Consider the following 72089-nt stretch of genomic DNA (forward strand, 5'->3'; position numbering starts at 1 on the left):
ATCAGTAGGATAACTTCCATTAACTTCTAGTTTGCCAAATTCTGGTCTTCAGACTTATTAATGAACACAAAAAGGTTTTTTTTGGTCGGTTAGTTTTGTTCCAGTTAGTGCCTATCAATGTGATGAAAAACTGAGAGAACTACAAGGCAAAGAAAAAAAATTCAGTTCTTATAAGGTATAAGGCACAGTGTATATATGTGCTTCCCCCTCCCTCAAAAGAAAGGCTTTAAAAAACCAAGGTATCTTCATAAGATGATTTAGAGTTAGAAGAGGGACCTCAGAAATCACGTGATATTGCATTTTAGAGATGCTGAAACTGAGGTCCAGAGAAATCAAGTGACTTGATAAGCCAGTAATTTGGTATTTCCTTTCTCCGTTTGAACTCCATCACAAATCTATGAAGTCTTCTTCTTTGGGTATGGGGAAAGTCTGTTTGTCTTATTTTCATTTTAAATATTTACTTTGTCTTAAAAAAAAACAAAACATAAAACAAACAAGGTTAATCACAGGCTTTTGCCTTTTTGTACTTGTCTATTTGGGACTGCAATTGGAAGGAGGCAACTGAGAGAAAGTGTCCCAGGAGGGGAGGAAGAGAAGGAAATTTACAACTGACGAATGTGCCAGAATGCTGCCTCTAGTTGAGAGCTCAGAGCTTAGGGGGGTGAGTGGAATAAATTAGTGCCTTTTTTGTGTGTTTTAAGGTTTTTACCTGTAGTTGGCCCCTTAATAGTTTCAAAAACTCCAGCTAGGAATTAGAGCTTCCCTCCCCAGACACATTAGAATAAGGATGCCCAACCCCAGTGATGGTGAAGCTTTTAGAACCTTTTAGGGATCCTGTTCCATACTCCCTCACCCCCTTGACTGCGTGCTGTACACCCCCTGTGTTGGGAGGGTGGGAGTCAGGCTCCCAGCCTGTGAAGCCAGGAAGTGAGCTTCACCAAGAAGATGGAGCAAGACTGAGGGGGGAATGGGAGAGGAAGCTCGGAGATGAGGTGCCCCATCCCCTACATTCAGTGACATTGGTCAGGCTCCCAACTGTCTGGGGGGGGGGTGGGGAAGGAAGAGCCACCTCCTGCTGCCATGGGACCCACCCCTGAAACCAGCCCAACCTGCTTATTGGACTGCAACCCATTTGGGGGTTGGAGCAGTAGGCAGAGGGAGCAAAGTTATCCGTTGAGGAATTGGGACACTCCCTAGGCTGGCAGTTGGTGAGAAAGGAAGAAAGCAGATAGATATCTTTTAGGTGTTGAGAGTGGGGATAGGCTGGTGGTGGTGGTGGTGGGAGAGGAGACCATCTCCTGCTGCTCTCCTACGGTTCCTAATCCAAGACAGGGGAAGGATAAAAGAAGGGGCATGGCCTGAGTGCTCCACTCAGGGGAGGGAGTAAGCACAGAGGGGTGGAGAGGCACTGTGGAAAGAGGGAAGGGAACAACTCTGCCAGGGACCATGAGTGTGCCCACAGAGAGGGCTCTGCATGCAATCTTTGGCACACATGCCCATAGCTTGACCACCATGGCACTATCCCCATTCTCTAACTCAAACATTGTGTCCACTTTGGTTTGTCTATTGTTGACTTGGACAAAAACACAGAACTAATAAATAGTCAGAAAAACACTCCTTAATCAAGAAAAAGCGGTTCAGTATAATAGTAGGCCTCCACACAGAACTGCCACTAACACTCAAGTAGAATCTGAGGATTGAACTCTGGATGCTCTGGACACTGACCCCTGGGAGAGCCAACTGTGCTAAATTGACAACTCCAAGAAACAAAAGAATTTGGGGAACCTATATACCATTTGGGGGATCCAGGGGCAGGGAAAGATGATTGATTGGCATTACAATGGTTATAAGGAAATGTGAATGTTCAAACTATACTAACAGAATACAATCAAGTTTGGGGAAAGAATCATAGCTAGAGGCTAGGGTCAAAGGGAAGGGACTACTTACAATGGATACTAAAAAGGTGGACCCTGCCCAGGTATGGGTCTTCTTGGAAAAGGGTGTCTAATACAGTAGGGTCCATTATTCAGTCTGAAACTGCTAGCCTGAGAATCCCTTCAGGGTGGATTCTCACAGGAACAGGGAAGAAGTATAAACTTTGGGGTCTTCAACTTTCAAGCTAGTCCTAAAACTTGTAATGTTCATCAGATCTTAGTAGGCTACAAGTTTGGGGTTTCCAGATTCCATGTTGACAGTACTTTGCATTCCAATGTTGGGTGATTTCTTATGGAGATAAGCTCCTGGAGATGAACAAAGAGCCTCTATCCAAGATGTAATAGGGAGGGTAAAAGGAAGGGTTCAAACTAGTTATAAATATATAATAAAAGGTTTATTAAACTAAAGAGAGAAGGATGGGAAGGGAATCAGGGAATGACTTACTTCTAACCCCACCCAATTATTAAACCCTAAACTTTCTAAATTATCCTAAACTATCTAATTAAATGAGTAATTAAAGATAAAGAGGGATTTGTGAAGGCCGCAGGGTCCAACCTTCTCACAATACCAGAGTCTTCCTTTGGGCCAAACACCATCAGGATGAAGAGTCCTTCACAGGATTCAAGGGGAAATGAGGATTAACACACACACACTTTCCACCAGTGAGGGGTAATCTCTCACTCAACCACTCCTTGAAGATGGTCCAATTCCCTGGCAGTTCCAAAGTTGGTTTTCTTCACAGAGAGACACCTCCATACCTTGTCCATCTTCTTCCAGAGAGAGGCATACTCAATTCCCAATTGCCAGTCCCTAACTGTCTCTCTCCTACCCAATGCCTTACCTTCTATCTTGGAATCAATACTGTGTATTAGTTCTAAGGCAGAAGAGTGGTAAGGGCTAGGCAATGGGGGTCAAGTGACTTGCCCAGGATGACACATCTAGGAAGTTCCTAAGGTCAGATTTGAACCCAGGACCTCCCATCTCCAGGCCTGGCTCTCAATCCACTGAGTCACCCAGCTGCCCCCCCCCCCTCATTTAATAATTCTTTAAAAATAAACATTATAATTTTATTTTCTAATTATTTGTTTTGATTACATAATCATTGACTGCTCTTAAATCCTGTGTAAACAATATACAACTTTGCCATTCTGATCTAACTTTGGTTGTTTGATTGGAAGAATAGAGGTATTAAATTCTGAGAAGCAAGGTATTATGATCCCTTGTTGGATTAGGGATTCAGTGATTGGTCTTATACCTTCAATTGCTTCTTTAGTCAAGGGATATTGAGGCACACAAAGAACTAGTCCTTCCTTAGTCCTCACCCTTACTAGAGTAGATGATTTCAATAGACCTACATCTACTTAATCCCTACCTAAAAGATTCATTGGACAGTCTGGCATACACAGAAATTCATGTTCCACAGATAATGGACCTAAAGTAATCATTTTTGGTTGTAATTTTGTTACTCTCTGTGGTTTTCCAGTAGCTCCTATTACTTCCATTGTACCAACAGCTCTACAATTCTTAGGAAAACTTCACAAAACTAATTTACTGGCTCCAATATCAACCAGATCGTAAATCTGATCTCCAGTAGTTATAGAAACATTTGGTTCTGTACTATTAGGTGGTTGAAATGTTTCCAACACTGGTGCAAGCACAGTAACATCAGTACAAAGCTCAGTTATTTCCTGTGCATCCAAATTTACATCTGCTTGAAATGCATGATATTCTCAGAATTTCACATTTTTAACATCATCAACTTTTTCACCACTCTCATTGGTCTTTTTAATCTCTACCTTGGTATCATTGTTCTCATTTACACTTACATTATCTTTATCCAATTTATATTCTTCACTATTTTCCATTATTTCATATTCATTAGAATTTTCCACTAATTTTACATTACAATTTTCTTTTTCCTCACAATTATTAACACTAATTACAGTATCCTTTGTTTCAATCACATTATTTATAAATTCATTAACCTTATCTCCATTTTCCCTTGATTGTTCAAATACAGAAGAACTCTGGGTATGCTTTCATAATGAACATGCCCCTTTGTTCTGATCACCCTTATGCCCATTCACTACTTAAGTGTATTTGGGCCTTGCTCCTGTCTTAACCTACTCCTGCATAGTGTTCAAATCTGGTGCTTGAGCTCCCTGACAATAAGCATTTTGGCAAGTGTTAACATTATTTCTCCTTGGATAATTATTGTTCCAATTATTATAATTATTCTATTATATCAACCATTCCTATTTAATTGTCTGGAAAATTGTCCTCTGATCCTGCATTCCCTAACAAAATGACCAACATGATTACACAACACCTCTGAGGTCCAGATCTCCTTTCTCTAGGCTTACATTGATTATTTGGCTGCAAGATCTAAGAGCTGCCATTGCCTTAATTTCCTTCATTTCACTTTCTCTAGCTTTATTTTCTGCATCCCTCAATTTCTTTTTTAAATCCTCTATTACAGTGTCCCTTTTTTCATATTTATCATCATTGTCAATACACAAATACATTACCTTTCTCCTTGATTCTCCTAGTCCTTTTTCTTCCCAATCAGGGCAATTATTTCTAAAGAATAATTTAATTTTAGGGATTGCATTTCTTATAAATATCATCTTAATGAGAGCTATTGTGCCTTCTTCTAACACATTCATGCCTAAGAAAATTTCAGCTGCATCTGTGATTTTTTCAAGGAAATTTGTAGATGTCTCATTCACTTTCTGTTTAATACTCTCAAATTTAGACCAAGCATTAGGCCTTTTAGTATGTCTCTTCATCACATCCATAATTGATTTTCTGGCCTTTTTCATCATTTCATAATCAGTTGAAGTATTCATATTCACACCTTGAAAATCTTCTGGCCCTGGGGTCAATACTGGATCATTCCTTGTTTCCTCTATAAATTTGTTTCTTTCCCTTTTTGTTAATATTTCTTTTATTAATAAATAAAAATCACCCCCCCACTGGGCTACCCAACTCCCCCCCCCCTTTTTTTAAACCCTTACCTTCCATCTTGGAGTCAATACTGTGTATTGGCTCCAAGGCAGAAGAGTGGTAAGGGCTAGGCAATGGGGGTCAAGTGACTTGCCCAGGGTCACACAGCTGGGAAGTGTCTGAGGCCAGATTTGAACCTAGGACCTCCCATCTCTAGGGCTAGCTCTCAATCCACTGAGCTACCCAGCTGCCCCCTTTTTTAAAAAATCACCACAATCAGGGTCAAAGATATCTATTGCCCTTTGAAATTCTCTTACAACCTTATTAGGTTATCAGCAAAGGATGGTGTCCTACATCTAATGGTTTCTAAATCCTCCAGTGTGAATAATTTGTGTGTTTTCACTTTCTATATCTCATCTTGGGTCAAAACTGGGATATCTCTTTAAGGGAACAGTGATGGTTAATTTTTATTGCATTCTGCCTCTTCCCATTCCAATGTAGACACTTTCTTTATTTTTCCATCATTATTTTTCTTATTAACCTCATTATCTTTTAAATCATTTACAAAATCATTGTTTAAAATCATCCTCACGTTCACACACATCTCCATTGCCTCTATATTGTCTTTCATAATCATAATCATCTGTTCCATCTCAGAATCCTTTGTAATACACAACACAATATCTTTCAATCTATAGCCAACACCAAACACCAAGATTTTACATTTCTATAATACAAATAAACATATACAAGTAAAAGGTACATGGGATAATATGGATCTGATAGTTAAAGACATCAATGGTTTCATCCACTCATATCCTAACAGTACATAACAACACTGGGGAAACAGAGAAAAAATTATATAAGGGATATATAAAAACACAGTCCCATATAAAAATAATACAATATTTATCATGTCCCCATACACGATGTTTACATTCAACATAGAGTTACTATACAATACAGGATATGATGTATTATAATCCACTTTGATTATTATTTATAAACACTAAAGAACAGAACAAAAAAAATCCAATTAAAAAAATCAACAAAAATCAAAATGGCTTCCTAGCACATGTACTAGTGGCCTTCAAACTTTTAAATGCCCCTCAGAATCCAGCAAGAGTTAGAGAGTTCCATGTCAATTAGGGCATTTACCCTGAGGAGCAGCCAAATGCTGAACAGGGTCAATGGAATGTTGCACTTAACTGCCTCTTAGTCATCAACCTATTGATCTGACTATTTTTCCCTGGCCTGGAGTCCACCATTAGTGACTCTCCCATCCCAGATAGGAGGAAAGATAGAGAATTATGGGTTCCTTTTTTTCTTAAACTTCCAAAACAGAGAGAAAATATTTATTTTGGGAACATTCCCCCCTTTCTCTTCCCCCCTTTCCCCCAAATCATTAAGTCAGCAGTAAGGTGATGTAGGAAGGTGAAATAAAGATGAACTAAACAACTATGTTTACCACCCTACCCCACCACTGTTACACTTACTTTGGGCTTACAAGATTGAACTCTCACAAATGATAATTAAAAGGACATATTGGACACACAAAAACTAAGTAAAAATATTGGCTTCCCTTGACCCTACCTCTAAGTGTTGAGTTTCATTAAGTTAAGTTACCTTGCTTTGGAATAAATTCTAACAAAATGGCTCTTATTATTTGCATAGAGAAATGAAACCACTAGTTTTCTCCCAAAACTATCTCTTGAGTTTATAAGTCAATGGCTATTTTTAAAAGGGAAAACTTGCAAAGTTAATCTTTGTTTCCCTTGATTGTATTAAAAATAATCTTTAAAAAAAAAAACCCACAAGTAAAACCATGATTAAACAATATGAGAGAAAGAAATAGGAAGTTTTCTTTAATTGAAATTTCTGGTTAACTAAGTTAAACAACCATTTTTTAGAATTGAAAATCCCTCTAAAATAGGATAAGATTATTTTCCTGCCTAAATCATACAGATTTAATATAAATGAATATTTCCCCTCTTGTTGAGGATCCTGATGGACATCAGAGCAAGTGTAAAAGGTTTGATTCCATACAGAATCTAATGTATCTTTTAGTAATTCTTTTTTTTTTAAACCCTTACTTTCTGTCTTGGAATCAATACTGTGTATTAGTTCTAAGGCAGAAGAGTGGTAAGGGCTAGGAAATGAGGGTCAAGTGATTTTCCCAGGATCACACAACTAGGAAGTTTCTGAGGCCAGATTTGAACCCAGGACCTCCCATTTCCAGGCCTGGCTCTCAATCCACTGAGTCACCCAGCTGCCCCCCTCATTTAATAATTCTTTAAAAATAAACATTATTATCATCTTATTTTCTAATTATTTGTAACTTTCTCCCTCCAACCACCTCAAAAAAAGAATAAAGAAAATTTTGGATAAATTGGAGGGGAGGCAGATAACAGTGGAATTATATTGAATTCAGAATGAGTGGGGGTGGGGGTGAGAGGTAAGGGAACAAGCTTTTCTTGAGTGTTTCCCAATTATTATCTCATTTGATTCACATGATAGCCTAGGGATCAAAGTGCTATTTTCATCTACATTTTGTGGTTGACTTGAGTTTGAATCCCTGACCTACCATTTATTTGTATGACCTAAGATTAAGCTTGGTGGCACAGTATATAGAGTGCTAGGTCTGGAGTCAGGAAGACTCATCTGGTTTTCTAACTGTATTTTATTTTTTCAAAAGTTTTTCAAAAGTTTGCATTTTGTATTTTACATTTTGAATTTCTGTAATTGTATGTTTTGCACTTACATTTCTGCAAATATATTTTCATTGATTATTTGTTTTCATTAAATTTTTCTTTTCTTTGATTTATATCCCATGTGCAGCTTAGCATAGATTAGATGGAGCAATAAGAATAGGATAAGATAAATGTAAGAATAAGACTATTTATTTTTGAAAATATAATAATAATGTTAGGTATAGCTTTAGAATTACATAGAATAGGGAGCATCCAGGAGAGATTTTTTTTAATCTCTCCATATGCTCAAAGAGGGGAAATTATAAGGATGACATTAGAAAATAAGTCTTGTTATATTAGTTTAAAGATAAGAAGTGAAGAAGCTGGCTTGAGAAAGAGTTGGAGTTTCAAAAAGAGCTGAGACAGAATGTCAGTTTCAAGTCTAATGGTTTTTTTCTGTGACAGTTGTTCTTTGTGTGTAGCAGTTGGTCTCTGGGAGTGACAGTTACTCTCTGGGTGTGTGACTGTTGCTCTGAGAGTTAAGTTACACTCTCTCTCTTGGATGAGGAGACATCTTTGCCTCTCTCTCTCTCTCTCTCTCTCACTGTCTGAGGTAGAAGGAAAGGAGGGAAAGACCTGAGGGAGTTAAATATTTTCTTTTTCCAATTTGGGAAATATTATTGCCTATCTATTGCTGTTTTTATAGGTTGTTTTAACTCTGAGAAGGCCAAAACAAAAACTGTGGTCTTTGGTTTGGACTCTGAGTCTGCTAAGGCTCAAAGTCCTAAATTGGTTCTTGTTGAAACTCAACCAGCTAGCCTGTGTTATTTTTATAACTTGAAGATGAAGTTAAGAATTATAAGGATAATAGTGTTAGTTTATTTAGAATAGTAAAAATTTGGATTAGTCAGATCAGGAAGGATCAGTTTAGTCTGTAGAAACAGGAGAAGCAGTTATTTGTGGAACCAGGGAGATTTATTTGGGTGGAGTTAGAATCCCTTAGAGTTAGAAATCCTTTTGTCTTTGTATTTTTAATAAATATTTTATTTTTTACAACAAGAATCTTATAGTATTCTTGTGCCTGATCCTGAAGAGACATTCACTTATGAGATTCACTTCACTGATATATACTGAAGATACTTCTAAGCACAGCAACCAGAGTATCTAAATCACTTTTTAAATAATAACCAATTCATTGTATTAGTTTTATAGTTTGCCTATTATTTTTCTACGAGTCAAGTCACTTAACTCTGCCTCGGTTTCCCCATCTGTCAAATGAACTGGAGAAGAAAATTGCAAACCACTACAAGATCTCTGCCAAGAAAACATCAAATAGAGTCACATAAAATCAGATATGATTGAATAACAACAAAAGGAGGAGGTAAGACTCAATGACCCCTAAGATCTCTTTTGGCTCCAAATCTATGATTCTATTAAATTTATAATTAAAATGAAATGAAATGAAAAAATATATAATTCCATGACACAAATTAAGGTGAAGTTCTGGTTAAATGAAATTTTATAATAAGCAATGTTTTAATTTTTCTGATTGATTATTAGCTTTTCTAATTTATAAAAAGGTCTACAGGGAGGCATCAGGTCTGCTGGTTATTCAACCAAGGAATGTCTCAGGACCACTTCCAAGTATTATGACTATAGATGGAAACTGAAACATTGCATTACTTAGAACTCTTTCTGAATATTCAGCTCATGTGTTTAAGAAACAAGTCTTCATCAACCTTGAATATCTTCTTTACCTCTTCAAGACCCATTGGATCCATTTCTTTTCTTTGACTGCCAGGTTTAAGGAATTTCTGAATGCTGGGGAGTTTGCTCATTCTAGCTTTGAACTCCTGAAATGGGGAAAAATGAAACAACCTGTAAATGAAGCAAAGAGCTTTTCACACTGGAGCAGAGCCCAAGGGTTGCTCATGCCAAGAATTCAGGGTCATTTTATCCTGGGGGAAAGCCTTGACAAACCTTTTCACTTCTGTGAGCAGTGAGGTTTGAATAGTCCTTAGGAACTCCTTGTTCTCCAAATGTAAAGCCCCCTTTTCAATTATATAACATATCTTTTCTTTTAAAAATGTTTATCCTGGGGCAGCTAGGTGACTCAGTGAATAGAGCCTTGACTAGAGACAAGAAGTCCTGGGTTCACATCTGGCCTCAGACACTTCCTAGCTGTGGGACCCTGGGCAAGGCATTTAGCCTCCATTGCCTAGCCCTTCTTGTTCTTTTGCCTTGAAACCAATAAACACTATTGATTCTAAGATGGAAGGCAAGGGTTTGAAAAAAATGTATATCTCACACTGATTTTCTTAATTGTTTGTATAGACTTCTTAAACATCAAGATGGAAGTGGTAACTTGAGGTAGTAGATGGAACACCAATTAGCCTCCACACTTAGAAAGACCCAAGTTCATGCTAGCTATGTGACTCTGAGCAAGTCACTTAACCTCAGACTATGACTATAAGCTATAGAGTTTCATTTGATTTTTATTGATGGTTGAGTTTGCCCAATGGGCTTTCTCTACATCAATGAATAACAGCCTTAGACCACCCCTGACCCAAATAAAAACTATATAGGAAATGTAAAAGGAAAGACAGCATAATTTGAGAGCTAAGCTAAGCTCCTGGAGGAGAAAGATGATGGCATTCATTTTTATATTACCCTACCTCTACTCCCAAAGTTGAATATGGCATTTTGTGCTAAATATGGGTGCTAAATATTTATTAGTGAATAAATTAAAGAATTTATCAAATTTGGGGCCTTTTTTAAGCATGTCTTCCATTAAAATTCTCCCCTGTATGTTAAATAGTGTGGAGGAGACCAATAATTCTTTTTTTTTTATTTAGTCAATTTAGAACATTATTCCTTGGTTAAAAGAATCATATTCTTTCCCACCCTCCCCTACTCCCACCTTTTCTCATAGCCAACACACAATTCCACTGAGACCAATAATTCTTAAAATCTATATTAGTAAAATGAAAGTTCTAGGTTCTAGGAGTTCACTGAATATTTTAATGTGACAAACAACCAAAGAAATTAACTTAAATTAAAAAAAATAAAGTTCTAGGTGGTCCCACCATGCTGGAAAGGCTTTGAACTTAGAGCCTGTCCATGGACCGTGTGCCTACCATCCATAAAAGCATTCAGCTAAATGCATTAAGGCTCATCATCAGAAGGATGCTCAATAGTTGATGGTTATTTTTGACCACAGCAGCTCATAAATATCATCTAAGAAGGGAGCTTGGTTATCCAAATAGAATTAGGCTCAGTAGATAAAGGACTCACAGAGAGGAAATCCCAGATCTTTTAAGCCAATTAGCAAGCATGTATTAATCACTTACTGCGTTCTAGGTGCTATTCTGAACTCTGGAGATAAAAAGGGACAAAAACCCAATTCTTGCCCTCAACAAGCTTACATTCTAATAAGGGGAGACAGCACAATATAGAGGGTAAATGGTGACCACTTTTGATGGGATTACCTGCAGTTTAGGGAATGCAGAGAGAATATCCGACTTTAATTCTTCAACCATTAGGATGGCTTCAAACAGCTGTATATCTGCCCAGCTCATCTGGTTGCCAACAAGATAATTTTTCCCATGACTTTTTAAAGCCTGTGGATCAGTGACAAGGAGAGAAAGAAAAGAATAAAGGGTACATTACTTCTAATATAATGGAAAGAGCAAAATCATACGGAAGAAAACATAATGTAGAAGAAATACAGAGAGCAATTTTATTGCTGTTTTCTTATTAAAGAAATAAGCATTTATTAAACACCTTCTATGTACTGGGTCCTGTGCTAAGTGGTGAGCATATAAGGAAAGGTTTAAAAAAACATTCCCTTTCTTAAGGATATCAGTGTAACAGAGGATGCAGCCTGTAAGCAACTATGAACAAACAAGCTATAGATAGGACAGATTTGGTGTTGTCTCAGAAGGAAGACACAGAAATTAAAGAGAAATGGAAAAAATGTTTTTGCAAAAGGTAGGAAAGAAACCAGTAGCCAGAGATGAGGGTAGAGAGACTTTCAGGCATGGGAGACAGTCAGTGAAAATTCCTGGGAGTCAGGAGATGGGAAGTCTCCTGTTAAAAACATCAAGGAGGTCACTGTTTCTGGATAGTGTTGGGCTTGCTATCAGGAACACTCCAGTTCAGATTTGACCTTAGAAACTTACTTACTATGTGACCCTGGGAACACGACCACTTAGTCTTTGTTTGCCTTAGTTTCCTCATCTGTAAAATGGATTTACCCTACCCTCCAGGTTGTTGTAAGGATAAAATGAGATAATACTTGTGAAGTCCTCAGCACAGTTGTCGAGCAGGCATATAGTGAGTGTGTTGTAAATGTTAGCTATTCTTATTATTGGAATTAAAAATCCATAGTGAAGTCTCTCATGGCATCAGTATTTCCCAAATGCCTAAAATCTTGGCTTCCATTTTAAAACTTATTCAACAAATCAATAGTACAAATGCAAACACAAACCCATATTTAGTCTCATCTGGTAAAGATACAAAGACCAAAAATAACCCAATTCCTGCCACCAAGGAGCTTCTACTGTACCAGGAGGATGCTGCTGCAACGTACATAGACATAATGTACCCTGTATATACTTGAAGCACTATGAATAGCTGGGCAAAATCTTCACTTCATTGACACACCCAGAAATAAAGAACTTGGGGGTCATCTACTCCAGCTCCCTTATTTTCCAAAGGAGTAAAAGGAGACCCACCAATGTTAAATTCATGTGCCCATGGAATACAACTAGAAAATGCAATTTGAACTCAGATTGCAGATCTCACATCTAGTGATTTATTTTATATTAGAACATGTTGCCTCTCATGTTCTAGTAAAAGCTGTAATCTATAAAATCACAGCCTAATAATTTATGTAATTTAATACAGATGTCTTCTAAATGAAATCTGCAACTTGGAGTCAAAAGGACGTTGATTCTCCTTTCTGCTTTGCCATTTACTGCATGATCTTGGGCAAGTCACTGCATTTCTCTGAAATTCCATTTCCTCACCCATAAGTGGGAGTGATATTTGCACTGCTTACCTAATAGGGGTGTTGTGAAAAGTAAGTAAAATGCTACTTATAAAGCTTTTGATAGTCATAAAGCACGTGTTAATTTAAGATGCTACAGAATTGAAAACTTTTCCCAATGTGATCCCAACTTACCTTTCCAGCCTTCATTTTATGTTATGGTTGTTCACACAGGCTAAGTCCAGACTTGTTGTCCTTCTTCCTGTTCCTCAGTCAAGGGATCCCATGTGTTTGCACAATCTGGCGCCCATGCCCAGACTGTACACTTTCTTTACCTTTATCTCTACTGAGTCCCTAGATTCCTCCAAAGGTCACCTCAGAAGTCACCTATTATCTAATAATTTCCCTGGCCCCATCCCCACTTATTAGTATTGTCGTTGATCAGTCTTTTAAGCTGTATCTGACTTTTTGTGACTCCAGGTTGGGTTTTCTTGGCAGAGATACCGGAATAGTTTGCCATATCCTTCTCTAGCTCATTTGATAACTGAGGAAACTGTGGCAAACAGGGTTAAGTGACTTGTCCAGGGTCACATAGTCAGTAAGTGTCTGAGGATGGATTTGAACTCAAAAAGATGCACTATACCACCCAGTTATTTGTCCTGAAAAAAAATTCCTTATATTTATTTGTGTGTGTGTATGCATGTGTGTGTGTGTGTGTGTGTGTGTGTGTGTGTGTGTGTCTAACCTCAAAGCCTGTGGTCTTTCTCCTGTACTATGCTGCCTCCAACATTTCTGCCCTGTCACATATGTGCTCTGAATGAAGTAGAGAAGGCAGTTGTAATTTCAGTGAAGTACCTCCTTGCTCCATACCTTCTCATACACTGGGAAGAATCTTTCAGTGGCTCTCTCCAGGATGAAGTTGAGGTTCTTTTCCTCTTCTCCAGGATAACACAGTGGGTAGTACATGATCATTTCATTCAGATCTCTCATCCCTTCCACATACATGTCAATCCTGGAGAAGGAAAATGGCATAAATAAGAATATGATTACTACCAAAAACAACTGAAGAACCATTTAATAATCACAACTGATGCAGAGAGAAAGCTTTGAAATTTGCAAAGCTCTTTATCTATTTTATTCCATTTGAGCCTCTCCATACTAAAAGCTGGGTACTAGAGGTATTATTATCCCCATTTTAGAGCTGAGCAAACTGAGTTTCAGGGGGTGACTTGTCCAGTGACCCCGTTAATGTGTCAGGGACAAGTTTTGAACCTGGTCTTCCTGACTCTAACACTATATCTTAGATATGCCACTTGCTATCTATGACCTTGGGTATGTCACAAACTTTCTATGCCTAGGTTTCCTTATTTGTACAGAGAAGTGGTTGGACTAGAAGACTCCCAAGGTCTCTTATTGCTCTAAATCTTTGATCTCATCACACTTCACTTTATTCCTTCCTAAAAGGTAGGTGGCTCCGTGTCCCAGGACCTAAAACCAGTTGCTAGTGTGGAGGAAGTTCCCAGAAAGGATGCATTATGCTTACTGCCCAAGCATGTTAAAAAATATAGACCTCAGGGACAGCAGCTAGGTGGCTCAGTGGATCCAGAGCCAGGCACAGATACAGGAGGATCCAGGGTTCAAATCTGACCTCAGACACTTCCTAGACCCTGGGCAAAACACTTGACACCCCCCCCCCATTGCCTAGCCCTTACTTGTGTGTGTGTGTGTGTGTGTGTGTGAGAGAGAGAGCGAGAGAGAGAGAGAGAGAGAGAGAGAGAGAGAGAGAGAGAGAGAGAGAGAGAGAGAGAGAGAGAGTTCAGATGATGTAAGTTTCAGGACTTAATAAACAGAGAGAATACAATAAATGCCCAAGAAACATGATATATTAGAATGAGTCAAGGAAATGGTCAACTGGGCAAAGAAAGGTTGAAAGGGACCCCATTGATTTAGTGGCAACAATGAAATGACCTTGAAAGCAGGGACAATTCTTGGGGAAGAGGTTGTAGGTGGCCCCTGAAGTGTTTCTGACTGCCTCATTTAGAGCAATGGTTCCAATTCAATCTAGCTAACAAACACTTTTAAAATCCCTTGAGGGTCAATCAATAAACATTTACTAACCACCTACTATGCTTTGGGTACTGTGCTAGGGAGACAAAGACAAAAAAGAAAAAATTCTTGAACTCAAAGGATAATGTTTGATTGTGAAAAATAATGTGCATATATAAATAAATGTTATATCTATGATACAGAATTACTGGGGTGGGGGTGAGGGGGTCAGGAAATGAAGGAAGTCAGAAAAAAGCTCTCAAGTAGGAGGTGATATTGAGGTGAGCTTTGAAGGGATCTCAGAATTCTGAAAGCCAGAGATAAAAGGGGAGTACATGCCAGGCATGGGATCTAGAGTGCTTTTGCAAAGCCACAGAGCTAGAAGCCTTGATATTTTATTTAAAGTAGTAAGAAAGCAAATTAGGCTGGAAGGTGGAATGTGTAAAGATGAGTAATATGTAATAAGCCCAGAAAGATATTGATTGGAGGTTAACTCCAGCTTTGAATGGCTATGAATACAAACCAGAAAAGTTTATACTTTATACTAGAGGCAGGGAACTGCTGGAGATTTTTGAGTGAGTTCCAATTTCCTTTGTCTTTTGTCATATTTGTAGGACTTGGTCATCTCTTTGAGACTTTAATACTTATATTGTTCATTATTTTGTGTGTGTGTGACCCCATTAGTGATTTTTTTGGCAAAGATATTGAAATGGTTTGCCATTTTCTTCTCTAGCTCATTTTACCAGCGTGGAAATTGAGATAAACAATTAAATGGCTTGGCCAGACTCCCACAGCTAGTAATTGCCAGAGGTTGGATGGGAACTCAAGAAGATAAGTCTTCCTGACTCCATGCCCAGTACAGTATCTACTGCACTCCTTGTAGAAATTGTCCTTCCTTCTAATTTTTGTATCTTCCCTGTTGACTTATCAGCTTGTACTTCAGGGTTTAACATTTTCATCTAGTTTTAGCCTTTTTTCCTTATAAACTCTTTTGCTCACTTCTTGAAACTCTCTCTTTGTCCTAGGGCTTTCCTGCAAATCTGCCTCAACCTCTTCTCATATTGAAGAATATATTTGTCCCAGCTAGGACCTGGGCCCCTAGCCTAATCAGCTTCTGAGATAGACATAGCTACCTCAACTGGATTTCAGTCCTCTTCCTTTTAAACATGGCACAAGCCCAGTTCCTTCTATGGTTCTTTCTTTCACTGTCCTATATCAGCTTCTATCACTTTTGGGGAGTTGGGGTAAGGTGGAAATTAGGCAGAATCAATGCCTATTGCTTGCTGCAATGGAGGCTGGATTGGGGTTATTGCTCAGAGTTTCTGCAGCAGGTGAGGGAGAAAACAAGTCCTTGTGCAGGTCCAAAGCACAAGCCTGTGGATTGGCTTATATACCCTATGTAGTATGCTGCATATAAGGGGAAGGGGGTGCCTACTGAATACCTTAAGGACATTTAGAATAAAGGATCATCAGGTTATAGATTTAAACCTAGAAGGGATCTCAGAAACTACTTAGTAGACTCCTTACTTTATAGATGAGAAAATTGAGATTCAAGGAGGTTCAATGATTTGAAATGGGTCAAACAAATAAGCCTGAGATATGAGTTTTGAACTAAGTCATAGGATCATAGATAGGGAATTAGAAGGGACCTCAAAAGACGACTAGTTCAACCCCTTCACTTTATGGATAAGGAAACTGAGGACCAGGGTAATAAAAAGAAGTCATACTAGTAGCATTCTTCAGAGGTGAAATTTGAACTCATGCCATAGGACAATTAGGTATTGTAGTAGATAGTAGAGTAGATAGATAGAGCATCAAGCCTGGAATCAGGAGGATCTGAGTTCAAAGTCAGCCTCAGACACTTAGAAGCTATGTGATAATGGTTATTAGGAGCAAATTATTGTAATGCATCAGTAGCAAGTCTTGGGAGTCTGGAAGATCTGGGTTCAAGTTTTGCCTTTAAACCCTACTAGCTGTATGTATGGCCCAGGGCAATCTCAATTATTAAAGAGAATTTCCTAAAATGAAAAGGGTGACTTCCATGTTTTATCACAAGTATGAAATGATTACTGTACAGAGCTTTCTCCTTCAGGTCCTTCCCATACAAGTTGTATTTGGCAGCTATATACTTCAGGATGGCTCTGGTTTGTACCAGGTTCAGTCCATCAATTTCAACCATTGGCACTTGTTGATACATCAGGTTTCCACCTAAAAATGGAAAGAGATATCAGGTCAGTGACTTACTCCCCCTCATTAGAGTATGAGTGTGGAATGGTAGTTTGGGATCCAGAAGAGACCTGGAACATCATCCACTTCACCTCTCTCATTTTATAGCAGTGGAAAATGAAGCCCAAGATGGACCTGCTTAATAAATAATTGATTTCCTTTCCATATGTTTACCTACATAGATGGCACAGTGGATAGTGTAGGAAATTCTGCCTCAGACACTTGCTAGCTATGTGGCCCTGTGGCTCAAGCCTCAGTTTCCTCATCTGTAAAATGAGGATCATAATAGCACCTACCTTAAAGTTGGCTGTGAGGATTAAATTTGTAAAAAGCTTTGTGGACTTTAAAGGGTTACATAAATTGGGATGATTATTATACTATATTTGTTGCTTCCTTTTAAAAAATGAAAAAAAATTTAAGATTTGAAAAAAATCTTTTATGTGCCTCAGATCGTACTTGGTACACAGTAGGTGCTTAATAAATACTTCTTGATAGACTAATTAATATATGCTCTCTCTTTAAATCCTATTGCCATGCCTTAGAATAGGTTCTCATCAGCTCCTATCTAGATTATTTGAATATGTTTCTAATTGGTCACCATACTTCCAGGCTCTCTCTTTTCCCCTGAGCCCTTCCTAACTAGTCTTCTGAAAGGATGACAATTCAGGTTACTTCTTTGCATAAAAAATTTCTGGGGGCTTCTGGGTTAACGTGTCTGTGGTCTAGATATAGAACTCATCCTCTCCTCTTCACCTACCAATATAAACTACCTCAAAAGGCCAAAAAATCCAAACCCATATGGATGAAGGGACTCTATAGTAGGGTGAAGCATTGAAGGTATGTGGGATTTGGGCATTTCCACACTATAAGGGAGTGAAATAGCTTCCACCAAAACGTGAGCTGAACAACCCTCCCCCCACCCCACCTACGGAGCCAGAGTCAGAGCCAGTGAGCTAGAATCAGTGAGTGAGCAAGGGGCACCTCTAGAGCAATCAAGGGGCACTTCTATGTCCTTGGCAGCTGACTAAGACCACCAAAGACCTACCCCTGAGAGCAGCTAGACCTGAGACCCCAGCAAACTGAAGAGCACTGACCTTGGGCTCCTGCATGTTGAAATAGCACAGAGAAGGGCAATAAACAGTAGAAGCTGCAGAGATTCAAGAGGTGGCCTCAGGCAAAAACTGAGCTCCTTAGCTCCATACACAGAGAGCTTGCCCTCCTCATTCAGACTTCTGACTGGAAAGGGAAGGAAAAACCACCATAGTGATGGCAAATAATGCCCAGGAAAAACTACTTCCCAACACCAAGAAAAACAAGAAGAAGGCATTGACCCTGGATGATTTTTAAGGAGGAAAAAATCCAGACCACAGAAGAAATAGTAGGAGGACATACAAAAAATACATCCAAACCTTCAAAAAAAATGGAAATTGGCCACAACCTCTTCAAATCAGAGCTTATAAAAAAGATGGAAGGATTTTAGCAAGAAAAGTGGGAAATAATTTAAAAAGAAAATAACAGTTTAAAGGACAGGAACTCACAACTGGAGAAACAGCTGGAAGCCATGAAAAGCAGGATAGACCAAACTGAAAAGGAAAATTAAAAGATTATAGTGGAAAACCAGTTCTTAAAGACCAGAATTAGGCAATTGGAAGCCAATGAGTTTGCAAAACAGCAAGAATTAATAAAGCAAAGTCAAAAGACTGCCAAAATAGAAGAAAACAAAATATCTCACTGACAGATGATAGATCAGGAAAACCGGTCTTGAAGAAGTAATTTGAGAATCATTGGTCTACCTGAAAACCCAGAAACTAACAGAAATCTTGCATAAAAAATTCTAATAATTCCTAGTCATCTACTCTTTCCTTTCATTCAAGCTCCTGCATGACCTGACTCCATCCTAATCTTTCCAGTCTTATACCCCAACACCTTTTTTTAAGCTCCTACTTTCTGTCTTAGTAACAACTCTAAGATAGAAAGTTAAGGACTAAGCAAACAGGATTAAATAACTTGCCCAGGGTCACACAGCTTGGAAGTGTCTACAGTCAGATTTAAACCCCGGTGCTCCTTACTCCAGGTCTGGCATTCTATCCACTGAACCTTGTAGCTGCTCCTATCCCTGCATATCATTTTCTCCCTCCCTCCTTCTTCCCTTCCTTCCTTCCTTCCTTCCTTCCTTCCTTCCTTCCTTCCTTCCTACCTTCCTTCTTTCCTTCCTTCCTTCCTTCCTTCCTTCCTACCTTCCTTCCTTCCTTCCTTCCTTCTTTCCTTCTTTCCTTCCTTCCTTCCTTCTTTTCTTTCTTCCTTTCTTCCTCCGTCCCTCCCTCTCTTTTCCCTCCCTTCCTTCCTTCTTCCATCCCTGCCTCCTTCTCCCTCTCTTCTCCTCTCCTCTCCTCTCCTCTCCTCTCCTCTCCTCTCCTCTCCTCTCCTCTCCTCTCCTCTCCTCTCCTCTCCTCTCCTCTCCTCTCCTCTCCTCTCTCTCTCTCTCTCTCTCTCTCTCTCTCTCTCTCTCTCTCTCTCTCTCTCTCTCTCTCTCTCTCTCTCTCTCTCTCTCTCTCTCTCTCTCTCTCTCAGAGGAAAAATCTTTACTTTCTTCTTTCTGTGTCACTAAAATCCAATTCACACACAGATGAAGACATCACCCATGGAATCATTGGTTCTCTTGGAAGACAAAGGATGGACACCAGCAAAGGCAATAGGTCTTCATGGACTAGCATAATATAACAGCAAAACTGTGAACTCACTCTTAATTAAGTTATCAAAATCTTCAGCTGATTTTAATAGTTTTTCTTCAAACTGGAAAAGAAAAGAATACATGAGGCTATCAGAGCAATGGAATCACAGAATGTTAACACTGGGAGGGAACTTAGACATAACCTCAGACAATTGGATGGTATAACATTGGAATAGAAGTCAAAAAGATCAGAATTCAAATCCTACTTTAGGTCCATATTTACTAGTTGGGTGACCCTAGACATGTCATTTCACTTCTTTGAGCCTGAGTATCCTCATTTGCAAAAATGAGGAATTTGGAATAAATATCCTCTTAGGTTCTTTCCACCTCTACAACCATGATTCTATGTTGTCATTCAATAGTTCTCAAACATTTTATTCTCAGAATTTATCTTTTACCTTCTTAATATAATATTTAGAGGACCTACTGAAAGAGCTTCTGTTTATGTAGGTTTACTCGATCAATATTTTCAATGGCAAACATTAAAACAGATAAGTTTTAATATATTTTACTAAATTTTGGATATAGTTTCATTATTATCTGGATTTATTTAAAATAACCATAACAAACCCTTTCTAAATGAACCTAACAATGTTTCTTTCAATATTCCTGGAGCAAGAAAGGACATAGTAATTTATTTGCAATGTTAAACATTAAAATAGATAAATTCTAATATAACTTAATTTTAAATATTTAATCACAAATATATTTTTATTTTAATTCATTTAAAATAACAATAAAAACCCTTTACATAGTAACCTGTGTGCCACATAGTCCTCATAAAACCTCTGCAGAGCATAACGCCTAATCTAGACTGTAAATATAATAAAATGAAATTTTCAATATTAAAAATAGTGCTTAAGTTTATGATACGTAATGAGATTACACATCTGTTCACAAGTTAGTTGAATTTTCAATCTTGTGACAGAGTGAGAGATCAGGCTTAGCAGAATTACAGTCCATAGGATCTTAGGAGGCAGGTAGAGTTGGAAGAGACATAGGAGATTACCTCCACCAATTCCCTCATTTGATAGCAGAGGAAATGAAACACCACAGAAATGAAGTGATTGACTAATATCAGTTAGAGGGGTGGGGTGGGGTGTGAATCACTCTGAAAGGTCATTACAAGTTTTTTCTAGTATGTTAACCTAAATTACTAATGTTTAAATGTTTAGAAATTTCACAGAGTTTTTAAAGGCCATGTATATAATGAATCTGAACCTCCCCCATTCGAGGCCAATTTTTTTTAATCCATAAAATGAATATTTTTCAAATATCTAAAAATAAATTCAACCACTGTTCCTTGATATTTTTCAATTCTCCCACATGTCAGGGCTTTAACATTTTTTAAGACCCTTACCTTCCATCTTAGAATCAATACTGTATATTGATTACAAGGCAGAAGAGTGGTAAGAGCTAGGCAAATGGGTTAAGTGACTTGCCCAGGGTCACACAGCTAGGAAGTATCTGAGGTCAGATTTGAACCCAGGACCTCCTGTCTCTAGGCCTGGCTCTCAAGTCACTGAGCCACCCAGCTGCCCCCTGGACTTTTTAAATTAACAACAGCACTAAGCACTAATAATCTATTAGTGAAGTTAATCAGAGCTAGTATCATTCTTTGTGTCAAAGAATAGAAAACATTTTTCCCCCAAGAGTCATTACAATATAGGCAAAGATCCCAGATCACAGAATGTTAAAGGTAGGAGGAATATCAGAGATAATCTAATCCAACTTTCCAATTTTATAGATGATGAAATTGAGTCTCAGAGATGCAAGGAGGATTCCCTAAAGGTATATAACTAGTGTCCAGAGGACCTGAACCCAGGTGTGTTGAATTCAAATCCAGTGATCTTTCCACCACACTCTCTTTCCACTTTCAGAAAGAGAACTCAATAAACTCTTAATTATGAAGATAATCATGCCTTTCAACTTGCTCCTGAGGCTCAGTTCAGTGTTTTAAAAAAAAAAAGATGGTTATCCCATTGATTGGACCCCTTTTTTGAAGGGAATCATTCAATGAGTTCCATGTGACTGCTCCTCTAGTAATACTTGTTTTGAGGGGAAAAGGAATAAATTCAAGAAAAAAGCATCTACCTCGACTCCAGCAGCTGCCAAGAGCCAGCGCACTGATTCCATTCTGCCTCTTCCATTGAAGTAATGAAGTATGGGCTTCCCAGACATGATCTTCAATTCCTGGTTTTCTGAAAAACAGCAGAAAGCAGCGAGCTGACTAGGAACTAGAGATAAAAGTTGTCCTTTTTGTAATCTTGACTCCACTGAGAATAGCAGAGCTAAGTCCAAACACCAAGCTCAGAGAGCAGACTGGGAGGGAGAGAAGAGGGAAAGAAACTCATGGGAAGGGCAGGAGTCAAACCTACAATTTTTCCCCTTAAAGACAGGCAGAGGGCAGGGAAGCATGGATCCACTTAACTGCCTGACATGTATTTGGGGCTTTAGTGAGCAGTGTCTCCTCAGCTTAGCCTGGTTCACACAGGATATTTGAAATGTAAATGTAGAGCTTCTTTCACTGGGAAAGGAACGTCCACTCAGATCATTTTTCTCATTATATCAAAGTTGGTCTTCCTATTCTGGGTATCATGATTCTCATATAACTCTTTTTTTTTTTTTAAATTCCAGGGGTTATTCAAGGGGTAATAGTTATGCAGATATAGGTCAAGCCTTCATCCAGGAAATTCTCTTATCAAAACCCAAGAAGCTTAAGTTGATGGGAAAGTTTTCAGTGATGATGAATAGCAAAATAAATGATATGGACCTGTGATTTGATTTTTGTAGTGAGCTCCCTGGTGAGGGAATCACTTCCACCAATAGCAGACCTGCCATGGATCTGGGGCTTTTAGCCTGAGAGTTGCCTAGGACACAAAGAGGTAAGCAACTTGCCCAGGTTAAGCAACACTGCCTTAGGAGTCAGAATCAGATCTTGAAGCTGAAATGGCTTTTTTAATTACATACAATTCCTCATTTCCTCTTCACTGTAGAAATCCCATCTAATAAAATGTACATGGCTAAAAAGCTGATTTCTAATTGACAAGTGAAAGGACCCCATAAGTACAGAGATGCAATTATACACAGATTCCCATGCCTCCCATGAGAATGAGAACATTCCCTGAACAACTCACAAGCTCCCAGGGTTATGTCTTAGTTGAAATATCTCCAAAAGTTCATTTCTCAGCAGTTGTCTGTGCCTCATGGATATTCTACCCAATTTCTAAAGTTGCTGGAGTTTTCAATTGGACTATTGCTGGGGTTCTTCAAAAGAAGTACTAGCACTCTTTTGTGAGATTATTCAGCCAACATGCCTGGAGTTAACTTCATTTTCAGCTCTTGTGTGATTCAGGTCCACAGCCAGGTTCAGTCAGTAAACAAAAGAGACCCTCAACTTCATGTTAAGATTTTTTTTTCCTCCCAACTATAATCAACCTCTTCCTTCAAAGGAATTTCCTGGTCTCCCAGATATTTAGGTTCAGAAGAGTAAATGTCTATCATGGCTTAGGCATATGGTGTACAAGCCATTTAAAAATTATATGAAAGTTCTGATATCCCTCAAGGAGCCACTTAGAAACATTGGAGGAGCAGGCAGAACTAGCAGCCTCCTTCTTCCAATTATTTATTAGTCAAAACATCTGATCAAACAGAACATCAGAATCCCAGAGCAAAAGTCACTCAAATGTATTCTGAACATTAGCTTGAACTTTCAAATTCCCTAATCACATCACAATCTGTTGTTATTCCACCTCTTCCTCTGACTTACACCCCTATTCTTCATCCTCACTTTGACCTCCAATCTTTCTAACAGATTCTTTCTGAGGTCATCACCCTGCACTTGTTTCACTCTCCTCCCTTTACCATCTTGACTTCTTGGTCAAGCTGTTTAGTTCTTCACTGTTCTCTTCTCTCCAGGTCTCTTATCCCATTTAACCTACTGCCAATATGGCTTAACCTAAGACTTTTCTTAACTTCCACTGCCTTTACTCTGAAGCAGCTGGAGAAAATCATGAAACCAAGTTGCCTGGTTCCACTAGACATGTCTGTTCTATAATTTCAACTGGCACCATCATGTAGAAGGTAATTCTTTTTATCTCCCCTAACTGATTCTACTCTCACACACAGTCATTTCCCCAAACCTATTCATTACTCCTCAAACATCCCATGGCCCTCCTCCCCCCACCATATTTGTAAAGATATTAGAAAATGAGTATTGTTTTACTAGTTTAGGGATAAGAAGTAAAGTGGCTGGCTTGAGAAAAGAACTGGAATTTGAATCAGAGCTGAGAGAGCGTGTTAATTTCAGATGTGACATAACCATTTTTCTATGTCAATTACTCTCTCTGGCAGTTGGCAGACACACACTCTCGGACACTCTCTCAGGGCTGGAGGAGGTAACATCTTTGCCCCTCTCTCTCTGTCTGAGGGAAAGATCTGAAGGAACTTAGTGTTTTCTTTTCCCAACTTGGGAAACACTATTGAATATGTATTGTTGTTTTTATAGATTGGTTTATATCTGAGAAGACAAAATAAAAACCTGGTCATTGGTTTGGAAACTTGATTCTTGTTGAGACTCAACCAGCTAGCCTTTGTTATTTTATAATTTGAATGTGAAGTTAAGATGTATAAGGAAAATAGTGGTAGTTTTTATTTAGATAGTATAAATTTGGGTTAGTCAGATCAGGGAGAAGTAGTGTAGCCTGTGAAACACAGGAGAAGTGGTTCATTGTGGAACCTGGGAGTTTATTTGGATGGATTTAGAATCCCTTAGAATTAGAAATCAATATCTTTCAATAAATATTTTATATTTATAATAAGAGTCTCTTTAGCATCCTTGTGCCTAGCCCTGAAGGGAAGTTCATATTTGAGCTTCACTTGATCACTGAGGATATTTTTAATTACATCTATCGAAAGTATCCAAACAGTTTTGAAACTGTATTGGAACAGTGTTTCTATCTATTTTGTGTAGCTTGCCATTATTATATTTTTTATTTTTGTTTTATCAACTGAGAAGTTTTTTCTCATAGGTCACTGAAAAAATTGAGGTTATTCAAGGAGAACTCCAAAAGACCTCATCTCGCATCACTCAGATCATTTTTATCAGTATTTCCTGTATCCTGTATTACAAATATAAGTGCTTTTCCTAGAGCCAGAAAGACTCATCTTTGTGAGCTCAAATCTGGCCTCAGACACTCACTAATTATTGTTACTATGAAATGTGACCCTGTAACGATGGTAAAGATGGGTGACCAGGATTTTACTGTAACCTAATCTGACAGGGTAGTCCCTTCAAGGCTCAGAGAACAAAGATGGCTATGATCTCTGCCCTAGTCCAGTATAAATCCAATCCGACTGCATCTTTAAACTAGCGAGGTTTATTAAAAATATAATAGGAAAGGGAATTAGGAGTGTGGGTCATAAGCGATTAATTCCCTATCACTAAAGCCTCTATCTTTTGCCCGCCCAGCAGTCTCTTCAATCTCCAGATAGACCGGAGCTGCTCTAACTCCACTCTCTGCCTAAGAATTCCTCTTCTATCTACTTATTTCTAGGCTGAAACCCACACAGGTATTGAGTCTTTAGAATATAGATTGATAGCAGTGAAATTGGGAATGAAGAGTGATGGGGTCCACCTCAGAGAAGCAAAGTCTCTCTGAGGCAACCTTTAGCAGTTCAATCAACTCTCCTTCCCAATTTAGGTCTTCTTAGTGTGTCAGCAGTGTTGAAGGCTTTAGCAATTTCCAGATCTTGTTGAAATGGCTCAAAGGAATAAGTCACTGGCCCTTAGATCTCCCTGCCCCCATCCTTGAAGATTCCAATCAGGTCACCCCACATCTCTGTAGTTCCACAACATTCCGTGTCATTCTTGCTCTCTTTCCAAAAATCTTCCTTCACACTACGTGAGCCTATGCAAGACACTTAACTTTGTTTGCCTCAGTTTTCTCATCTGTTAAATGAGCTGGAGAAGGAAATGACAAGCTATTGCAGTATCTTTGCCAAGAAAACCCCAACTGGAGTCACAAAAAGTCAGACAAAACTGAAATGACTGAACAACAACAAAAACACTAACACATTGTGAAGGGGGATCTTCTCTTTTCAAGGCAAACTTTCCTACATACACAAGTGATCTCTCTCATCCTATCTTCTCCCACAGATGACCCCTTCTCTCATCTCTACTCCCTCACTAATCTTCATTTTCTCCCTGTCTCCTGCTCATTTCCCTAATGCCTACAAACACTAAGAAAGGTTTTTACATCTTCAAAAAATGGATTTGGCCTATGGGCTGTGTTTTATTTATCTCTAGAAAAGTCAGTGAAGATCTCAGAAAATATAATGAAACATATGCCTTCTTTTACAAAAGAAACATAAGGGGACCAAATAGAAAAGCTCTCCTTGGCATTCAAAGCCCTTCATAGCCTAGCCTCCTAGGTCCATTTCCCAAAGCAGTGAAAAAAAAAAAGGAGGACAGGACCTACTTGAACAAAAAAATATATAGCATCCCTTTTTGTAGTGGCAAAGAATTGGAAATTGAGAGGACATTCATCAACTGGGGAATGACTGAACAAATTGTGGTGATGGTGATCAAATAATATTGTACTTTAGAAATGATGAAAAGGATGATTTCAGAAAGAGCTGGAAAGACTTACATAAACTGATGCAGAGTGAAATCAGCAGAATCAGGAAAACATCAAGTATGGTAACAGCAATGTTGTGGGATGATCAACTGTGAGAGACTGAGCCTCTATGAGCTATATGATGATCCAGGACAATTGCTTTTCTCCTCCAGAGAAAGGACTGTTGGAGTCAGAATGCTGATCAAAGCATATGATTTTTCACTTCAGTTTATTGGGTTTTTATTTGGGGATTTTGATTTTATGAGTATTCTCTTAGAATAATGAACAATATGAAAATGGGTTTTGCATGATAATATACTTATAACCCAGAAAAGTAAATAACCTAGCTCCCTCCTACCATTGTATGTGTCTTACCCTTTACTCTGTCACATATTCTTTGATTCAATGATACTGCTCTCCCAACCATTCCAGATACAAGACACTCCATTTCTAGATTCTGGGCATTTTTTCTAGCTATTCACCATGCCAAGAACACTTTCCATCCTCCACTCCAACTACTGATTTCCCTGACTTCCTTTAATCTCAACTAAAATCCTCCATTTTATAGGAAGCCTTTGCTAACCCCTCTTCCTTCCAGTGCCTTCACTCTGTTAATTATTTCCTGTTTTCCTGAACATAGCTTGCCTTGCAATTATTTAATTTTATGCTTTCTTCCTCATTTGATTATAAACTCTTTAAGATTGTGGACTATCTTTTGACCTTGTTTTGTATTCCTAGAACTTGGCGCAGTGCCTGGCACCAAGTACATACTTAATAAATGTTTATTGATTTATTAATTGACTAGTAGAAAAGAATATTGTACATATTGTTAGCTTAGGTTTCTTTATCATGAAACAATCATTTAAGTTATTACCACATGCCAGATATCCTTTAAAGAAAAATTCAAAAATATATATATATTTTTTAAATAAAGAGGTACAACTATACCATCTCTAAGGTCCCTTCTAATTCTAACACTCTGAGTTGATGATTCTAGTCTTTTGTGTTTAACCGCTCTCTTCTTTCTTTTTAAACCTTTATTTTCTTAGAATCAATACTGTGTATTGGTTCCAAGGCAGAAAAGCAGTAAAAACTCAGCAATTGGAGTTAAGTGTCTTGCCTAGGATCACACTGCTAGAAAGTATCTGAGGCCAGATTTGAACCCAGGACCTATCTCCACTCCTGCCTCTTAATCTACTGAGCCACATAGATGCCCTTTAACCCCTCTGTTCTTTTATAAGTTTTTCCATAGCTCATACACCATTGGTATTGACTGCAAGTATGTTGTTCCTTGTTCTCACTGACAAGAAAAAACAAGTTTCTATCAGCTAAGATTTCCCCCTCCCAACACCTTAGTCTCAACTGTAGAGTGTGAATTTTAAAACTATTCCGCCCTAATCAAACCATTCTTTGGAAGATCTGATTTAGCTATTTCCTGATTAGTAACTATGGAGATACTTGGAATAACAAAATCAGGTCTTGGAAACTCTACATTCTCCACCCTACTCAGTTTAACAAGATTTTGAAGGTCTGCATCAAACTCAATATTTAATTATCTGAAGAGATGTCCTTTAACAGACATGTGCAAAAAAAAGGACAGAACTCTGGGCTGTCTTAAGTCAAGCTAAGTACTCATTGGTACAGATGAGACACAGAAAAATGATGAAAAAAATCCACATAAGGCACATCACTTCCTGCCTCTTTCTCTTTCCCTGGAGAGGCAACTTTGGCTGGCAGGCAGCATGCTAGGCATTCCAACATCTTGGGAATGGTGGCAGTTATTGTCTGGGTTTTGGCGGTGAGTTTTGTCCTTGACCTGATTCAAGTTCAGGCATCTCAGCTGAGCCCCTTTTGGAGTTCAGATTGATTCCTTCCTCCTTCACACTCCAAACCCTTACTTTCTAGATCTTCTAATCTTCCCACCTGGTACAAGCCAAGCAGGGGGAGGGAGAAATCCTTCTCCCTTTCCTTCTCCCTTCTTCTCAATTTTCTCTATTATATCAATTAAATCACCATAAAATTTGGCAGCTATTTGGGTATTTTATTATTTGGGTTTTTACTTCTCATTAGGATTTTATAAATAAAATCCTTGGTGACCTAAATTAATTATACATTCAGTCTCAGCCATAATTTCACCCTTTACAAGAGGCAGGTGTTCCAGCTGATGTACATCAAGTGCTTGATAAATGGACTTTCAAAAATATTGTAAGAATCCACAGTTTTATTGATATGGATACTTACTCCATCAATGCAGATATAAAGCTCTGCATTTTATTTGGAAGGTCTTAGTGAGTTGATGTGGCTGAAAAAGAATTCTCACAGAATGACTAAACTGGTGACGAATCTCTCTAAACTCAGTGAGATTGGTCCTTGGGTGGCAAATAGTCCATCACTGGACCTCTATTCAAAGCACCTATCCCTTCTTCTCCATTAGTTCTCTCTCACTCTATGAGGGCACTTCATGCCCTCATCACTTCTCGCCTAGACTAGAATAGCCTTCCAATTGGGCTCTCTACCTCAAGAATTCCTCCTCCACTCACCTGCCAAATCTAAAATCCTAAAGCTCAGATACTCTCCAGCTCAGGTATTTCTGGAATCTGTGGGAGACACAGAGTCAACCATCCTCTGAGGACCTGATTTACCAGTGCGTGTGGAACTTGGAATGAGGTTCCTCAGAGCTTCTATACAGGCTACATTTGTATCACCAGCTCTTAGTACAGGCTGGCACAGAGCAGGTGCTTAATCTATATGTACAGTCTGACCCAGATCATCCTTTTGAGTGTGAGTTGGGCTAATGATTCTCTGAATTTAGATACAGGCTTCAGTTGTGTTTCCAGCATTGAGTAGAGACTGGCACATAGTAGGTGTTTAATAAATGCATTCTGAATCAAAAGCCTTTCTATTTTGGTAGGACCTGTGTAAAATGGAGATTTGAACCCCAGACTTCAATCCCCAGAAGTCCTTGGTACTTCCAAGAATTCCCTATAATCTCACATGAGTCCCCACCTGGGTGAGATCACAATTTGTATTTAAACTGGCTGTAAAGCCTACTTCTCTGTCTCTCTCTTCCTCTACTCAGAGATGGCAAGATGTAGTGAGTAAGATGTGAATGGACTAATCAGCCTTAGACACATGGTTGATTATTTTGTATCCTTGATTTCTGATAATCTTTAATAAACCTCATAAAATATAATACTTTTATTACTAGAGACTATTTTAACGTTTACACCTGTCAGACCTTGCATTCTGCTGACAAGGCTTCTGATGATGACCCAGTAATTGCCTCCATGCCACCAGGAGGCATCACAGGAGAACTTTGGTAAAGGAATGTATTTTATTATTGTGATCTATAATTATTTAACAGCATTTGGCAGAGAATATGGCATCTTCAAGAGGGAAGGAACTTTAATCTAACTCTTTTATTTGACAGATAAGCAAAGAGCAGTCAAGGTTTCCCTGAATCCCATAACACAGCTCAAATGAGCACCTGGGGCTTCTGACTCCTAATCCAGTGTTCTTCCTGCCACACAAAAGCAGAGCAGCCTAAGCAGAAAAACTGAAAGAAAGCATAGCTATGTGCAGAACAGGGAATTTATAAAATGTTTATTAATACATATTATTGTATTAATTAATATAAATATATAAAATACTTACTAGAATAAACAATATTAATAATATAACCAAATATCTAATTATCATACATAATATATAAATATAAATTATAAACATACATATAAAATGTTTACTAGATATTTTTTGACCTAACCTTTTGAATTCTGAATAATCTCTTCTTGCATTCTTGACAAGTTTTAGCCTCCTACAAGGAGTCAATAATATTGTCTTGTGGCAATTCTACTGTTCTTGAAAATTCTGCTCAAGCCCAGCACTTGGAGGCACACACACAGTTCAGTGTTGTAATAGTTAAAAGAATTGTGATAAGGAAGGGTCTGTAAGAGAGAATGGAGGAGTTGAAGGGATAGAGGGAATATGGATGCTTGTGAGGTAAAAGGAGAGAGATACCCCCTGCTGAGAGGCTGTCTTTGAAAAATGGGGTTCCTGAGAAATGGGTCAACTATGATAGCCTGAGGGGATGTCTTCTCTATTAATTGATATTGAAGATACCCCAGAGCAGGTAAACACAGACCCTCCTGGGGGACAAGCCCTCCACCCAGACCAAGATCCCCCAGCAGGGGTCTAATAAGGACCATTTATGGTTGAATGACTAACCTTAGGTTCTTCTCCCTCTATGTCCCCCCTGAAATGATACTTTTCCTCTTATCTGACTGCAGGTTATTTAATTCCAGATGAATTTATTCACATGTTTGGTTTGGGAAGGTATCTGGGTAGAAGACAACAAGAGAAAGAAAAGGTTCTGAGCTGGTTGGGCCTGTCTTTTCAGGCTAATGCCCTAAAGACTGGCGCTACAGTTCAAACTTCTCCCCTTAAATCCTTTTGTTCGATGACATGATCACAGGAATCTGAGTAGGGTACACAGTTGGGAAAAATCTAGGAATAGAGATACTTCTATCTAGAGACAGGGAGAGAGCGCTCCTTCCATTCTGAGGGCCAGGAAAGAGTAACTTCGAAAGCAACTGTCACTCTCCAAGTCCCCCTCCGCCCATCAACTTTCATCATTGTCAGTATCTTTACTCCAACATTCCAACTGCTGTCTGTTCCACTTCAGTGGCAGAAATGACCAAAGACTGATGCAGTTTTCCTTTCTACAATGTTTGGGTAGGATAAGGATACTTTTAACATCTCAGTGTGATTAATAAAGATTAGTGCCTCTCCACTGGAATAATGTCAGTTCTTCAGGTCTGCATGACACTAAACTCATTTGATTCTCTATTGAGAATAAGCTTTTTTGCATTATCATCCAATTTTGGCATTTTGTTTTTTTTTTAAGACCTTGCCTTCCATCTTAGAATCAATACTTTGTACTGGTTCCAAGGCATAAAAATAGTAAAGACTAGGCAATGGGGGTTAAATGACTTGCCAGGATCGCACAGCTAGGAAATGTTTGAGACCATATTTGAACCCAAAGCCTCCAGTCTCTATATTTGGCCTTTTTACATGTACCCCCAAGGCTCTATTCTCAGTTATCTTCTCTCTTTCTCTTGGTAACATGGTTTCACATATTGCAGATAATTCTCAAATACAGATATCCAGTCTCTACTCTCTTTTCTGAACTCATACAGCACCACTTGCCTGTTTTTCCAATTTAGTTCCCCACTGGCATTTCAAACTCAATATATATGCCCCAAATAAAAAACAAAACAAAACAAAAACTGGCTTTTGTCTTTTCTCCAAAACCTATCCATTTTCTTCTATTTCTATTTTATCCTACTTCTATTTCTTCCCTATTTCTGTTGAAGATACCATCAGTCTTCTTAACACTCAGATTCACAAATTTGGAGTAATCCTCAACTCCTCACTTCCTAGTCCCACCCACTATCCAATCACTTGCCAAGTTTTGTTGCTTCTCTCCCCACATCCATCTCATGATCATCAATCCACTCATGAGTCCATCATTCTAGGATGAGCCCTCCTCACTGCTCTGACCTGGAGTATTTCAATAGCCTCTTAAATTAGAAGCCCCTGCCTTCCCATGCCTAGCTAGGTGATTCTCTAAGACCAATGGTTACAGGCACTGTTTGTGCCCTGCAGGAGGGAAGATTCACAGTGGGAGATTCTTACAGGGATTAAATCTCAAGTCTAATTAAAAAAAAAAGGAAAGGGAGGGAGAAGTATAGATCCTGGAGCCTAGAGGATTATTTATAATTCTTTCAATTGCCTTTTGGGAGACTTAGTCCTTTGGTGAGAAGCACCCAAGCCTAATCTCAGGTAAAATCATTATGTTAACAATGAAAGTCCTTTGGCCTTCAAAAACATTTTATTGTGTCATCACAAATCAGCAAGTTTAGACTCATGTAACCTGGTGTTGGAAACATCTAGAATCAGACCTGAGGATATAATCAACCATAGAACTAATTTCCTAATGTTGAAGTTTCCAGCAGATACTATCAACAGAATTTGTCTTGAGCCAAGCAAGAAGACCTAATGGAATGAGCAAAGCCTTTTGAAATATGACCAAAAATTAGCTTTGCCACTTTATTTTACACTGCTGACCTGACCAAATCTGAAGCTCTGGTTCTGCTGTTTACTATCTTATGCAACTTTGTTGGAATTACTTAACTTCTCTTGGCCTCAGTTTCCTCATTAGTAAAGTGAGGAAGTTAAACTAGATGATTGCTACTCTAGTTCTAAATTTTATGATCTTGTGTGGGCCTTACAATTTATATATATATATATATATATATATATATATAATAGCCAAACTGGACTTCTCATTTTCTCTGAATACATTTAGTGTTTTTCCTTCTGTCTTTACTCATGCTGTTCCCTTCTCTTGGAATGGCCTAACCATCCAGCTCCCATTCTGCAGGTCTCAATTCAAATATTAGCTCATTCAATCTATCAATTAGAATTTATTACACAACTACTATCAATTTTTTTTAAATTCCCACTATTTTCTACTATTGTTTAGATCCTCCTCCTTTTTAACCTATAAAAATGGAAACCTGTGCCATGTGGTATGGGAGCAGTGTTCAGAGCAATCTGACAGATTCCTCTTGTTTAAAAATTTTTATTTTATTGTTTATGTGAATTTCACTCAATCTTATTTATTTTTAAATGGTAACAGTTTTTTTATTGTTGTAATTTCATTCAGGTCTAGACATTTGGTGTTTTCTTGGCAGAAATAGTGGTCAGTTTGCCATTTCCTTCTCCAGCTAATTTTACAGATGAGGAAACTGAGGCAAACTGGGTTAAGTGACTTTCCCAGGATCACATAGCTAGTTTGTATCTGAGGTCAGATTTGAAACCAGGTCTTCTTGGCTCCAGTCCTGGCACTCTATCCACTTATACTACCTAGTTGCCCTTAGTCTACCCAGAGCTAGTTTACCTATTTTTTGTAATTATTCTTGTTAACTAGGTGGCAAGCCCAGTTGTTTCCATGTTATTCATGGAATCCTAGCTTTAGAATTAGGTAGAATTTTAGAGGCCCCAGCTCTATGCCAAGAGGAACTGAGGCTCTTAAAGGCTGAGGAGTCACTTGCCCAAGGTCACACTCTAACGGGCAGAGATGGCCTTCAAACCCACATCTTCTGAAGCCAAATATAGGCCTTCCACCACAGCACACCAAGCTCTCCATAGCCTCTAAATCCCAATGTCCAATCCCTACCCACTTTTCAAAATCTAGTCAAAATGCCACTTCCTCCAAGAAACCTTCCCTCATCCCCTCATGGGCAAGTGATCTTTCCTTCCTTTGAAATCCAGTATGTAGCCTTTTCCATGCATTTATTTTATAGGGCTTTTGTCTTCTAGTTTATATCCTCAGTTGTTGTTTTTCAGTTGTTTCAGTTGCACCCTATTCTTCATGACTCCATTTGAGATGTTAGTGGCAGAGATCCTGAAGTGGTTTGCCATTTTCTTCTTCAGCTCTTTTTACAGAGGAGGAAACTGAGGCAATCAGGCTTAAGTGACTTAGCCAGTGTCACACAGCTAGTAAATGTCTGAAGTTAGATTTTAACTCAGATCTTCCTGACTTTATGCCCAGTGCTCTCTCCTCTGAGCCATGTAGCATCCAGTGTTTATCTCCTCTTCTGGATTATAAACTCTATGAGGTTTATATAAATAATAGAAAAAATTAATAAATGAAGTAATGGACTTGGAGTTTTGTGTGACCTGGTTTTGTACCCCAGCTTTAACACTTTCAAGTTATGTCACCTAACCTCTCTGAGTCTCAGTTTCCTTATTTGTAAAATGGGAATAACCATACATGCATTAGCTACCTAATGTTATAAGGGATAGGTTACATAATACATACAAATGTGAATTGCCAGTACTACTTTGTAAGGCTTCCCTCTCACCTTTTTGTTCCCTCTCAGTGCTTAGTCTGTGTCTTAGACATAGTAATCATTTAATAAGACTTTTTTTTGAGACTTCATGTCCCTACCCCACCCAGCTCAAAAGTACAGTGACCACTCAAGGGTCCAAAACTAATATTGTTTGGCACAAAAGCTTTAACATGCTCCATTTTTTCTTTCTTTCTTTTTTTTAAACATGTACCTTCCATCTTAGAACCAATATTGCATATTGGTTCCCACATATAGTGGTAAGGTCTAGGCAATGGAGTTTAAGTGACTTGCTCCAGGTCACACAGCAAGGAAGTGTCTGAGGTCAGATGTGAACCTAGAATCTCCCATCTATAGAGATGGCTCACTATCCACTGAACCACTGAGCTGTCTCTGTTACATTTTTTCTGATCTGTGATTTACTGTAGCCCTCAATTCACCATTTTAGTAACTGACTTAGTGTGGCACTGAGTGAACTTTAGCCCTTCTGAAGCATAGAACTCTTGAACTATAATGATCCACCAACCTCAATCTTTCCAGCAGTTCAGTAAAACTCTTGTTGAATGAATTGATCTTTATGGTAGTGAGAGCTCCTCAGCTGCTGCAAAAAATCAATCCTCCCTCTTCTTTATGTTTTTTTTTTCCAGTGGGATACCCCAGAAGTTCATAAGAACTGTGCTCCTTGCAAATCTTGAAATTTCTCAGACTCGTGAATGTTAAAAATTTCCCCATCTGGGAATTCTCAATTGGAACAATTCCCTACTAGGAACATTCCCCATTTTGACTGTGAGAACTCGCCAGGATCAGAAATGGGAGGACCTCTACTCCACCCGTACTTAAGACTGCTTTAGGGGAGAAAACTCCTTGCTAAACAATGAAAGTACTTGGACCCATGCTTATGATGAGGCAGGGAGTTCTTTGAGCCATGCCTGTTTTTAGAATTGATACAATGGGATGCTAGGTACCTATAAAGGTCGGGCAACTTGTAAACTTGCCAGGAGCAAAGAGGTGAAAACTTATTCAGAGGTTTTCTCTTGAGGGGATTAGTCAACTCAGCTGTGTTTTCTCTGGTTCAGACTTACTGAGGGGATTAGTCGACCCAGCAGTGTTTTTTCTGATTCAAACTTACTAAAGGGATTAAGCCGACCCAGCAGTGTTTTTAGAATGGGTTGTCCTTTGGAAAACGTCTACAGTGATTGGTAGATGTAAGGACTTAGGGGAGGTGACATAAGAGAAAAAACCCCTACATAAGAAAAAGCAGAATCTCTTGAAAGGAGAATCCTTTTGGAGGATCTCTGATGAGGATCGCTTGGGAAGAATCTCTTGAAAGAGGTTCTGGAGAAGGGAAGCTCTTAGAGGACAATCTCTAAGGAGGTCTCGCTGAAGCTCCTCTGAGGGGACTCTGCCCCTCTGGAGGCTCTTGAGAGAGGCCCTTTGAAACAGTCTCTGGCTGGAAGGCTCTTTGAGGAGGACTCTGGCTGGAACTCTCTCTGGTGAAGTCAGCTGAGATGGAGCTGGCCTGCTGTCACTAGAATCCTTGCTTAGACAGACCTTGTGGTGAGTGATAAAAGACAGACTGACTGATTCTCTCTCTCTTAAGACTCAGGTCTAGGCCATGTTGGCTTAAGGCCCTTCATACTTATACTTTTTTTCTCTCTCTCTCTCTCTTTTTGATTACTCATTGTATTATTAATTAAATTCTCTATAAAACCCAGTTGACTTGGGTATATTCATAATTGGGAATATTTCCCTGGTGACCACCTTATATTTGATTTAAAACCAAGACACTGTAGTGAAACATATTTTCTGCAGTCAGATTTACTCACCCACTCTTATATCTATCACAATTTAATTCTTCAACTATTTTTACTCACTACAGTTTACAACCACAACAATTTTAAATCCTCTATGCATCAGGTGCAGTTTCTTTGATTCCTAGATTGAGCATCCTTTAGTTGTCACTTTCTTATTATCAGGGGTGTTGTTGTGGTTCAGTCATGTCTGACTCTTTGTGATTCTATACAGAGTTTTCTTGGCAAAGATACTGGAGTGATTTGCCATTTCCTTCTCCACCTCAGTTTACAGATGAGAAAACTGAGGCATAGAGTCTGAAGGATTTCTCCTAGGTCAGTGATAGCAAATATTTTAGAGACTACATGCCACGTACCACCACCTCCCCCTACTATCCTACCCCAGATGGGAGAGTTATGAAGCACTCCCATTGGGCTGCTGGGCAGAGGGGAAGGTGATGAGAAAAATATCCTCAGGCACTATGGAGAGGGTGAAGGGAGCAGCTCAGCCCCTAAGACACTTGGATTTTCTAGTAATGAACTCTGGTGGCCTGTTGCAGGCTTGCCCACAGAGAAGGCTCTGTATGCCCTCTTTGGCACATTGCCATAGTTTCACCATCATGATCCTGGGGGATAAAAGAATGGTTAGGACATTCTCTAGAGGCTGGTGATCTATAGGAACATGACCCCTGGGTCTATAGAGAGTGCTAAAGAGATGTTGATGGAATAAATAACAATGGGATGCTGGGAGGAAAAAGAGAGAATTGTATGGAAGCTAACAGAGTCAGTTGGGCCTTGGATAGATGATAGTGTGATGGTATGTCCAAGCTCCCCAGTAATTTGTGTGTGAGCCCTGATGCAGATGTCTAACAATTTGTGACTATGTTGGAATATGTGTTCTTGAAGGATTAGGTTTGTCTCTGGGGCTGAATCTTTGACTCAGGAAGGTTCTAGAGGTTACAGACTGTGCAAATAAGCATTTAGATGTGTGTGTGTGTGTGTGTGTGTGTGTGTGTGTGTGTCCTCTGGTGCCCAGCCCACAGAAGACTCTGTATCTGGGAAGCAAGAAAGCAAGAATCCCAAGAGATGCAATATCTAATAGCAGAGATCTCAAGCTTTATTCAGTCTGTACATGGAAACAGAGCACTTGAGAGGTGGTGTGGAAAGGAAGAGAACAGGGAGAGACCAGGCAGAGAGAAGTTTTGATACTGATCAAAGATAAGATCAGAGAATAGTCTTTTGACAAGCACTTAAGTACCTACTTTGTGCCAGGCATTATGCCAAGTACTAGCAATACAACAAAATGTTAAAACAACAACAACAAACAAACACTGCCCCTGCCTCTAATACAATATTATAATAATTTTTATTGTTCAGCATCTGACTTTTTGTGACCCCATTTTGGAGTTTTCTTGGCACAGATACTGAAGTGGTTTTCCATTTCCTTCCTTCTCCAGCTCATTTTACAGATGAGGACCCAAGGTAAAATGAGTTGTCCAAGGCCACAGAGCTAGTAAATGTCTGAATATGATCTCATCTACAACCATTCTTGCTTTATTTTGTTGTTTTTAACTTGAAATTTTTTATTTTATTTAATTAACTTAGAATATTTTTCCATGGTTACATGAATCATATTCTTTCCTTCCCCTCCTGCCCTCCCCCCTTGTAGCCAAAGAGGAATTCCACTGGGTTTTACATGTGTCATTGATCAAGACCTATTTCCATATTATTAATATTTGCATTAGAGTGATTGATTAGAGTCTACATCCCCAATCAGATCCCCATTGACTCATGTGATCAAGTAGTTGTTTTTCTTCTGTGTTTCTACTCCCACAGTTCTTCCTCTGGATGTGGATAGTGATGCTGAAACTGAGGTCCAGAGAAATCAAGTGACTTGATAAGCCAGGATTTTGTTATTTCCTTTCTCCGTTTGAACTCCATCACAGGTCTATGAAGTTTTCCTCTTTGGGTGTGGAGAAAGTCTGTCTTCTTTCATTTCATTTTATTTATTTTTTAACAGAGTAGGCCTTATTTATTTTTTTATGGTTCTGATTTTCATTATCATTTTCTTTCCTTTTTTTAGAAAATTTTATTTATTTAGTCAAATTGATTAGTCAATTTAGGACATTATTCCTTGCTTACAACAATCATATTCTTTTCCTCCCCTCCCCCACCCCTTACCATAATCTAGGAGCAATTCCACTGGGTTTTACATGTGTCCTTGATCAAAACCTATTTCCATGTTGTTGATGTTTGCACTTCTTGTTTCATTTTAAACATTTACTTTGTTTATCTTAAAAAAACAAAACAAAACATAAAACAAACAAAAAAACAAGGTTAATGACAGGTCTTTGCTTTTTTGTACTTGTCTATTTGGGACTGCAATTGGAAGGAGGCAACTGAGAGGAAGTGTCCCCAGAGGGGAGGAAGGGAGGGAAATTTACAACTGAAGAATATGCCAGAATGCTGCCTCTAGCTGGGGGCTCAGAGCTTAGGGGGGGTGAGTGGAATAAATTTGTGTCTTTCTCATAAGAAGTGTTTTAAGATTTTCCCCTGTAGCCTACACCCCAATAGTTTAAAAAACTCCAGCTAGGAATTAGAGTTCCCTTCCCCAGACCCATTAGAATAAAGATGTCCTACCCCAGTGATGGTGAAGCTTTTAGAACCTTTTACGGACCCTGTGCCATTCCCTGCCCATTCCCTAGAATGCATGCCATGTCCCACCCCCAAACTGCATTCAGTGCCCCGCACCCCCACTGATGCCCCATAGTCTGTATTGGGGTGGGGGAGGGTGGGATGAGAGGGCGGGCTCCCAGCCCAAGAAGTCAGGGTCCAAGATCCCTGGGCGTTACATGGCTCAAAGGACAGAGTACTGAGCATAGAGTCAGGAAGATGGTGGAAGGCGAAGAGTGGGAAGGTGGCTCAGAGACTGGGTGCCCCATCCCCTGAATTCAGTGACAGGTACCAAGCTCCCAGCCAAGTTGTACTAGATGGGAAGGGGAAAAGGGACCTCCTGCCACCATGAGACCCACCCTTGACTCCAGCCCTACCTGCCTATTGGGCTGCAACATCCAGTGGGAGCAGGAGGTGGAGGGAGCACAGTTAGCCTTTGGGGAGTGGGATCACCCCGAAACTGTTGGTTGGTGAGGAAGGAAAGAAGAAAGTACAGATCTTTTAGAGGGTTGGACCAGGCCTGAGCCCCCTTCTGCCTGCCTTCAGCCCCTAGTACTAGACAAGGAAGGGAAGGACATGGTCTGAGTGCTTCACTCAGGGGAGGGAGCAAGCTTGTGGAGGGAAGGAGTGATGGAGAGGGGTGAAGGGAGCAGCTCTGCCAGGGATGGCCTTGCTCTGTGTGCCATCTTTGGCATATGTACCATAGGTTGACCATCCTGACCCTATCCCCCATTCTCTAACCCAAAACCATTTATCCTCTTTGGTTTGTCTACTTTGCATTCCAAAGATAAGTGATTTAGTACAGAGATAAGCTCCTGAAGATGGCCAAAGAGCCTTTATCCAAGGACAATTTATAACTTAAGTAACTTCCTTATCTTCCTTGTACCACAGTGTCAAAAGGATGTTCATGTTCCTTTGTGTATATATATATATATATATATATATTTTGTTGTACCTTTGAACTTTCTGACCATTTTTCAAACCTCCCTTTAGAAGTCAGAGTTTAGATAACCAGAATTGACATGGATAAAATGATGGGAGGAGGGAGATAAGAAGGAAGATTTGTGATTATGGATTCTATAAATTGATTTTCCTAAATTAGTGATGGCAAACCTTTGGCATGGGTGCCAAAGATGGCACACAGAGGGCTCTCAGAGGACACTCAACTGCCTTCCCCCCACTCTGCCCCACCCCAAAGTTCATTAATAGAGAGACAGAGGGACTGGGCAGTGCTATTCCCTTCCCCAACTCCACTGTGCCTGATAACATTTTTTCACATCACCCACCTCTTTACCCTTCAGGCTAATGGGAAAACACAGGGGTTAAGGTGAGCAGTTCACAAGTGGCAGAGCTGGTGGGGAGCAGAGCACTCAGGTGACTCCCCTCCCCCTTTCTACACTTGCTGGGAATATTCCTCACTTCACCTACCCCCTCTGCCCAACAGCCCAATGGAGCTCTTCCTCCCTCCCCTGTGTAGGATGAGGGGAGTGACAGGGTGCCCAGCAATTGGTGGAGGGAAGGGTATGCCACTTGGTCTGGGGAGTGTGGTGGGGGTGGGGCCCAGCATTCCATCTCTAAAAGGTTCATCATCGCTGTCCTAAATGCCTTGGCATTTCCTTGATCACCTGAGGAATGTCCTTTTGGTCAAAAGGCAATAAAGCTGCCATTTTTGCACCTTTTTCTCTGGCTCTATAATTGTATTTTCACTCTTTGGAGGGTGGCAGGGCGGGGGTGGGGGAGTCCACCATAAGTGATTCTCCTGTCCCAGACAGAAGGAAAGGTAGAGAATTATAGGTTTCTTTTTTTTTAAACAACTTCCAGAGCTGAGAGAATATATTTATTTTGAGTAAAATCACTCCCATCTCCTTTTTTCCCCTCCCCCCAATAATTATGTCAGCAGTAAGCTGAGTTGGGAAGGTGAAACAAAGATGAACTAAACAACTATGTTTACCCCCTATGTTTACTACCCACCACTGTTATACTTACTTTGGGCTTACAAGATTGAACTCTCATAAATGATAACTGAAAGGACATATTGGACACACAAAAACTAAGTGAAAATATTGGCTTCCCTTGACCATACCTCTAAGTTTGAGTTTCATTAAGTTAAGTTACCTTGCTTTGGAATAAATTCTAACAAAATGGCTCTGAGTTAAATTATCTGCATAGAGAAATGAAACCACTAGTTTTCTCCTGAAACTGTCTCTTGAGTTTACAAGTCAATGGCTATTTTAAAAAGGGAAAACTTGCAAAGTTAATCTTTAATTGTTTTCCGTGATTGTATTAAAAATAATCTTTTTTTAAAAAATACAAGTAAAACCATGATTAAACAATGTGAGAGAAAGAAACAAGATGTTTTCTTTAATTGAAATTTCTAGTTAACTGAGTTAAACAACCATTTTTTCTTTTTTTAAAACTGCAAATCCCTCTAAAATAGGATCAGATTTTTTCCTGCCTAAATCTTATAGATTTAATATAAATGAATATTTCTTCTCTTGGAAAATTTTGGATAAATTGGAAGGGAGGCAACAAAACAGTGGAATTGTGTTGAATTCAGAATGGAGGAGGTGAGAGGTAAGGGAACAAGCCTTTCTTAAGGGCCTACTATGTGTTAAGCACTGTGCTAAATGTTTTCCAATTATTATCTCATTTGATTCTCAGAATAGCCCAAGGATCAAGTGCTATTTTCATGCACATCTTGTAGTTGGCTTGAGTTTGAATCCCTGACTACCACTTATTTGAATGACCTACGAATAAGTCACATAATTAGTCCTGGCTTCAATTTCTGCTCTGGGAAAAAGAGGAAATAGGAGCAGCTTGGTGGCACAGCGTATAGAGTATCAGGTCTGATGTTAGGAAGACTCATCTTCCTAAGTTCAAATCTGGCCTCAGACACTAAATGTGTATCCCTGGGCAAGTCACTTAACTCTGTCTCAGTTTCCCCATCTGTCAAATGAACTGGAGAAGGAAATAGCAAACCACTACAAGATCTCTGCAAAAAACAAAACAAAACAAAACAAAACAAAAACAAATGGAGTCACAAAAAATCAGATATGACTGAACAGCAACAAAAGGAGGAAGCAAGATTCAATGACCTCTAAGATATCTTTTGGTTTAACAGGTCTGTTAAATTCATAATAAAAATGAAATGAAATGAAAAAATATATAATTCCATGACACAAATTAAGTTGAGGTTCTAGTTAACTGAAGTTTTATAATAAACAATGTTTTAATTTTTCTGATTTATTATTAGCTTTTCCAATTTATAAAAAGGTCTACAGGGAGGCATCAGGTCTGCTGGTTATTCAACCAAGGAATGTCTCAGGACCACTTCCAAGTATTATGACTATAGATGGAAATTGAAACATTGCATTACTTAGAACTCTTTCTGAATATTCAGCTCATGTGTTTAAGAAACACAGAATCATCAAACTTGAATATCTTCTTTGCCTCTGCAAGATTTTTGCCATCCATTTTTGCTTTTCTTTGACTGCCAGGCTGAAGGAATTTCTGAATGCTGGGGAGTTTGCTCATTCTAGCTTTGAACTCCTGAAATGGGAAAAAAATGAAACAAGTTGTAAATGAAGCAATTAGCCTTTCACATTGGAGCAGAGCCCAAGGGTTGCTCATGCCAAGAATTCAGGGCCATTTTATCCTGGGGGAAAGCCTTGACAAACCTTTTCACTCTGTGAGCAGTGAGGTTTGAATAGTCCTTAGGAACTCCTTGTTCTCCAAATGTAAAGCCCCCTTTTCAATTATATAACATATCTTTTCTTTTAAAAATGTTTATTCTGGGGCAGCTAGGTGACTCAGTGAATAGAGCCTTGACTAGAGACAAGAAGTCCTGGGTTCACATCTGGCCTCAGACACTTCCTAGCTGTGGGACCCTGGGCAAGTCATTTAGCCTCCATTGCCTAGCCCTTGTTGCTCTTCTGCCTTGGAACCAATAAACACTATTGATTCTAAGATGGAAGGCAAGGGTTTGAAGAAAATGTATATCTCACACTGATTTTCTTAATTATTTGTATAGACTTCTTAAACGTCAAGATGGAAGTGGTAACTTGAGGTAGTAGATGGAACACCAATTAGCCTCCACACTTAGAAAGACCCAAGTTCGTGCTAGCTATGTGACTCTGAGCAAGTCACTTAACCTCAGACTATGACTATAAGCTATAGAGTTACATTTGATTTTTATTGATGGTTGAGTTTGCCCAAAAGGGCTTTCTCTACACCAATGAATAACAGCCTTAGACCACCCCTGACCCAAATAAAAACTATATAGGAAATCTAAAAGGAAAGACAGCATAATTTGAGAGCTAAGCTAAGCTCCTGGAGGAGAAAGATGATGACATTCATTTTTATATTTCCCTACCTCTACTCCCAAAGTTGAATATGGCATTTTGTGCTAAATATGGGTGCTAAATATTTATTAGTGAATAAATGAATGAATTAATCAAATTTGGGGCCTTATATTAAGCATGTTAAATAGTGTGGAGGAGACCAATAATTCTTAAAATCTATATTAGTAAAATGAAAGTTCAAGGATCTAGGAGTTCACTGAATATTTTAATGTGACAAAAAATCAAAGAAATTAACTTAAATGAAAAGTGGTCCCACAATGCTGGAAAGGCTTTGAACTTAGAGCCTGTCCATGGACCGTGTGCCTACCATCCATAAAAGCATTCAGCTAAATGCATTAAGGCTCATCATCAGAAGGATGCTCAATAGTTGATGGTTATTTTTGACCACAGCAGCTCATAAATATCATCTAAGAAGGGAGCTTGGTTATCCAAATAGAATTAGGCTCAGTAGATAAAGGACTCACAGAGAGGAAATCCCAGATCTTTTAAGCCAATTAGCAAGCATGTATTAATCACTTACTGCGTTCTAGGTGCTATTCTGAACTCTGGAGATAAAAAGGGACAAAAACCCAATTCTTGCCCTCAACAAGCTTACATTCTAATAAGGGGAGACAGCACAATATAGAGGGTAAATGGTGACCACTTTTGATGGGATTACCTGCAGTTTAGGGAATGCAGAGAGAATATCCGACTTTAATTCTTCAACCATTAGGATGGCTTCAAACAGCTGTATATCTGCCCAGCTCATCTGGTTGCCAACAAGATAATTTTTCCCATGACTTTTTAAAGCCTGTGGATCAGTGACAAGGAGAGAAAGAAAAGAATAAAGGGTACATTACTTCTAATATAATGGAAAGAGCAAAATCATACGGAAGAAAACATAATGTAGAAGAAATACAGAGAGCAATTTTATTGCTGTTTTCTTATTAAAGAAATAAGCATTTATTAAACACCTTCTATGTACTGGGTCCTGTGCTAAGTGGTGAGCATATAAAGAAAGGTTTAAAAAAACATTCCCTTTCTTAAGGATATCAGTGTAACAGAGGATGCAGCCTGTAAGCAACTATGAAAAAACAAGCTATAGAAAGGATAGATTTGGCGTTGTCTCAGAAGGAAGACACAGAAATTAAAGAGAAATGGAAAAAACGTTTTTGCAAAAGGTAGGAAAGAAACCAGTAGCCAGAGATGAGGGTAGAGAGACTTTCAGGCATGGGAGAGAGCCAGTGAAAATTCCTGGGAGTCAGGAGATGGGAAGTCTCCTGTTAAAAACATCAAGGAGGTCACTGTTTCTGGATAGTGTTGGGCCTGCTATCAGGAACACTCCAGTTCAGATTTGACCTTAGAAACTTACTTACTATGTGACCCTGGGAACACGACCACTTAGTCTTTGTTTGCCTTAGTTTCCTCATCTGTAAAATGGATTTACCCTACCCTCCAGGTTGTTGTAAGGATAAAATGAGATAATACTTGTGAAGTCCTCAGCACAGTTGTCGAGCAGGCATATAGTGAGTGTGTTGTAAATGTTAGCTATTCTTATTATTGGAATTAAAAATCCATAGTGAAGTTTCTCATGGCATCAGTATTTTCCAAATGCCTAAAATCTTGGCTTCCATTTTAAAACTTATTCAACAAATCAATAGTACAAATGCAAACACAAACCCATATTTAGTCTCATCTGGTAAAGATACAAAGACAAAAAATAACCCAATTCCTGCCACCAAGGAGCTTCTACTGTACCAGGAGGATGCTGCTACAACGTACATAGACATAATGTACCCTGTATATACTTGAAGCACTATGAATAGCTGGGCAAAATCTTCACTTCATTGACACCCAGAAATAAAGAACTTGGGGGTCATCTACTCCAGCTCCCTTATTTTCCAAAGGAGTAAAAGGAGACCCACCAATGTTAAATTCATGTGCCCATGGAATACAACTAGAAAATGGAATTTGAACTCAGATTGCAGATCTTACATCTAGTGATTTATTTTATATTAGAACATGTTGCCTCTCATGTTCTAGTAAAAGCTGTAATCTATAAAATCACAGCCTAATAATTTATGTAATTTAATACAGATGTCTTCTAAATGAAATCTGCAACTTGGAGTCAAAAGGACGTTGATTCTCCTTTCTGCTTTGCCATTTACTGCATGATCTTGGGCAAGTCACTGCATTTCTCTGAGATTCCATTTCCTCACCCGTAAGTGGGAGTGATATTTGTACTGCTTACCTAATAGGGGTGTTGTGAAAAGTAAGTAAAATGCTACTTATAAAGCCTTTGATAGTCATAAAGCACGTGTTAATTTAAGATGCTACAGAATTGAAAACTTTTCCCAATGTGATCCCAACTTACCTTTCCAGCCTTCATTTTATGTTATGGCTGTTCACACAGGCTAAGTCCAGACTTGTTGTCCTTCTTCCTGTTCCTCAGTCAAGGGATCCCATGTGTTTGCACAATCTGGCGCCCATGCCCAGACTGTACACTTTCTTTACCTTTATCTCTACTGAGTCCCTAGATTCCTCCAAAGGTCACCTCAGAAGTCACCTATTATCTAATAATTTCCCTGGCCCCATCCCCACTTATTAGTATTGTCGTTGATCAGTCTTTTAAGCTGTATCTGACTTTTTGTGACTCCAGGTTGGGTTTTCTTGGCAGAGATACCAGAATAGTTTGCCATATCCTTCTCTAGCTCATTTGATAACTGAGGAAACTGTGGCAAACAGGGTTAAGTGACTTGTCCAGGGTCACATAGTCAGTAAGTGTCTGAGGATGGATTTGAACTCAAAAAGATGCACTATACCACCCAGTTATTTGTCCTGAAAAAAAATTCCTTATATTTATTTGTGTGTGTGTATGCATGTGTGTGTGTGTGTGTGTGTGTGTGTGTGTGTGTGTGTGTCTAACCTCAAAGCCTGTGGTCTTTCTCCTGTACTATGCTGCCTCCAACATTTCTGCCCTGTCACATATGTGCTCTGAATGAAGTAGAGAAGGCAGTTGTAATTTCAGTGAAGTACCTCCTTGCTCCATACCTTCTCATACACTGGGAAGAATCTTTCAGTGGCTCTCTCCAGGATGAAGTTGAGGTTCTTTTCCTCTTCTCCAGGATAACACAGTGGGTAGTACATGATCATTTCATTCAGATCTCTCATCCCTTCCACATACATGTCAATCCTGGAGAAGGAAAATGGCATAAATAAGAATATGATTACTACCAAAAACAACTGAAGAACCATTTAATAATCACAACTGATGCAGAGAGAAAGCTTTGAAATTTGCAAAGCTCTTTATCTATTTTATTCCATTTGAGCCTCTCCATACTAAAAGCTGGGTACTAGAGGTATTATTATCCCCATTTTAGAGCTGAGCAAACTGAGTTTCAGGGGGTGACTTGTCCAGTGACCCCGTTAATGTGTCAGGGACAAGTTTTGAACCTGGTCTTCCTGACTCTAACACTATATCTTAGATATGCCACTTGCTATCTATGACCTTGGGTATGTCACAAACTTTCTATGCCTAGGTTTCCTTATTTGTACAGAGAAGTGGTTGGACTAGAAGACTCCCAAGGTCTCTTATTGCTCTAAATCTTTGATCTCATCACACTTCACTTTATTCCTTCCTAAAAGGTAGGTGGCTCCGTGTCCCAGGACCTAAAACCAGTTGCTAGTGTGGAGGAAGTTCCCAGAAAGGATGCATTATGCTTACTGCCCAAGCATGTTAAAAAATATAGACCTCAGGGGCAGCAGCTATAAAAAATATAGACCTCAGTGGATCCAGAGCCAGGCACAGATACAGGAGGATCCAGGGTTCAAATCTGACCTCAGACATTCATTCCCTAGCTGTGTGTCCTTGGGCAAGTCACTTGACCCCTCAATTGCCTAGCCCTTACCACTCTTCTGCCTTGGAACCAATGCAAGGTATAGATTCTAAGATAGAAAGTAAGGTTTAAAAAAAAAAAGAATATACACTCTTTATGGGCAGAGACCGTTTCCCCTTTTCTTTTGGTATCCTTTGAGTGTAACCCAGTGCCTGGCCCATAAAATAAGTGTAAAATAATATAAAGGGTGCTTAATAAATCCTTACTAATTGATTGACTACCAACCTACAAAAACGAATATCCTTACTTTATAATCAGCTATTATGATGTCCCACTACTTTGCTACTCCTACTTTGTAGTGATACCCACTACAAGTCCAAATGCAATCCAAGAGCTTCTCAGATGGAAAAATGAACTTAGGAAGCTTTACATATTCCAAAGATTCAGATAAAAGCATTTTTGCTTTGTTCACCACCTAAAAGAAGGTAAATGTTTAATCCAATTTCATTAGGAGATAAGGGTTATAATGCATAAATAGCAAATCTTGGGAATCTGGAAGACCTGGGTTCAAGTTTTGCCTTTAAACCCTACTAGCTGTATGTATGGCCCAGGGCAATCTCAATTATTAAAGAGAATTTCCTAAAATGAAAAGGGTGACTTCCATGTTTTATCACAAGTATGAAATGATTACTGTACAGAGCTTTCTCCTTCAGGTCCTTCCCATACAAGTTGTATTTGGCAGCTATATACTTCAGGATGGCTCTGGTTTGTACCAGGTTCAGTCCATCAATTTCAACCATTGGCACTTGTTGATACATCAGGTTTCCACCTAAAAATGGAAAGAGATATCAGGTCAGTGACTTACTCCCCCTCATTAGAGTATGAGTGTGGAATGGTAGTTTGGGATCCAGAAGAGACCTGGAACATCATCCACTTCACCTCTCTCATTTTATAGCAGTGGAAAATGAAGCCCAAGATGGACCTGCTTAATAAATAATTGATTCTCTTTCCATATGTTTACCTACATAGATGGCACAGTGGATAGCATAGGAAAACCAGATTTCAAATTCTGCCTCAGACTCTGTTTCCTCATCTGTAAAATGAGGATCATAATAGCACCTACCTTAAAGTTGGCTGTAAGGATTAAATTTGTAAAGAGCTTTGTGGGCTTTAAAGTGCTACATAAATTGGGATGGTTATTATACTGTATATATTGCTTCCTTGAAAAAATGAAAAAAATCCTCTTTGATATGCCTCAGATGGTGCTTTGGACACAGTAAATGCGTGATAAATGTTTCTTGTTAGACTAATTGACACATGTTCTCTCTTTAGCTCCCATTGCCATACTTTAGAATAGGTTCCCATCAGTTCCCATTTAAATTGTTTGAATATGTTTCTAATTGGTCACCATACTTCCAGGCTCTCTCTTTTCCCCTGAGTCCTTCATAACTTTTCTTCTGCAAAGATGACAATTCAAGTTACTTTTTTGCATACAAAATTCTAATAACTCCAATCACCTACTCTTTCCTTGCATTCAACCTCCTCCATGACCTGACTCCACCCTAATCTTTCCAGTCTTATATCCCATCATCTTTTTTAAGCTATTTTTTGTCTTAGTAACAACTCTAGGATAGAAAGGTAAGGACTAGGCAAACAGGATTAAGTAACTTGCCCAGGGTCACACAGCTTGTAAGTGTCTGAGGTAAAATGTATACCTAGGTATTCCCTACTCCAGGTCTGGCATTCATTCTATCCACTGAACCATGTAGCTGCCCCTTTCCCTTCATATGTTCTTTTCTCCCTCCCTTCCTTCGTCCCTTCATTCCTTTCTTTCTTCCCTCCTTCCCTCCTTCCTTCTTTCCTTTTTTCCTTCCTCCCTCCTTCCCTCCTTCCTTCCATTCCTTCCTTCCTTCCTTCCTTCCTTCCTTCCTTCCTTCCTTCCTTCCTTCCTTCCTTCCATTCCTTCCTTCCTTCCTTCCTTCCTTCCTTCCTTCCTTCCTTCCTTCCTTCCTTCCTTCCTTCCTTCCTTCCTTCCTTCCTTCCTTCCTTCCTTCCTTCCTTCCTTCTCCCTCCCTCCCTTTTTCTCTCCTCCACTCTCTTTTTCTCTCCCCCACTCTCTCTTTCTCTCCCACCCTTTCCCTTTCTTTCCCTCTCTTTACCTCCTTCACTCCCCCCTCCCCAGACTGAAATCCCTCCCCAGACTGAAATCCAGCTCTTCTATCTCATCACTTTTTACTTTCACCACTATTCCTCCATAGAGGATAAAGACCTTTTGTTTGGAGGACAAAGCTTTACTTTCTTCCTTCTGCCTCATCAAAATGCAATTCACAAAGACATTACCCATTGAATCACTGGTTCTCTTAGAAAACAAAGGATGAACAATAGCAATGGCAAAAGATCTTCATGGACTAGCATAATATAACATCAAGACTGTGAACTCACCCTTAACTAAATTTTCAAAATCTTCAGCTGATTTTAATATCTTTTCTTCAAACTACAAAGGAAAAGAATACATGAGGCTATCAGAGCAATGGAATCACAGAATGTTAACATTGGGAGGGAACTTAAATATCACCTCAGACAATTGAGTGGTGTAATGAGTAGAACATTGGAGTAGAAGTCAAAAAGACCTGAATTCAAATCCTGTCATACAGCCATATTTACTAGTTGGGTGATCCTTTAAATAGTTAATTATATATGACATATATCATTAATAATTTTAATAGATTTTTATTTTATTTTGAGAATGTATTTTTATTTTTATCTTAATTTATTTAAAATAACGAGAAACCCTAACAATGTTAGGTTAGCATAAGAACTCTGAATTTTGCTTTAATATTCCTGCAGCAAGAAAAAAAATAGAAATTTATTTGCAATGTTAAACATTAAAATAGATAAATTCTAATATAACTTAATTTAATTTTAAATATTTAATCATAAATATATTTTTATTTTAATTCATTTAAAATAACAATAAAAACCCTTTACATAGTAACCTGTGTGCCACACAGTCCTCATAAAACCTCTGCAGAGCATAACGCCTAATCTAGACTGTAAATATAATAAAATGAAATTTTCAATATTAAAAATAGTGCTTAAGTTTATGATACGTAATGAGATTACACATCTGTTCACAAGTTAGTTGAATTTTCAATCTTGTGACAGAGTGAGAGATCAGGTTTAGCAGAATTACAGTCCCTAGGATCTTAGGAGGCAGGTAGAGTTGGAAGGGACATAGGAGATTACCTCCACCAATTCCCTCATTTGATAGCAGAGGAAATGAAACACCACAGAAATATTTAGCAATATCAGTTGGGAGGTGGGGGAGGGGAGAATCTTTAATTACCACCTGAAAGTTTATATTACTCATTTTCATAGTATATCAACCTAAATTACTTATGTTTAAATGTTTAGAAATTTCACAAAGAATTTGAAGGCTGTGTATATAATGAAAATGAACCTCCCCCAATAATGGCCAAATTTTTTTTAATCCATAAAATAAATATTGCTTAAACCTCTTTAGAAATAAACTCAACTTCTTTTCTTGACATTTTTCAATTCTCCAACATGTTGGGCTTTTAAATTAACAACAGCACTAAGCACTAATAATCTATTAGTGAAGTTAATCAGAGCTAGTATCATTCTTTGTGTCAAAGCATAGAAAACATTTTTCCCCCAAGAGTCATTACAATATAGGCAAAGATCCCAGATCACAGAATGTTAAAGGTAGGAGGAATATCAGAGATAATCTAATCCAACTTTCCAATTTTATAGATGATGAAATTGAGTCTCAGAGATGCAAGGAGGATTCCCTAAAGGTATATAACTAGTGTCCAGAGGACCTGAACCCAGGTGTGTTGAATTCAAATCCAGTGATCTTTCCACCACACTCTCTTTCCACTTTCAGAAAGAGAACTCAATAAACTCTTAATTATGAAGATAATCATGCCTTTCAACTTGCTCCTGAGGCTCAGTTCAGTGTTTTTTTTAAAAAAAAAGATGGTTATCCCATTGATTGGACCCCTTTTTTGAAGGGAATCATTCAATGAGTTCCATGTGACTGCTCCTCTAGTAATACTTGTTTTGAGGGGAAAAGGAATAAATTCAAGAAAAAAGCATCTACCTACCTCGACTCCAGCAGCTGCCAAGAGCCAGCGCACTGATTCCATTCTGCCTCTTCCATTGAAGTAATGAAGTATGGGCTTCCCAGACATGATCTTCAATTCCTGGTTTTCTGAAAAACAGCAGAAAGCAGCGAGCTGACTAGGAACTAGAGATAAAAGTTGTCCTTTTTGTAATCTTGACTCCACTGAGAATAGCAGAGCTGTCCAAACACCAAGCTCAGAGAGCAGACTGGGGAGGAGAGAAGAGGGAGGAGACTCATGGGAAGGGCAGGAGTCAAACCTACAATTTTTCCCCTTAAAGACAGGCAGAGGGCAGGGAAGCATGGATCCACTTAACTGCCTGACATGTATTTGGGGCTTTAGTGAGCAGTGTCTCCTCAGCTTAGCCTGGTTCACACAGGATATTTGAAATGTAAATGTAGAGCTTCTTTCACTGGGAAAGGAATTGTCAATGAGAAATTTGGATGATTCAGGTTACCTCTGCCTTTGAGAAACCTCGGTACCATGCACCCCTGTTTTGGGATTGAACTATGGACTTTAGAGCTATTTGGGAACCCTTAGCCTAGATGGGATTTGTAGACATAGCTAATGTTGAGTCTTTTATTTGTTTTAGAGCAGGGGTCCCCAAACTACAGCCAGAGGACCACATGTGGCCCCCCAAGGCCATTTATCTGGCCCCCACCACACTTCTGGAAGGGGCACCTCTTTCATTGGTGGTCAGTGAGAGGAGTACTGTATGTGGCAGTACCACAAAGTGCGGTGTGGCTCATGTACAGTACTACTTCTGGTGACATAATCCTTTGTGTGGGGCCTTGTTCTGAGAGAAAGGATAATGTGCCTGCACAATGGAAGACATCTACGTGGGGAGCAGTGATCTGGGGGAGGGGATTCCACACTGTGTATTCTGCTGCCCCGTATAAGTGGTGGCAGTGATGGCCTATGCAAGGTGTGGCAGACCCATCACAGCCAGCACTGCAACCTCCGCTATCCCAGACAGCAGTAGACAGTGTCACAGGCCCAGCACCGCCTCCAGTACTGTATACAGGCATTGGACTGTGGTGATCCGGCCTGTGACATCAGCTGTGGGCCTCTACTGTGAGTAGCCCACCACTGCCACTAGTTGTTTTATAAGACACCCTCTGTTTTGGGGGGTCAAATTAATATGACAATGTCTTATTTTTGGGGAAACACGGTAGTACAATGGCCCCCCTACTCTCCCTATTATAGGGGCCATTATGTTGTGAATCTGGGGAAGTATGAGGGCCATTGTACTGTGTAGTAATGTGGGGAGAGACTTTTGGGCAAAGGGAAGTTCTAGGGGCCATTATGTTGTGCATCTGGGTGAGTATGGTTGCCATTGTACTATGTGGGGGAAGTGAGGCATGTGTTTTTCGTATTAAGGTCTATAATTACAGATCCATAAATATGGATCGCAAGAGGACACACACTAGTATCGTGCCTTCTTTCTTCCTGTTGTGGAATCTGAACACATGGTTCTTACCCATACAATCAGATTCCTATGTGAGTTCACAGATCGCAATGTGATTTGCACAGGGTAGTGTAAACTGGAAAGGTAGTGGAGGAACCAGCTCTGTAATCGTGCTGGTTCCCACACTGCACCAGTGTGAGCCCGAGGTAAAAGTGAAATTCCACCAATTCACTGTCACTGGTGAGGCTGAAATCATGTGGACTGGGAAGACTGCCTTGATGGACACAGATCAGACTGCATTGAGGGCAGTGCAGTCTGTATGCCTGTGTGTGGGCAAAATTATTGTTGGTATATTATTTTTGTAGAGCTGTATATGTATGCATTTTACTAATAGCAATTTGGAATCCCTAGGAAACAATGATGTCAAGAAAGAGAAAAATTGACTTGTATAGGATATTCAAAGACCAGTGGACTTGTGATTACTTTTTCATGTAGTACAAGGAAAGGACTATGTGTTTGATATGCCAGAATATAGTATCTGTCTTCAAAGAATACAATTTGTGTTGACGCTATCAAACTCAACATAAAGATAAATATGATTGTTTGGTCAGAGATGTGAGAAAAGATAAAATATTAAAACTGAAAAATACATTGACAACTCAGCAAAACACTTTTGTGAAGCAGAAGTAGCTAAATATTTCATCACTGCAAGCAAGTTTTCAAATTGCCATGCTAATAGCGTGCACTGGCAGACAATTTGTGAAGAGAGAATTTGTTAAAGAGTGCCTTCTTTCTGTTGCCAAAAAGATATGTCAAGAAAAGGCAGATGTATTTAGTACAGGTAGTCTTTCAGGATCTACAATTACATGAAGGAATGAAGAAATGGGAGACAATTTGCCTCAGCATTTGCAAAACTCCGCAAGAAAACTTTTCTATTTTTCCTTGGCACTTAACAAGAGCAATGATGTTCGTGATTCTGCACAACTTCTAATTTTTATTCGTGGGATGAATGACAATTTCAAAGTCACAGAAGAGCTTGTTGCACTGCAAAACATCGAAGGAACAACTACAGGAGAGGATATCTATGAAAAAGTTTCCTGAACTATGAAGGATTTGAAGCTGGACTGGGATAAACTAGTCAGTGTGACAACTGATGGTGCTCCTAGCATGGTGGGGTTAAAGAAAGGAGTAATTACTCACATTAACTAAGAGATGGACAAATGTAACCATTCTCATCCAATAGCCATACACTGCTTCATCCACCAACGAGTGCTACTATGTAGTAAATCACTGAAGTGGTATTCTGTAATGAAAGTTATGGTATCTTATGTTAACTGTTAAATGGATTGTATGAAGCCATTCACACAAAAGGTCATTTTGGTACTCAATCTGTAATTGACACTGTAAAGAGACAATGGGTTGCTCCTGGAATAAGTACTGTAGCAAATAACATCTATTTGCCAAAAATTCAATTAAGGAGCATTCAGACAGAAAGGTTTAGGTGGTATAGACCTTTAGCATATTGTCCATCTGAGAGTCTGCAGATTGATTACATCAGCATCCCAAAAGCTGAAAGATACAAGTTTTGCTTAGTAATTGTTGACAGATTAACCAAATGGCCTGAAGCTTTTCCATCAAATACAAATTACAGCTAGCTTTGTGGTGAAAGTGTTGATTAAGGAAATTATACATAGATTTGGAGTGCGACTAACAATAGACTTTGATAAAGGATCACATTTTACTCAAGACATCTTGAAAAGAGTCTATGAAAATCTAGGAATAACACCAAAATATCATGTGCCTTATCATCCACAAAGTTCGGGGTAAGTGGAGTGCGTAAATAAGGAAATAAAGACTATGTTGGAGAAGCTCTGTGCTGAAACTCATCTCAAATGGCCAGAGATTCTTCCCATAGCTTTGTTTTACCTATGTACAAGACCAAGAGTAGATTTACATATATCATCCTATGAAATGCTCTTTGGACATGCTCTACTACAAGCAAAAACTTGTAAGACAGTCTATGCATCTCTCTTAGGAGGAGATTGTCAACTTGCTTGTTACTTAAGTGCTTTACAACAAAGACTAAAATAATTACATGATATGGGAGTATTAATTCAAACTTGTCCTTTGGATTATATTCTTCATAATGATAAACCAGGAGATATGGTATATGTAAAAAATTTTGCTAAAACTTCAGCAACACAAGAAAGTTGGTTAGGTCCTTACACTATTGTGTTAGTTTCTCCAACTTCAGTAAAAGTTTTGGGTAGAGGTTCCTGGTATCATAGTTCACATATAAAATTAGCACATGGTATAAATAATGAAAATGTACAAATCATCAAAGAAGGAGAAAATGAAGAAGAGATTGCAGAAAGATAGAATCATCAGTCAAATTGAGTCTGCAGTCGAAAAGATCAGTAAGGAGAGGACCATTCTTATGGAAGAGGATAGAAGAGGACAATGCAGATGAAGAGAATTTAGGAATTAATGGACATGGTTAAAAGATTGACAATTTATAAATTTAAAAGACTGTGTGAAATTTGCAATGAAGAGGACTACATGATAAATGGACTAAGGAATTTATACTTTGGGGTAATGTATTATAGTAAATAATAACATAGCATTTATTCACATACAAACACAAATACATTTACTACTATGGAATTGCAGAAAAATATTCAAAGAAAAGGTGAGAAGAGAAAGATCCAAAGTAGGGATAAGTATGTTGCATACAACAGTAACATAACTCTTACATAACAGTGATGCTGACATTAAAATAGCAAAACAACGTGACATAGCAACAGTAACAACATAATAAAAAAACCCAAAACATAAACATAGTTAGTTTTCATTGAATCCCTACTTAAATGAGTGAAACAATGTATAGTTAGGGTACTAACAATGTTATGATTAGTTATAGATATATTATTTACTAGCAAAATATAGTTACATACTTAGATTTCGTTTAGGTATAGAAATCTAGTGAGGCAGAAGTATTTTACAGATAGAGATTAGTTAAGTAAGATTAAGTAGGATAAGATAAGAAAATCAGATACCGACTTACACTACATCATACATTACACAACACAAACAACATATGACATCACATATCAAACAAAATTGTAAATAAATATTTAAATACATGTAAATAGGGTATATAATAGGATTGTACAGTAATTGTATTCTAATATGTGTATATATGTAAACTATGTGTAAGTATGAAGTATACATAAGTGTATATATGTGCATATGTATAGCATACATGTATATATTCTATGTATGTACTATAGGTATATATGTAAATTATATACATAGCTCACTAATATTTATTGTTACATGTATTTGCATAAGTGAGTTTAATGTTTGGTTTGATTTTCAGCATAAAACTTATGTAATGTTGTGCTTATTGTAATTTTCAAAAAAATTTTCTCTAAGTTTAATGTTAATGTACTGCAATAGTAGTACAATGCTCTGTATTAGTTGATAAGAGTATTTTAAGTTTGATGTTTGCATGGAAGTTATGTTCATCTTTTGTTTGATGTTATTTGCTGTTTTGATTTGCTTCTATTTGATATTTGTACTTGTTTTTATTTAATTCCTTTTCCTTTTTCCTTGTTAAAAATTCCCTAGAATAGGTTAGTATTAGTTAGAGTAAGACAGTTGAGTGTAGATTGTTTGTTATTTTGGGTAGATTTCTTAGTTTAGGTAATTGGTAAGTATTTTAGATTGTGCACAAATACAAAAATAATGTTTCCAACACGATTTTTGATTTGTGAAAAAGGGGGGAATGTGATAAAGATGAATGGTTTGCAAAAACTGAGAGGTGCAAACATCAGAGTGAGTGATTGACAGGAGCATGTGACTAAGTGTCACATGGGAACCTGAGGCTAGAGATCTGGGAAAGATTCTCTGCCCATCAGACTTCATCAGAGCTCTCCTGGAAGGACCTGAGTTTGAGACTTGGAAAAGGCTTTCTCCTGAAACCAATAGAAGAAAAAAAATCTTTTGGATCTGACTGCTGGCAGCTTTGAATCAAGAAGATTGAAGATAGACTAACCAACTGAAGATCCTGGCCCAATTGATTGGACTCCTGGTGTGAGACTTGGCTATTGGGGAATTTACTGCTTAGCTTAATAAGATAGTTTTAGATAGTTTATAGATATTAGATTGTTAAGAAAATTAGTATAATTTCCTCTTAAACTACTGTTCCTTCCTCCCCTTCCCAACCAATAAATCTGAATTATTTATATGTTCCCTCTTGTTCTTTCCTCACCCAAATTCCCAACATAACAGACTCTGTTATGAAAATTATGGTATCTTGTGTTAACTTCATTAGAGCTAATGCACTAAACTACAGACAATTTTAGGAATTTCTGTCTGAGCTAAATGTTGCCTATGAAGATATTCTGTACCACACAGAAGTTTGTTGGCTGAGTCGAGGTAGAGTTTGGAGATATTTCTATGACTTACTTCCACAGATTACAGCTGTTATGCTTTCAAAAAATAAAGAAATACCAGAGCTCAATGATGCAGAATGAAAATGGCACCTCACCTTTCTGACAGATGTAACAGAGCTACTCAACAGTTTCAATGTGCAACTTCAAGGAAAAGGGAAGCTCATCTGACATATGCAATTACATATGAAAGCATTTGAAGTAAAATTAGGGCTCCTTATCAAACAAGTGAAGGAGGAAAATTTCTGCCATCTCCCCTTAACTCAAAATCTGTTAGCGGAAAAACCCTTAATTGCATTCCTAAAAGAAACATGTGTGTATTCACTGGAAAAGTTGCAAAAGGAGTTCCAATTCAGATTTAAAGAGCTTCATCTACATGAATAGGACATATAGCTTTTCTGTAACCCGTTTTCTATTGATGTTGAAAATGTGGATACAATTTACCAAATGGAACTGGCTGAACTGCAGAATTGTGACTCTCTGAAAGACACATTCAAGTCAAGCAGCTTGCCTAATTTCTATGCATCTCTCCCCTCTGAGACATATCCTCATCTCAGGAACCATGCACTCAAAAAACACAGCACTTTCGACTGTGAACAGACTTTTTCCAGAATGAAACATCTGAAATCTTCAACCAGATCTAGACTAACTGATGCACACTTGCATCACTTGTTACGACTAGCAGTGACAAATATGGAACCGGACATTGACAATCTCATTAGCCAAAAGCAGGCCCATAGTTCCCATTGAAATACTGGTCAGTTTGTTTATTTAAATTTACTTGTTTTTTATTTTAAATATTATTGTATTTGTTCCCGTTTTGTTTTTTTACTTTAAAATAAGATATGTGCAGTGTGCATAGGGAATTGTTCACAGTTTTGTTTTGTTTTTATAGTCCAGCCCTCCAATGGTCTGAGGAACAGTGAACTGCCCCCCTGTGTAAAAAGTTTGGGACCTCTGTTTTAGAGGCTTCCCTTATTGTTTTAAGTCTCCTCTCTCAGGAGCCCAGATCCTGAGTTTGACCCTTGCCTTTGATGTGATATAGCTGACCCCTAGGTGATACCCCTGAGGCTGACTGCAAAGAGGTTTGCACCCTCTTTGTGGTTTGTCTCTGCAAGTTTGCCAACACAATTTCTCTAGAAGGTATAAAGGGACCCCCAAGTTCCATCTCTCTTTGGAGTTGGCAATTAGCATGTGGTTTTCTCCCAGAGCAGAGTTAGTATCGGAGCTGGCATTTAGTGTGGTGCCTTCTCCCAGGGATTTGGTTTCCAGAGTCCCCAAGGTACAGGCCCTATGTGGTATGTGGTTCTAGACTCTGAGTGGTGGCCAAAGTTGGACCCTATCCCTTTTCCTGATTAAAGACTTGGGTTTTTTCCTGACTACTGGTAGTTCTGTGTTTTTTCCAAGTTAACAAATGATGTCAGAAGTGGGATTTGAAATGGAAACTACCTGAGGCCACCTGTCAACAGAAGTCTGGACCTGTGGTACCATCAGAGCTCATTTTGGAGTTCCAAAGTCCGGAGCTCTGTTTTCAGGTTGGCTGGCATAAGTCCATTTTCAAAAAAAGAACCCAAGCTTGCATTTTTGGAAATATAACCTACTCTTTAATCAGGAGGTGAAATGGGCATTCACAATTCTAAGGTGCTGGCCCAGGGCCCTTGGGAGCTGCTGTGGAAACCCAGGGCCTCTTGGGGGCCACTGTGGAGCCTTCTTGGTGAGGGCTGTTGCAGAGGTGCATCTGCAATTCTGCTGTGCCAGCTCAGGGCCCTTGGCAGGGCTACTATGGAAAGGACCAGATACCTGGGGGAATTTTTTGGACTATGGAGATGCACCTAGTTGGCTAAAGTGTTCTAACTCAGACCCCAAGCATTTTTTCCCCTTTTTTGGGCCAAAATGGAGTCCACTTTAACCTGACTACAAGTTCTGTGCTTGGCTAGGAGTTGTTTGTTTGTTTGTTTTTGGCGTGTGTGTGTGTTTGTGAATGTGGATGTGAGTGAAGCAGTATCTCTGCCAGGAGTAAGAGCCAGGGTAGTGTAGTTCAGATAAGAGATGAAATAGCTGTGAGAAAGTATCTGTGTAAATGGTGGTCTCAACATTTTGAATGGGAAGCTGAGTTGGAGTGTGGAGCCTGAGTGTTGGGTAACTGATTGGAGAAATTAACACAGAGAACATTTCTTAATGAATTGAAATGCCATGGCTTAAGGTTTAAAATGGTTGTAAGTTTTTGTGAAAAAGCTTCCCATAGTTCTGGGTTTCTTCTGGGCCCTCTTAGGGATTTTGCCTATATTGTATCTTTAATATATTTCATAAGTAAAGGTTTTTCTAGTGAAGTTTCTCTAATAATCTTGAATGCTTGCAATTTAAATGTTAGTCAAAAATGTCTTAAGTTGTACTAACAGTTGATGCCTCCCAAAGCTGAAAATATAGGAACTGGCGATCTGGATGTGGGGATATCCATCAGGGGACCAAAGAGATCCAGAATTCATAACCTTAAATTCTAACTTTTTCTTTCCAGTTTTGGTATGGTTAATTGTGTGAAATATGGTATACCAAGTGCAGTTAATTTTTAATGGTGATTGGTAATGAGATGCATTCTATTCTAGTTATTAATTCCTTGATTTGAGTGCTATAATTTCACATTTTTGTTAAGCTGTTATTTATTCCAAAGAATAAGATAATTTCTAATTAATGTGTATTTTTTCTGGAGTATCAGAAAGTTAATCTTGATTTGGTAAACTACAAACCTTGACTGGTCATTGCAATTATTAAAAAGGACAAGAAATATTTGAGAAATGGATTTGCTTTAAATGGTAAAGAAACCCTGAACGTTTTTAAAACCGACCAACAAATTTCCTCCTCGCCATTTTCTCCTTAGACAAAAGAGAGAGGTATAGGGCCCAGCTGAAAGAAATGCAATTTTTGAGCCAAAACCAAAAAAAAAAGAAAGAAAGAAAAAAGAGGGAAAGAAGGGATTAAGATAGGTATTCTGATTTAAAGGTAATTTTTAAGCTTTTCCTTAATTACCGCAAGTTTTGTTTTTGGAGAGACATTTTTAATGGTTTTTCTTCTGTAGAAGCAAAAAGGCCATGAACTATCCTCTGATTTTTGGAGGGTTTTTTTTTTTTTAAGATAGTTTTTAGAGTTGCAGTCATTACACAGATAGATATTTGGTTTTTTTTAAAGAACTAGTAAATTCTGATGAATATTTTTTCTATAGTGAGTTACCTTTATTTTTTCTTTTTTAAGTCTGGGAGACTGGCCTGATTTAGCATTCGCCTTTGAGTATTATTTTTCTCAGATAGATAACCATTGGCCCAGAAAGAATTTTCCCCACCAGGGAATTTTCTAGGCACATCCTTTCATTTTACCATGTCACTCCTGGAGTATGGATGAATTTATCAAAAATTTTTAATGTTAATTTTGCTAGATTTTTGGTAAAAGAGAATTAATTCAGAGTTCCTGGACCCGTAACTATTACTCAAGACACTTCTTGGAGGAGTCAAAACCTGAGCTAGAATTTTATAGCCTGGACTTGAAAGAAAAAAAGCTACTGATGACATCTGTTCAAGGAACCTCACAACTACAGAAGAAAGGCTTCACCAAACATCCAAGGACTACTAAAATCGGAGAAGTATTTGGTTTCATCATTCATTTTCATTGACTTCTGGAATTGTTACTGTAGAAGATATAAATTTACTGTTTTGTTTCCCTTGGGAATTCTAATAATATTTAACCCTGAGCGTGGTTGGAGAAAATGGCCACTTAAGGTGAATTATATGGGAAGATATTTGGAGAAAGAATGCTATGGAGAGAACTGGTTAAGGATGCAACTCAGATATAGTTCTGGACTAGAAAAAGACTAAGGTTGTTCCGCTGAATTTCTTCAGGAAGAGACTTCTGTGTCATAACTGGCAGGTTATATACATGGCTAAGCATCAAGGCCAATTTACACATGGCATTAATACCCAAATTAGGGGAGCATTTCTCCCTCTTTCTAATCCCTTCTCTCTCTTCTCCTTTTAAGGCAATTTTTCTGTAATAATATAATGTAGGAAGCCTTAGAGAGGCAAAACCTGAAATATAGAATTGAAAGGGGAAGGAAGATAGGTAGAATTTTTTAAATTATTTAGCAGAGAGTATTAGTAGAAAAACAATTCAGGCCATAAGAAAAACATAGTAGATATTAGTGGCAAAAGGGGGGGGACTGGTTTAATTTAGGATATCCCATGTTACTGCCACAACAAGAGAATTATTTCCAGAATAATTTTTATCTACAGGCTTTTTGTTTTGTTTGTGATTTAGTTGCAGCATTATTTCATTCATGGTATTTCATTCCTAATGTTTCCTGGAAGTATACAAGAATTAAAGAAATTACAATAAAGTAACAGAGGGAAATGTCTAGGCCATTTGAGCATATTTATAAGTTGTTGAATATGTAGTTAGAATAAATGAGAACAAGTTTTTGATCCCTAGCATCTCAACCTCCCCAAAAGGGGTGGGGGGTGAGAAATTTTAGATTAGGGAAAGTTAGAAATATTCTAATTTTGAGAACTTTTGGAGTTAATCTTAATTTTGAGACTTGGATTTGACTTTTAAAATTGCTTTGAAGCTGAGATTATTATGCAGTCATTTTAATATGGTTTTAGAGTTCAATAATAGGATACTTAATTAGAAATATTACTTAGTATTCACTGCTATTTTTATTTTTCCACAAACAGTGAAGAGGGTCATTTTCAGGATTTACAAGCCCTGATTGACCTGTGATGTAGATTTTATTTTCACTTTTATATTTCCATAGTTTCGTTGGTGTCTATTTTTAGTGTTGCTTTTTCTACATGATTAAATTATTTTGATAGAGTAAGGTAATTTTTTATAAGATATATAGATTACATATTTTTGTAATTAGTGTAAAATAGATATTAATAGAATGAATAATAAGTGGTTAAAATGAGTTAATGAGGTTACTTTTAATATTTGTTTAAACTCCAGTGTTAAGAAGTGTTTAAAGATTGATAGTGTTAAGGTCCGGGATTTCACCCACCACCAAGGAAGACCCATGGACAATGCAAACAGGCAGAGAAAGGCCATTTATTGAACTGATACGTGCATCAGTGGGAACCTCTGCCATCAGAGTTCCCCTTTGCTTCTGAGAGGTTGGGCCTTAAGTACTGTCCAGCATGTATGGCCCCCTCTTCCAGCCCCTTATCTGCTCCATACGATTCTTGGAACATTGCCGGCATGTTTGGCTCCCCTCAGCCCTTATCGGTTACATACTATTCTTGGGACCTTGACAATTTTATGTTATTGGAGTCTTCCTGGCCTTTATCTGGTACCTACTGCAGCTGGGGTTTGGCATGTTTATTGGGGTCTTCCTGGCCTTTATCTGGTACCTACTGCAGCTGCATGTTTATTGGGATCTTCCTAACTTCCAAGGATAGCCAGCTTGTTAAGGCTTTCCTGTATTTTCAAGGCTGGTCATTTTGGCCTCCCTCAATAGTATTTTAATGCAAGCCAACAATTTAGCAAACACATATTAATCCTATAGATAAGTAAGTATGCTGGGAGTCAGTCAAATCCTTTTGGACAATGTTTATGTTTATGACCTTCTCTTGTTTTCTTTTGCAAAGGCTGAGGATGCAGAAGTCATGTCAGGATCCCCCATCAAGACACACTGAATTTGAAAGACTGAAAGACTTTGGAGGGAGATTTTGGGGTAGATATTTTGTGTTATTAAGATTTTTGCCAAAGACAGACTGCTTGTCTTTCTGGCACAACTGTCAATGAGCGGGTATTTGGGGAGTGCCCCCAAATGACAGTTGTCTGGTTGGGCAGCAATGTTAAAGCCTTGCCCAAAAGGGAGGGTGTCAATGAGAAATTTGGATAACTCAGTTTACCTCTGCCCTTTGAGAAACCTCAGTACCAAGCACCCCTGTTTTGGGATTGAACTATGGACTTTAGAGCTGTTTGGGAACCCTTAGCCTATATGGGATTTGTGGACATAGCTAATGTTAAGTGCCTTTTATTTGTTTTAGAGGCTTCCCTTATTGTGTTGTCTCCTCTCAGGAGCCCAGATCCTGAGTTTGACCCTTGTCTTTGATGTGATATAGCTGACCCCTAGGTGATACCCCTGAGGCTGACTGCAAAGAGGTTTGTACCCTCTTTGTGTTTTGTCTCTGTAGACTTGCCATCACAATTTCTCTAAAAGGTATAGAGGGACCCCCAAGTTCCATCTCTCTTTGGAGCTGGCAATTAGAATGTTGTTTTCTCCCATAGGAGAGTTGGCATCGGAGCTGGCATTTAGGGTGACGCTTTCTCCCAGGGATATGGTTCCCAAAGTCCCCAGGGTATGGGTCCTATGTGGTATGTGGTGCTGGACTCTCTGAGTGGTGACCATTGTTGAAACCTTGTCCTGATTAAAGACTTGGGTTTTTATGACTACTTTGGTAGTTCTGTGTTTTTTCCAAGTTAACAGAATATACATTCATATTTTTTTATCATTATATAAAAATTGGTCATCCAATTCTGGATATCATGTTTCTCATATAACTCCCTTTTTTTATTCTAGGGGTTATTCAAGGGGTAATAGTTATGTAGTTGTGGGTCAAGAATTCATCCAGGAAATTCTCTTATCGAAACCCAAGAAGCATAAATCAAATGGGAAAGTTTTCAGTGATGATGAATAGCAAAGTAAATGATATGGACCTGTGATTTGATTTTTGTAGTGAGTTCCCTGGTAAGGGAATCACTTCCACCAATATCAGACCTGCCATGGATCTGGGGCTTTTAGCCTAAGAGTTGCCTAGGACACAAAGAGGTAAGCAACTTGCCCAGGTTAAGCAACACTGCCTTTAGGAGTCAGAATCAGATATTACATCCCAGACCTTCCTGAAACTGAAGTGGTTTGTTTATCTACATATTATTCCTCATTTTCTCTCCACTGTAGAAATCCCATCTAATAAAATGTACCATGACCAAAAAGCTGATTTCAAATTGACAAGTGAAAGGACCCCATAATTAGAGGGATGAAGTTGTTGGCATATTTCCATGCCACCAATGAGAATTAGAACATTCCCTGAACAGCTCACAAAGCTCCCAGGGTTATGTCTTAGTTGAAATATCTCCAAAAGTTCATTTCTCAGCAGTTGTCTGTGCCTCATAGATATCCTACCCAATTTCTAAAGCTGCTGGAGTTTTCAGCTGGACTATTGCTGGGGTTCTTCAAAAGAAGTACTAGCACTCTTTTGTGAGATTATTCAGCCAACATGCCTGGAGTTAACTTCATTTTCAGCTCTTGTGTGATTCAGGTCCACAGCCAGGTTCAGTCAGTAAACAAAAGAGACCCTCAACTTCATGTTGAGATTTTTTTCCTCCCAACTATAATCAACCTCTTCCTTCAAAGGAATTTCCTGGTCTCCCAGATATTTAGGTTCAGAAGAGTAAATGTCTATCATGGCTTAGGCATATGGTGTACAAGCCATTTAAAAATTATATGAAAGTTCTGATATCCCTCAAGGAGCCACTTAGAAACACTGGAGGAGCAGGCAGAGCTAGCAGCCTCCTTCTTCCAATTATTTATTAGTCAAAACATCTGATTAAACAGAACATCAGAATCCCAGAGCAAAAGTCACTCAAATGTATTCTGAACATTAGCTTGAACTCTCAAATTCCTTAATCACATCACAATCTGTTGTTATTCCACCTCTTCCTCTGATTTATACCCCTGTTCTTCATCCTCACTTTGACTTCCAATCTTTCTACCCCTTTCTAACAGATTCTTTCTGAGGTCATCACCCTGCACGTGCTTCACTCTCCTCCCTTTACCATCTTTACCTCTTGGTCAAGCTGTTTAGTTCTTCACTGTCCTCTTCTCTCCAAGTCTCTTATCCTATTTAACCTATTGCCAATATAGTTTAGCCTCAGGCTTTTAACTTCCACTGCCTTTACTCCTACTCACATACTGCTGAAGCAGCTGGAGAAAATCATGAAACCAAGTTGCCTGGGTCCACTAGAAATGTCTGTTCTATAATCTGTAAATACCCTGCTTTTGAGAAGTCAGGCTGATTGACAGATTCAGCCTGAGAAGCAGGGGAGGAGGGTGTGAAGAGAATGCTGACCGTTTTGAAGAGGATGAGAACCCCGAATCCAACTGACAGCTCTTCTAGCCTGAGAAGGAGAGGAGAAGAAAACATTTTCCTGAAGCTGAGAAAGAGCTCAACCAGATCTCTTGACCATTTGGTACCTGCCTCCATCCAGAGAGTCTCAATACCTTCACTGAGATTCAATCAACAACTATATGATTCTCAATAGGGATTTTGATGGACTCACTCTGACTTGAGCCAAACTGAGAACCTTACCCAAGGATCTTTCCCTTACTCATTCCCTACTCATCCCTTGAAGTCAATATTAGGATTTAGTTAGACCATAAGGATAGGATTAAGAAGCAGTTGGTGAAAAAGGTGCCAAGGCCCAGAAGCCTTTGACCTCTAGACTTTGAAAGTCGATCTAAGGGTGTAAAAGGGGGGGGCAGACCTTCACCCACTTACCTTTTCCTTCATCCCACTACCATGACCCTCCTCTGTTGACATCTAAATAAATTACATCTAAACTATTTAGATCTGAGTTTGGGGTCTGTCTGAAGGTAACAAACTTGGGATTAGGATCAATAGTTTGAGACAGGATTTCAAGCTGTAATCCTGTCCTTGCCTGTGATAATTCAGTACCGCTGACTAAGGAGTATTTGCCATCTTTCTTGCCAGTTGGTGCCATGCCTATGTGAAGTGAAATCTACAAGGGAACATCCTGACTCAGTGAGAAAACTTAGCCTCAGGGGCCATGAGTTCCTCTGAGGAAGACATATTGTTTCTTTTACTGAGTGGGACTAATTCATATTTGTCCCTAGCCTCTCACTTCTCCTTTTCAACATCTTATTGGAGTCACATCCTTTCCAGTGAAGAAAGAATTGGTTTACCTCTCCCCATAAGTAATAGAGAAGAGGAATCATCCACTCATTTTTTCATCCCTTTTCCCGTCCTCCATTACAAATCTCATCCTGAAAAAGGTAATTCTTTTTATCTCCCTTAACTGTTTCACTCTCTCTCTCTCTCACACACACACACAGTCGTTTCCCCAAACCTATTCATTACTCCTCAAACATCCCATGGCCCTCCTCCTCCCATCCTATCAACTGAGAAGTTTTTTCTCATAGGTCATTGAAAAAATTGAGGTTATTCAAGGAGAGCTCCAAAAGACCTTCTCATCTTACATCACTCAGATCATTTTTATGAATATTTCCTGTTTCCCTATATTACAAATATAAGTGCTTTTCCTAGAGTCAGGAAGGCTCATCTTTGTGAGTTCAAATCTGGCCTCAGACACTCACTAACTATGTGACCCTGTGCAAGATACTTAACTCTTTGCCTCAGCTTTCTCATCTATAAAATGAGCTGGAGAAGAAAAAGGAAAAGCTATTTCAGTGTCTTTGCCAAGAAAACGCCAATTGGAGTCACAAAAAGTCAGACACAACTGAACAAAAACACGAACACATTACATGAAAGGGGTGGGGGTGGATATTCTCCTTGCAAGACAAACTTACCTACATACACAAGAGATCTCTTTCATCCTATCTTCTCTCATAGACATGGGGTCCACCTCAGAGACGCAAAGTCTCTCTGAGGCAATCTTTAGCAGTTCAATCAACTCTCCTTCCCAATTTAGGTCTTAGTGTGTCAGCAGTGTTGAAGGCTTTAGCAATTTCCAGATCTTGTTGAAATGGCTCAAAGGAATAAGTCACTGGCCCTTAGATCTCCCTGCCCCCATCCTTGAAGATTCCAATCAGGTCACCCCACGTCTCTGTAGTTCCACAACATTCCGTGTCATTCTTGCTCTCTTTCCAAAAATCTTCCTTCACACTACGTGAGCCTGTGCAAGACACTTAACTTTGTTTGCCTCAGTTTTCTCATCTGTTAAATGAGCTGGAGAAGGAAATGACAAGATATTGCAGTATCTTTGCCAAGAAAACCCCAATTGGAGTCACAAAAAGTCAGACAAAACTGAAATGACTGAACAACAACAAAAACACTAACACATTATGAAGGGGGATCTTCTCTTTTCAAGGCAAACTTTCCTACATACACAAGTGATCTCTCTCATCCTATCTTCTCCCACAGATGACCCCTTCTCTCATCTCTACTCCCTCACTAATCTTCATTTTCTCTCTGTCTCCTGCTCATTTCCCTAATGCCTACAACACTAAGAAAGGTTTTTACAGCTTCAAAAAATGGATTTGGCCTATGGGCTGTGTTTTATTTATCTCTAGAAAAGTCAGTGAAGATCTCAGAAAATATAATGAAACATATGCCTTCTTTTACAAAAGAAACATAAGGGGATCAAATAGAAAAGCTCTCCTTGGCATTCAAAGCCCTTCATAGCCTAGCCTTCTAGGTCTACTTCCCAAAGCAGTGGGAAAAAAAAGGAGGACAGGACTTATTTGAACAAAAAAAATTTATAGCATCCCTTTTTGTAGTGGCAAAGAATTGGAAATTGAGAGGACATTCATCAACTGGGGAATGACTGAACAAATTGTGGTGATGGTGATCAAATAATATTGTACTTTAGAAATGATGAAAAGGATGATTTCAGAAAGAGCTGGAAAGACTTACATAAACTGATGCAGAGTGAAATCAGCAGAACCAGGAAAGCATCAAGTATGGTAACAGCAATATTGTGGGATGATCAACTGTGAGAGACTGAGCTTCTATGAGCCAAATGATGATCTAGGACAATTGCAAAGGACTTATGACAAAGAATGCTATCCACCTCCAGAGAAAGGATTCTTGAAGTCAGAATACAGATCAAAGCATATGATTTTTCACTGTAGGATTTTATTTTGGGATTTTGATTTTATGAGTATTCTCTTAGAACAATGAACAATATGGATATGGGTTTTGCATGATAATACACATAGAAAAGTAAATAACCTAGCCCCCTCCTACCCTTGTACCTATCTTACCCCTTAATCTGTCACATATTTGGCCTTCTAACCATTCTAAATAAAAGACACTCTATTTCTAGATTCTGGGCATTTGCTCTAGCTGTTCACCATGCCAAGAACACTTTCTCTCCTCCACTCCAACTACTGATTTCCCTGACTTCCTTTAATCTCAACTAAAATCCTCCGTTCTATAGGAAGCCTTTGCTTCTTCCTTCCAGTGCCTTCACTCTGTTAATTATTTCCTGTTTTCCTGAACAGAGTTTGCCTTGCAGTTATTTAATTTTATGCTTTCTTCCTCATTTGATTATAAACTCTTTAAGATTGTGGACTATCTTTTGACCTTGTTTTGTATTCCTAGAACTTGGTGCAGGGCCTGGCACCAAGTACAAAGTTAATAAATGTTTATTGATTTATTGACTAGTAGGAAAAGATATTGTGCATATTGTTGGCTTAGCTTTCTTTATCATGAAACAATAACTTAAGTTATCACATACCAGATATCCCTCAAAGAAAAATTAAAATAAATTAATAAATACATATATTTTTAAATAAAGAGGTACAACTATACCATCTCTAAGGTCCCTTCTAATTCTAACACTCTGAGTTGATGATTCTAGTCTTTTGTGTTTAACCCCTCTCTTCTTTCTTTTTAAACCTTTATTTTCTTAGAATCAATACTGTGTATTGGTTCCAAGGCAGAAAAGCAGTAAAAACTCAGCAATTGGAGTTAAGTGTCTTGCCTAGGATTACACTGCTAGAAAGTATCTGAGGCCAGATTTGAACCCAGGACCTATCTCCACTCCTGCCTCTTAATCTACTGAGCCACATAGATGCCCTTTAACCCCTCTGTTCTTTTATAAGTTTTTCCATAGCTCATACACCATTGGTATTGACTGCAAGTATGTTGTTCCTTGTTCTCACTGACAAGAAAAAACAAGTTTCTATCAGCTAAGATTCCCCCTCCCAACTCCTGAGTCTCAACTGTAGAGGCAAATGTTCCAGCTGATGTATATCAAGTGCTTGATAAATGGATTTTCAAAAATATTGCAAGAATCTGCAGTTTTATTTATATGGATACTTACTCCATCAATGCAGATATAAAGCTCTGTATTTTATTTGGAAGATCTTAGTGAGTTGCTGTGGCTGAAAAAGAATTCTCACAGAATGACTAAATTGGTGACAAAACTCTCTAAACTCAGTGAGATTGGTCCTTGGATGGCAAATAGTCCATCACTGGACCTCTATTCAAAGCACCTATCCCTTCTTCTCCATTAGTTCTCTCTCACTCTAGTTCATGCCCTCATCACTTCTCGCCTAGACTAGAATAGCCTTCCAATTGGGCTCTCTGCCTCAAGAATTTCTCCTCCACTCACCTGCCAAATCTAAAATCCTAAAGCTCAGATTTCTGGGACCTTTGGGAAACACAGAGCCAGCTAGCCTTTGAGGACCTGATTTACCAGTGCGAGTGGAACTTGGAATGAGGTTCCTCAGAGCTTCTATACAGGCTACATTTGTATTACCAGCTCTTAGTATAGGCTGGCACAGAGCAGGTGCTTAATCTTTATGTACAGACTGACCCAGCTCATCCTTCTGAGTGTGAATTGGGCTAAGGACTCTCTGAACTTAGATACAGGCTTCAGTTGTGTTTCCAGCATTGAATAGAGACTGGCACATAGTAGGTGTTTAATAAATGCATTCTGAATCAAAAGCCTTTCTATTTTGGTAGTACCTGTGTCAGACCTTGAATACTGCTGACAAGACTTCTCATGATGACCCAGTATTGCCTCCATGCCACCAGGAGGCATCACAGGAGAACTTTGGTAAAGGAATGTATTTTATTATTGTGATCTATAATTATTTAACAGCATTTGGCAGAGAATATGGCATCTTCAAGAGGGAAGGAACTTTAATCTAACTCTTTTATTTGACAGATAAGCAAAGAGCAGTCAAAGTTTCCCTGAATCCCATAACACAGCTCAAATGAACACCTGGGGCTTCTGACTCCTAATCCAGTGTTCTTCCTGCCACACAAAAGCAGAGCAGCCTAAGCAGGAAAACTGAAAGAAAGCATAGCTATGTGCAGAACAGGGAATTTATAAAATGTTTATTAATACATATTATTGTATTAATTAATATAAATATATATAAAATACTTACTAGAATAAACAATATTGATAATATAACCAAATAATATCTATTTATCATACATAATATACAAATGTAAATTATAAACATAAATATAAAATGTTTACTAGAGATTTTTTGACGACCTTTTGAATTCTGAATAATCTCTTCTTGCATTCTTCACAAGTTTCAGCCTCCTACAAGGAGTCAATAATATTGTCTTGTGGCAATTCTACTGTTCTTAAAAATTCTGCTCAAGCCCAGCCCCTGGAGGCACACACATGTGCACACACACACACACACACACACACACACACACACACACACACACAAAGTTCTGTTTGGGGGCAGGATGAGGATAGTTCTAACATCTCAACATGATTAATGAGGATTGGAGGAAGTATAACGTCACTTCTTCAGATCTGCGTGACACTAGTCTCATTTGGTTCTCTTTTGATAATACCCTTTGCTGCATTATCATCCAATTTTGGCCTTTTTTTTTTAACCCTTCCTTGCCATCTTTGAATCAATACTGTGTACTGGTTCCAACGCAGAAGAGGAACCAGTACACAGTATAGGCTCTAAGATGGCGAACGAGGGTAAGGGCTAGGCAATGGGGGGTTTCCCAAGGTCATATATCTAGGAAGCGTTTGAGGGCAGATTTGAACCAAGGGCCTCCTGTCTCTATTTTTTGGCCTTTTAACATGTACCCTAAGGCTCTGTCCTCAGTCCTCTTCCCTTGGTGACCCTCATCAACTTAATATACTTTCAATTCTTGCACATGACTCCCAGATATAGATATCCAGTCCCTACTCTCTTTTCTGACCTCTAGTCATACATCACCACCTGCCAATTGTAATGAAAATTTATTAGCTGAGACATCAAAAACTAAAACAAAGTCTCCAAGAAAATAATTAGAAATGTTACCCTACAAACTACATTTCCCAGGAGCTCACTGACTTCCTGTCATTATGTATTTCCTGTAGACAGAGGGATAAATTCAGTGGGCATTCCTGGTCTGGCCTCATTGCTTCCTGTTATGACTATGGTGGTGGTAAGCAAGGTTTTTGAACAGACTGATTAGTCATGGGCACGTGATTTCTTTATTTTGCTACCATTTTATTCCTTTACTTCTAATGATCATTAATAAATCTCCTAAAATATAATATTTTTTATTATTGTAGACTAATATTAATTCTTACACAAGCCAAAAAGAAATGGGTTTATTGAGAGAGGGTTGGTCTCATAATTAAGCTGGACTCAAGACCAAGAGACCCCAAGACTTGTGAGCCACCTCCTTACATAGTAAAAATGTGTACTAAAAATACAATAAATTTTTAGATATATTTATAGTTACCCCCAAATCAAGTGAAATTGGCAGAAACATAGAATAAAGGAGAAGTAAAGAAAAATCAGATAATACATGGATGTGCTGAACAACAACTTGACACAGTACGGCATGGGGTGGAGAAGTGTCGAAACTTTATACCCACTGTGTGATTTTTCTTAGAAATTATTTTTTTCAGAATTAAGTGATTATGTTTTTAGAAATATTTAATACTGGGTATAGAAGCACAGAAGAAAAACAAATTGCTTTATCACATGGGACGATGGGGATATGATTGGGGATGTAGACTCTAAATGATCACCCTAGTGCAAATATCCATAATATGGAAATGGGTTTTGATCAAGGACACATGTAAAACCCAGTGGAATTGTGTGTCTGCTACAAGGGGTGGGGAATGGGGAGGGAAAGAACATGATTCTTGTAATCAAGGAAAAGTATTCTAAATTGACTAAATAAATTTTTCAAAAAAAATTTTAATAAAAAAAGAAATATTTAATCCCTACAATTGAATACTTATTTAGTTCCAACAGGATCAAACCACTAAAAATGCTTCAGATAGAATCATATATCTACTAATGATGTAATCATGAAGAGAGTAGGGATTTTCACATTCACACACTATTTTTCCAATTCAGTGTCCCATGGGCACTTCAAACTCAATATATGTACCCCAAACAACAACAACAACAAAAACTGGCTTTTGTCTTTTCTCCAAAACCTATCCATTTTCTTCTATTTCTATTTTATCTTGCTTCTATTTCTTCCCTATTTCTGTTGAAGATACCATCAGTCTTCTTAACACTCAGATTCACAAATTTGGAGTAATCCTCAACTCCTCACTTCCTAGTCCCACCCACTATCCAATCACTTGCCAAGTTTTGTTG

At 38.6% G+C, this 72089-nt stretch overlaps 2 protein-coding genes across 2 annotated transcripts; both read right to left on the minus strand.

Moving 5' to 3' along the window:
• Positions 1-9083: 9083 nt before the first annotated feature.
• Positions 9084-21866, minus strand: LOC100017013 (glutathione S-transferase). Its single transcript, XM_001370667.4, has 6 exons — positions 21659-21866; positions 19575-19626; positions 16683-16815; positions 13432-13573; positions 11060-11191; positions 9084-9424 (listed from the first exon to the last, which is right to left on the minus strand). Exons 1-6 carry the CDS (start codon positions 21743-21745, stop codon positions 9275-9277), a joined length of 696 nt encoding a protein of 231 aa, XP_001370704.2. The 5' UTR covers positions 21746-21866; the 3' UTR covers positions 9084-9274.
• Positions 21867-41765: 19899 nt separating this feature from the next.
• On the minus strand, positions 41766-51088 carry LOC100017050 (glutathione S-transferase). Its single transcript, XM_056818401.1, has 6 exons — positions 50864-51088; positions 49179-49230; positions 47433-47565; positions 45952-46093; positions 43580-43711; positions 41766-42109 (listed from the first exon to the last, which is right to left on the minus strand). The coding sequence occupies exons 1-6, from the start codon at positions 50948-50950 to the stop codon at positions 41957-41959; spliced, it is 699 nt and encodes a 232-aa protein (XP_056674379.1). The 5' UTR covers positions 50951-51088; the 3' UTR covers positions 41766-41956.
• Positions 51089-72089: the final 21001 nt, after the last annotated feature.

The sequence above is a fragment of the Monodelphis domestica genome, chromosome 2 (assembly GCF_027887165.1).
Source record: "Monodelphis domestica isolate mMonDom1 chromosome 2, mMonDom1.pri, whole genome shotgun sequence".
NCBI lineage: Eukaryota > Metazoa > Chordata > Mammalia > Didelphimorphia > Didelphidae > Monodelphis > Monodelphis domestica.

What these genes read in the sequence shown, in the direction of transcription:
- LOC100017013 (XM_001370667.4), bottom strand. Translation starts at nt 21,745, where the DNA reads ATGTCTGGGAAGCCCATACTTCATTACTTCAATGGAAGAGGCAGAATG. An exon ending in TTTTGATAACTTAATTAAGA is followed by an intron (nt 16,816 to 19,574) that starts GTGAGTTCACAG and finishes TTCCATTTTTAG; the next exon opens with GTGGAAACCTGATGTATCAA. An exon ending in CTGCATTCCCTAAACTGCAG is followed by an intron (nt 9,425 to 11,059) that starts GTAATCCCATCA and finishes TCCCCATTTCAG; the next exon opens with GAGTTCAAAGCTAGAATGAG.
- LOC100017050 (XM_056818401.1), bottom strand. Translation starts at nt 50,950, where the DNA reads ATGTCTGGGAAGCCCATACTTCATTACTTCAATGGAAGAGGCAGAATG. An exon ending in TGGCAGCTGCTGGAGTCGAG is followed by an intron (nt 49,231 to 50,863) that starts GTAGGTAGATGC and finishes TTTCCTTTGTAG; the next exon opens with TTTGAAGAAAAGATATTAAA. An exon ending in GACCTGAAGGAGAAAGCTCT is followed by an intron (nt 46,094 to 47,432) that starts GTACAGTAATCA and finishes TTCCTTCTCCAG; the next exon opens with GATTGACATGTATGTGGAAG.